This window comes from Perca fluviatilis, chromosome 18, assembly GCF_010015445.1.
Source record: "Perca fluviatilis chromosome 18, GENO_Pfluv_1.0, whole genome shotgun sequence".
Taxonomy (NCBI): Eukaryota; Metazoa; Chordata; class Actinopteri; order Perciformes; family Percidae; genus Perca; species Perca fluviatilis.
The window spans coordinates 12,866,201-12,935,572 of NC_053129.1; the positions used below are offsets into that span (position 1 = coordinate 12,866,201).

General features: G+C 40.1%; 3 protein-coding genes and 1 long non-coding RNA gene across 6 annotated transcripts; 2 read left to right on the forward strand and 2 right to left on the reverse strand.

Moving 5' to 3' along the window:
* Positions 1-18,169: 18,169 nt before the first annotated feature.
* LOC120546274 lies at positions 18,170-19,575 on the reverse strand. Its single transcript, XR_005636849.1, has 4 exons — positions 19,300-19,575; positions 19,003-19,112; positions 18,743-18,849; positions 18,170-18,653 (listed from the first exon to the last, which is right to left on the reverse strand). It is a non-coding gene; the product is annotated as an uncharacterized LOC120546274 (long non-coding RNA).
* Positions 19,576-23,060: 3,485 nt separating this feature from the next.
* Positions 23,061-41,105, forward strand: agbl5 (AGBL carboxypeptidase 5). 3 transcript variants are annotated; one of them, XM_039781115.1, is made up of 17 exons: positions 23,061-23,162; positions 24,402-24,701; positions 25,401-25,572; positions 25,685-25,851; positions 26,005-26,182; positions 26,285-26,463; positions 27,199-27,730; positions 27,975-28,144; positions 29,037-29,172; positions 30,334-30,551; positions 30,684-30,886; positions 33,687-33,863; positions 36,900-37,042; positions 37,148-37,200; positions 38,590-38,783; positions 39,148-39,281; positions 39,418-39,495. In XM_039781115.1, exons 2-17 carry the CDS (start codon positions 24,487-24,489, stop codon positions 39,493-39,495), a joined length of 2,949 nt encoding a protein of 982 aa, XP_039637049.1. In that variant the 5' UTR covers positions 23,061-23,162; positions 24,402-24,486. The 3 variants fall into 3 exon arrangements, with proteins under 3 accessions (XP_039637049.1, XP_039637050.1, XP_039637051.1); XM_039781116.1 differs by lacking the exon at positions 23,061-23,162 and having other exon boundaries at positions 24,487-24,701; positions 39,418-41,105; XM_039781117.1 differs by lacking the exons at positions 23,061-23,162; positions 33,687-33,863 and having other exon boundaries at positions 24,487-24,701; positions 39,418-41,105.
* On the reverse strand, positions 41,102-41,602 carry ost4 (oligosaccharyltransferase complex subunit 4 (non-catalytic)). Its single transcript, XM_039781119.1, has 2 exons — positions 41,464-41,602; positions 41,102-41,229 (listed from the first exon to the last, which is right to left on the reverse strand). Exon 1 carries the CDS (start codon positions 41,600-41,602, stop codon positions 41,489-41,491), a length of 114 nt encoding a protein of 37 aa, XP_039637053.1. The 3' UTR covers positions 41,102-41,229; positions 41,464-41,488.
* A 1,164-nt stretch (positions 41,603-42,766) lies between these two features.
* Positions 42,767-56,356, forward strand: selenoi (selenoprotein I). Its single transcript, XM_039781118.1, has 10 exons — positions 42,767-42,993; positions 46,766-46,834; positions 47,546-47,654; positions 48,345-48,419; positions 52,842-53,104; positions 53,201-53,309; positions 53,638-53,686; positions 53,780-53,960; positions 54,120-54,299; positions 55,393-56,356. The coding sequence occupies exons 1-10, from the start codon at positions 42,937-42,939 to the stop codon at positions 55,498-55,500; spliced, it is 1,200 nt and encodes a 399-aa protein (XP_039637052.1). The 5' UTR covers positions 42,767-42,936; the 3' UTR covers positions 55,501-56,356.
* The last annotated feature ends 13,016 nt before the right edge of the window (positions 56,357-69,372 follow it).

The following is a 69,372-nucleotide window of genomic DNA, read 5'->3' on the forward strand; positions in this document are numbered from 1 at the left end:
TGCTATGTTCACCAGCTAGTCGTTTGGTGCTGGACTCGAGAGGAATAAGTTTTTTTGTTAGTTTTTCATTTTTTATTTTTTTTTTAACCTAAAAAGGTAACTTTGGGTATTGGGCAGGGTGCGATTTTCTGGGAGGGATGTGTGGCATTTCCCCCCTTTCTGGTCAACATATCCCTGTCTCTGCTGAATAATTTTTATCCCCGGTGGGGACAAAACGTACAACTGTAACTGTGTTACAACTGCATGACGTGAGTTGTCTGCCAGGGAAATTACGACGTTATGCACAACCATGCTATAGTTAGCCAAGCAACTATAAAACTTTGAATTTATACAAATAGGCAGAATTACCTGTCGAGAAGAAAGCAGGCAACTTTTAAAATCCTTGCTCCTCTTTCCATCTTGGAAAAGCTACTCCAATATTAACTTTGGTCTTGTTGCTTTGCCTGCCGCGTTGTCGTTTTAATTCTCTTTTTAACTTCCTTGGCGACTCCGTTACATGTCCTCGAGAACAGGTGTGATCCTCCATCTTCAACAGGCTTTCAAATCTGCCGGCAGTCGCGAGTAATCTCCCCCTGGCATTCGTCACGGTGCCATCGAGTGTAAAAGCGCGAAAGGCGGAGGTGTGTCTCTCTTTGGCTAATGTATTTTAAAGATGGAGGCGCAACATGGCTGCCGTCATTCGAGCGAGTCGCTCGTATGTATTCTGAATGATTCTAAATGACAGATTTACGAGAATACTTTGATTAGTTGGTGGAAGTATTTACACATGAATGAGCACATATTTGTGAAAGAACAAAAGTTTTTTTTGCTAAGAATCAACTCCAAAAATTACACAATGTAGGTTTAAAGGAACACGCTGACTTATTGGGACTTTAGCTTATTCACCGTATCCCCCAGAGTTAGATAAGTCCATACATACCCTTCTCATCTCTGTGCGTGTCGTAACAAGGTCACATGAGACACAGCCATCTTCTAACCGTATATAAACTGGGAACTATATTCCCAGAAAGGCGAAGCACTGTTACTTTTGCTACTTGGGTGGAGTGATATGCTTGCAGCACCTGAGAAGCCCCGAGCAGAGAGTAGCAGTGCTTCGCCTTTCTGAGAATATAGTTCCCAGTATGTATATGGTTAGAAGATGCCGTGTCTCATGTGACCTTGTTATCTGTACACGCTGTGACTACACAAATCACAACATGAAAAATAGGAAAATGTTGGTGCTATTTTGTCACTTATTGGGAGCAGTAGGCTAGATGGAGCCGGTTACCTCCAGGATCTGTGATAAGCTAAGCTACCGTTGGGGCCGTCAGACAGACTTACAACACGCACGGAGATGAGAAGGGTATGCATGGACTTATCTAACTCTGGGGGATACGGTGAATAAGCTAAAATCCCAATAAGTCAGCGTGTTCCTTTTAAGATGATATTGTTGTATGGCACAAAACAGATGTTTTCTAGCTCAGCTAGGGTTGGGCATATAGAGCTCCTGTTAATATCAGATGCAGAACCAAATGAAAGATAAAATAAAAAACAAAGCTCAACCTGGTGTTATCGTTGACAGTAATAAATCCAAGGTATTAGACAAGGTATTAGATTGAATTGAGATTTCTATACAGAAATACGTATGTATACAGACATGTATCTGTTCTCACAGATGTTCATTTAACTCAGGGAACATTCATGTGGACCAACATAATTTAACGACACACCATTCAGCTTTGAGGAGCAATTAGCAGACAGGAGAACAATGGCCTTAGGTGGTGAGAGCTCAGTATGCGTGTGTGTGTGTGTGTGCATTACAGTTTTTCATTAGCACGCCTCAAAACGACTGTACAGCAGTTAAACAATAACTTGAAATTCCAGTTTAGCTTCAACAAAGTTTTTTTCAACACAAACGTCCCTTGAAACTTTAACTAATTAAAGTTGGGTTATTGTATCAGGACAGTTGACCTGGTTTATACATCAGTGTTGGTTGTAATACACCTATTCCCCCATTGTGGTTATTGTCTTTTGTTTTCCTCTGTACTTGTATTTTTATCATATGTACTACGGGTTTCGCCATCCATTCCGACATACCCCCACTCCGACATTGACGTCTAATTGTCGGAGTGGCCGCACTTCCATTGTTTTCAAACGTCCCACCATTCCGACAATTTTTGTTTCCAATAGGGTTAGGGTTAGGGGTTAGGGTCAGGAAATAGCAGCATGTCAGAATAGCGGCATGTCGGAGTGGCGGCATGTCGGACTGGCAGCATGTAACCACGTACTACTAGGTGCATACTATTTGCAGTTAGTGAGTAAAAGTCTTTTGCAGTATACAACATTGTCTTTATGCTGAATCAGCAAGCACACTGCGGTTTTTTTCTTGATTGCTTGTTCTAGCAATTAGCTTTTGAACCTTCCTTATGTCCTCGGACAGAACTGTCCTACCTACATGCATCTGCCCCTCTGCTCATCACAGGGACATTTCACAACCAAAACCCTCCCTTTCCTCTGTTTCACTCTCCCTCTCTGTCACATTTAAATAACTCAAAACAAATCCAAGCACATATTATATCTGCTTCAAGCCCAATCTCAAGAAAAGTTTCAGATTTGTATGCATTTTTTTTTTTTTCTTCATCTCTAATGTGATAGACGGGCAAACTTTTTGGAGTGCAGGGGGATTTGGGGGGGGAGGGGAGGGGGGGGGGGCTGGCATGGCGATGATGGTGGTGGTGAAGTAGGCAGCAATTAGCATGGCGCTAATGAACTCCCTCTCATTATCAGTGAATCAACAGGCCTGTGCTAATTACGGTTAGCAGGACAGACTCCTCTCTCCCACTGCGACGGGCTTCAAGGTCCCTCCGGAGCTGCAACATACCGGATGGTCTGCCAGCAGCCACAGGTGCAAAGCACTCACTGCCAATGTTAAAAACAGAACATAACACATGCACACGCACACAAACATGGGGTCTGACAAACACACCAATCCAGAGAGCAATACTCTTATCTGTCATGTTGTGGTCATCTCTTGCAGATGGCCCCATTGCACAGCCCTTTTTGTTTTAAAAACATTTGTTAGAAATTAAAGTGCTGTTAGCCCATATGGTAAGCACATGAGAGAGGTATGATTCAATATTTGAATGGGGCTGTTACAGGATCTCACCTGGGCTTTGTTAACTGCAAGCGTATTTTAGCGTCCATTGCTCTTCTGATCTTGAGGTATAATTTTAGTTTATTTCCACTTGGGTCTTATTTTCATGGTTTTTGCCATTATTCCAATAGCAATATTAACCTTTTTATTAAGTTAATTGCTAAAATCTCAGAACATTAGCCTAGAAATCTAGACGCACCCTAGCGGCAGCGAATGTAATTTGCCAGGGTCAGTCAAGCAACTCCCCGTTGGCTTGCGAGCTGGAAAATCCAAACTCTAGTCAGGCCAATCACATCGTGTATAGAGTCGGTGGGCGGGCTTAACATAATGATGGCAGAGTTGCGACGGTTCCGTGTGAATTCCCTGCTACTTGAAAACAAAGAAGGTGGCTGCTGCTGCTGCTGGCAAACAGCGGCCTTACGAATCGAAGACTCTGAAGACTTGGAGTTAAGCTTTTCTTTGAGAAAAGAACAAAGAACGGCATTGAAATCATTCTTAAAAAAAGGAAGATGCATTCGGAGTTTTGCCGGCCGGATACGGCAAAAGTTAAATTTATCAACTAGCTGTGCTACCTTCTGCCTGGTTGTAGTGCTATCCTATTGCGTGCAGAGGGAATTTGAAAGACAACTGTTTATCCCGCCCCTCGAATTGAGCTCTGCCAATGGTGAGTTCCCAGACCCAACATCTTGATGTGGGTCTGGCTTGTCAGGCTATGAGAACATTGCAAAAAAATTAAAAAGAAGTCCGATGGGGCAAGGAACACAATAATGCACACAAGGTGTTATTCCATACATTTATAATATAAATGGACTAAATGACTGCGCGCTATATTTGTAGTGACAAATATACAATGAATTATCCTGCAACTCTACAGTTCCCCTCACTTTTACAGAGCATTTTAGCATCTTTCAGTTCATTGTTTCGGTTTTATGTCCCGCAGCTTTACTATTCTGCTTCACTCTCACCACTCTCATCATCCAGCAGACAGCTGAAAAAAAACAACTTGACACTCCCTGCCCAGCACCAAACAGCAGACAGACCAAGTTAGTGACTAGCTGGTGAACATAGTGGAGCGTTAGCTGGGTGCTTTCTGTTGCTGAAGATCAAAACAGAGACTGAAAATGTGACTTTATGTTTGTCAGATGGCCAGAAACGGGATTTTAAATGAATGCTAATGCTGCTTCAAGTCTGCTAGATCAGGCAACTGTAACATCTATTGTTAGATCTATAATAATGTCAATAGCTGTGCTTCCATTCAGGTGTCGACCGAATTCTGAGCAAACATTAGAGAGACTTCTAACATGTTAAAAAAAAAAGAAGCGAATTAGGTGTGTTTCTATCAATTGGCTCGGAGCAAATAAACTAGGAGACAGCGTAGTTTTGTCAGAAGTTGGCATGCAACAAGTATGCATGGCTGTAATCCGCTAGTAAAGAGAGTAGAAGAAGTAAAGGTTGTCAAATTTTGCCTTTTCTAATGTGATACTACAAATTGTGCATACAAATACGTGACTGGAAACTCAACTAATGTCAATATCATCAAGCAATCGAAATATCAGTTAATACGGCCTTAAACAAACACCAGGTTAGCCCAAAGGTGAACGGTAAAGTGTTCCTGGAAGTCAGCAATTGCTTAAGCATGTGCAATGTAATCGTAACTGATGCCAAAAAAAAAATGAGCCTCAGGTTGAGTTTGTCATCCTCCTTTAAGCAGGACCTGCTCGGAGGTGTGTACGTTTTAACTGCCATATCACGACAAAATCCGTCAACTATCTTACAACATCCTCCCAACATTCCCCTGCTCTGCAAACAAGTGTTTTACAACAGACACAGCAAGATCCATTAATCAAAAGCCTCTTTTAAGCCAGCAGTGGCTTTCACCTATCAAACACTCTAAATACTTTTTAAAAAGCACAAGTTCTAACTCCATTGATTAAGGGACTAACGGCTTTTCCGTGAGTCACTGAGTTGAGCAAACACCAAAAAGATTCTTGGTGTCAGCCCACAGCATGAGCCATAAGATGGGACCCGGGCGTGTAAAATAGACCCCCTCCCTTTCCATCTATAACTTAAGCATAGATCAGTGGCTAACACTCTTAATCCCAAGGGGGTGCTTTCTGAGCTGTAATTTAAAAATAGCGTTTTAATAACACACCACTGCTACAGTACATTAATCTCAGAATTAATTATCTACCCCACCCCCAGCCTATTTGCTTGAAAGAAGCTCTTTGCTGCATTTCTTGTGTTTTAGTTCTATTTATTCCTAGAGTGAGCGGATAAAGAGATGCATGTGGGGTGTCTTGTGTTGAGCGCAGTAATTATGCAGTTGCTAGTATATTACCAGTATGTATATGAAAACCAGCGAATAAATTAGAGCTGCAGGGTGTCATCGGCATAAATGGTCAGTAAGGTGTGATGTTCGGCGCGCAATCTGCAATGTAAACAAGACACGATTCAATTAAGGAGGGCATTAAATAAAAAATGAGAGCGTAATCCAAAGATATTGTAGCAAACAGCTGTGGCGTGGAGAATAACTTCATGTTCCCTTACATTTTTATGCAAGAAAATGTTTTTAATCAAACGTCACTCCTAGCGATAGAAAATCAATTCCGGTGAGAAATTAAAGAGCATAACGTGACTGCGAGCCAGGCCTAAAGGCACCGCAAATATTCAAAAACAATATTAAACTGCGATAAATAAAATATGAACCTTCTTTGGCAATATAGTATTCAAGCATCAGGGGACGTGGGCACTTAATGCAAGTTAATGAAACACAAGAATCATTGTTTTAAAGGCACGGCAATCACTGAGCTTTTGTCGAAAGGTGATGATCGTGTTGCTGAGCCCTCTGGCAGAAGTTGCAGGGCTGACAAGAGATCAAGTTGAACACTGACGGGGATTAGAAGTATATTAGCTAGGGATGTTCAAAAAAATCTTTCTTGTTCTCCCCCACCCCCCATCCCTCCCTATTTCCCTGATTGACTGACTGACTGACCTCTATTGTCATAGCTCCACAGCTGACAGTGATCTCCACACATACATCACTTTGTATGTTCTCGGCTGAATAGCGGCGACGTGCGTGAACTCTGCATGAGGCAGGTGCCCCCGGGTCTGTGTATCACAGATAACCTTTACAAGGAGGTGCAGTTCACGCCTCCCGGCCCCCGCACCTTCCCGCTATCACATCAAAGGATCTGGATGTGGTTAAATTCAGACACTGGAGAGACAGTCGGGGCTTGGCATGCATGATTGATGTCGAGTTTGTAACATTAGGTATCATAAGGTGTAATATAGGAGATAGCGTGAAGTGTAAGATTGCATTTGAGCGTGTTGGAGGAAATAGGAAACAGTTTGACAGCTCTCTGTGTTTTATGGTTTCCTGCTGGTCTTTTTCTGTTCTGGATATTTGACCATAGCTATAAAAAAAACAAAAAAAAACAAAGAGCTGCAATAATTTGTGTTATGCAATGTGTTAACTCCTCTGTATCTCTGGCTGCCTTACTTTTTGGCTGTGTTTTGTCTTCCCTGCTCTTAAATAAATCCCACACATCACATAGCAGACTTTCATGTTTCAATTAAGGTTTGATTGAGTTATGAAATATACGAGTCGTGCAGCCAAACCGACGTACATTTCTGTTGTTTGTGACATGACTCTCCTCCGATTTCTGTGTCTCCTACATGACATCCTATTAATTGTGTTTATTTCGAGGCAGGTGGTTGTCAGTAAAAGTCATTTCGTCAATCAATTTTTTTTTTTTCTTTCCGGACTGACTATTTTTCAAATGAAAAAATAAGTTGCTAATTTTGTCAGTGCTCTTTCTAGACACTGCAGGTTTAATTGCTAATTGTTAACTGGGAATGAATGCATTTGCATATTAATTAGTTAGCCCATTTGCATTTTTAATTTGCTGCCTTCAAAGGGGGTGAGATAAAAGGTCGCACAATTCTGAATAATTTAAATAATTTATGCTCCATTGGTGAAAAGAAGCTGAACAGAAGTGTTCTGCGGATATTAACCCCTGAGAGCTTTTACCGAATAAAGCACTCCAAAAATTGTTTTAACAAATCTAATTAAACGGAAAAAGGTCTGAACACACAACCACCCAGAGCACTAGGAGCTAGAGTGTGTCCTCGGGAACAAAAAAAAAAAACGCTCAGGAGAGAGTGATGGAGGGTGCATGGATATGGAGGACAAGACTTCCAGCCTTCCATCCGGATATGAAGGCCTCTCGTAGTCTTTTCATCATTCAGATTGATCAAATACCCCTGCAGGAATGCTGATGGAGTCAGTGCTTGGTAATAGTAATTCTCTCTGAAGTTAAGCTGCTCTTTGCAACGTGTCGTACTCCATACGCAATCAAAGAGATGCATGGACTGCGGTGGATCCTTGAAAGTTAGCCGAGACTAATTTCAACTACGCGCGTCCAGGTTGTCGTTTTAATGAACGGACACCACTGGCACAAGTAAATTCATCAGATCATCACAGGGAAGTAACAAGTATTTGTAGCCATGTGTTCCCCATTTTAACTTTCTATGCCTTTTATTGAAACTACTGAAGTGTCCATTTAAAAAAATAAAAAATAAAATAAAAGGCAAACATCTTTCCAATTTTGGGTGGAGGAGCTGATATTTTCTCTCCCTCTTCTTCAACCAGGTCCCAACTGCATTGTGAGACTGTCTCCTCGCCTTTGTCCCAGTGATCTTAATTACAGGCCCTGGGCCCTGAGCAGAGAAGCCCATTTAAATCAGAACACATCCAGCTTCCATTATGGGCTTGGCATTTGGTCTTTGTGCCCATGCTCTTAAATTACATGCTGCCAATCCTAGTGGGCACGGGGAAGATGAGGAGCGGAGGATGGGTGAGAGATGAGGTGAAGGGGGGATGAGAGAAAGGAGAGAGGGGGCTGATAGTTACAGTGGAGGGGGCCACAGGCTACACTTGTCGACAGAACCCCCCCCCCCTCCCCCCCTCCCACTCTCTTCTTCTGCCCTCTTTATCACTAGATAACTTATGTAAAGTAGCAGATGAAACCCATTCCCATTCACGTCGGCCTGATTGTCAGAATAAGCTTGCATTCCTTTGAAAAGTGATTGACCGCCTGAAAGGGTACAAATTAGGGGCCTGTTCGTCTTTTCTTCTCCGGTCGTGGGGTTTATTTGCGGCAGATTCACCCAGGCCCAAAATTAAGTGAACTCAGGCAGGGATGAATGGGAGAGCTCTGATTGAATAATTGATTTCCTTTGTGCGGCCTGTGTTTAAGAGGGATAACTAGACATCCTTTGGCGTGTAATGATTGTAATTACTGCGATGACTGGTCATGTCAAATATGACACAGGAAAGGACTGTTATTAACCTTTATTCCCCACATAGAAAGAAAAAAAAACTAACCCAATATCCTCTTGTCTCTACCGTCTGCATATGGGTTTCACCTCTGGTGGGAGCATGGCTGGCGTAGGTTGAATGCATGGATGAACTCATTCCCTGTCTTCTACTCCTGGCCCATGAAAGGTAGATGGGTAATTGACTGTGCAGTCGAAGACACTGGGTGTGTCAATGACTCAGGCGGCTAGTGAGCCTTGGGGTAACTCTCCAAGTGCAATGCATTATGGCTGCAGAATTTAAGTGTAAAAGATAGGAGTTATAGCCGCGTTCATGATATCTGTCAGATTCCCATATGCCTTGACCTCTCAAGCAGTGCGGCCCGAACAGGGCTTTGATGCACTTGATGCATTTCAGGGCCTCAGTGAAACAGACATTCATCATGTAGTGATCAGACACAGTCTGCTGAAGTTACTGGACATGCTGTCCATATGAATCAGAGATACCACCACCGATCGACTGAGCCATTGTCTTGCCCAAAGAGTGAGGCTTTAAAGCTGCATATTGACTGTTCATTTCTCAACAACAATTCTCAGCTCCAAGCAAGTATTAGCACTGACCCAACTACTACCATCAAAACACAGTGAGCTGTGTTTTGATGGTAAAACGGACCATAGAGCTAAGGAGGGCTGCAGCATAGGTTGATAATTCTCTGTGGGTTCGTCACTACAATCAACCGCTTTCACATTACTCTAGTTATTTGATCTATTGCTGATATGGAAATGTTGATTAGTGCAGCTTTAAATTGAGATACTCCACTGGAAGAGTTCAGGGGAAAACCCATGTGAAAGTATAAATTATGCTAATAAAATGTGCTATTTCAAAAATAATCCAGCTCAGGTGCAAATATAAGCAAGGCTCTCCTTAAGATGAACAGCAAAGAGTCAGGACTATGGTTATAATGTCAAACTGAAACCGATCCTGGAGCCGCTCCATAGGCACTGAATAATTGAACAACGGCCAACTGTGACTGCTCCCGTGGACATTTTACTGGGATATGTAGACATTTTATGATTCACAGCTGTAAGGCCTACAGTCAAATAAAACTCATTTGGATGTAAAATCTCAAACATTCTACGAGCCCACGGAGTCAGTCGCTAATTCAGTGTCGGTGGACCACCTCCTAGAAGTGTTGTGAAATGATCAATTCAAGACTCTATGCTGTGATTTCCATTTCAGAAAGGCAGCTGTCTGCGTTTCTGGGTGTTGACTGTCTGAAATCACTTGGATAGCACAAATCAAAGTCTCATAAAGGATCTCCCTTTAAAAACAAGGACCATGGGAAACGTGACAGTAGCTGTTGTAGGCTGAAAAAATTGTGTTTCCGTAAGTGTACCACATTTTTAACAGCTGTTCCAAAGACTAGAACTGGCAAGGGCTACCTCTTCCCATCTCCAAATCTTATCTAACACCATACCAGTTTCTTTTTGCCACTTTTCTCCATCCATTCCCAGCAAAAATCTACAGCTCTATGTGTCTTTATTTGCTCTATGTGCTACATCCACCACACCGTAGACAGATCTAGCTGCCGGCAAACTTTTACAGACATTAGAGTTACCTACCTCGTCACCGGAAACCCCAGGCCTCGTTGCCCTTTAGTTAAACCTCTAGAGTCAGTGCTGCCTGCCTTGCCAGCTGTGGAGACAACTGAAAAACTTCATTTGCAACTTCATTTGAAGCCTTTAATTAGGTACCACAAACACTTGTACAGGGATAGTGTGACCAGTGAGCCCCAGACAGATGGCACCAGGGAGGCATGTCATATTGATATCTAGCTCAAATTGGTTATAAAATGAAATTAAAGAACTGAATCATAGCATAGCATAATTATTTAGCCATGCTAGCAGCGTGGCTCTAGGGATATGCGTCTATGGAGTGTGTTGCCCTGCAGTTCACCGCTTTGGTCCAGACCCGAGGTTTTCAAACTGTGTGTGCTGGAGGGTTGAAGGTAGGGCACAGAGGGAGAGACATGGGGCAAAGATACTGTGTGAGGTGAAAGGGACAGGTGTATGCTGGTGTTCTGAAAACAATGGGTCAGGTTACTGTAGTTTGACCCACTAATTTGGCTCACTCATTATCCCAACACGGTCAACAGCAGCAGCAGCTGTGGATGCAATTTCACTGCAGACATTTGACTTGTTATAGCAGAAAAAAGCACAGGTGATTTAGTTAACAATGGCTCAGTTCCATCATGTGTCCCATGAGCCATAATATACAGTACACACACAATACACACAATAGCAGGACCCTGGAACTAGCTCACCTAAATGGAATGCAGTTGTTTTTAATCAATTATCCCTATGATAATCCTCCTATTAAATGCTAAAATGTCTACTGTGAAAAAGGTCTATTAAGGTACTTGAGATAGCCAAATGAAGCAGTTTTTGATACCAAGAGCACCGCAGCCTAAAACAACAGGTTAAATTAAAATGTCAGAAATATGAACTGTATCTCGAGCTGGGTTTAGTTGGACTGGCTCAAGTGACTTACTGCCCCACTGTGGCCTCAATGTGTGATTGGTAAAGAAGTGCATCTTAAAGCTGCAGTAGGTAAGATTGTGAAGAGCCAGGACTTTTCCAACAAATTTGAACATCGACAACTTCTCAGTCCCTCCCCCCTTTCTGCTGAAGCCCAAACCGTCTCCTAAGCCCCGCCCACACAACGGAGTTTGACGGAACTGCCGGCCGGCATGTCAGACAACATGTTCAATAACTAAACACCAACACAACGTTAACTTTACTCACCAACAGTAAAACGATGCTTTCTAGCAGGCTAGCGTTAGCCATTTCAGCATCATATCAGACCGACCACTGTGCTAACGTTACTATCATCCTCAACAACGTAGCTTTGTGGACTTTTGACTACTAATAACCAAGTGAAAGATAAATCATTCATGGTAATTATGTTACCTGTTGAGAGGAAATGTGTCTACATCTGCATCGTTCTTCAGATCTTTAAAATCCTGCAGCCACGCCACCTCTGAAAAGCCACTTCACAGAGTTTTGGAAAACTTTCCTGCAGCTCGTGCGCGGGGAGGGGGGAGAACGCTATATATGCGTCTGCCTGAGCAGTGATTGACAGGCAGATAGACCACCCATGTGGCCCTGATTGGAGAAAATCGACCGGGAGTGGTGGAATTTTGCCAATGGCACTACAGGCTGTAGGAGGTGCCAGAGGAGCTGTCTTTTTTTTTTTTTTTTACATAATTCATGTAGTTCTACTGGAACATAGGGTCAGTTTCAGCAAATATGACAGAAAGTTAGTTTTATAAGACTTATCTACTGCATCTTTAAGGATAGCATGTGACTTGTTAGCCAGATGCACCTGGAGGCCCAAGGCCTCATACTGACAAAGGGAGGAAAGGCCATTGTGGGAACTTTCACACATGGTACACACATTCATGTTCACGTTGGTGATCCCCTGACTTTTCATCTATCACCACGGCAGAATTTTAATTTGTCCAATACTTTGGTTTATGACTAAGTACCTGCTAAGTGCTAATTAGCAAAGTTAGCGTGCTAACACGCTAAACTAAAATGGGGACGAGATTATGCCTGCTAAACATCACCATGTTAGCATTGTCACGTACTGCAAGCATGTTGGCATTCTGTCATTAGCATTTAGCTCCTAGCACCACTGTGCCTTAGTACAGCCTCACAGAGCAGCTACTGTTGCATGGCTGTCGAGTCTTTTTCTTATTGACAGCATTGTTGAAATGCACCGTTCACCGATTCCTCCTTCAGTCTGTGACTCAAGGAGTATTTAGGAACCTACGGGGATATGACTGCATCTCTGTAGCTTCCATCTTATCCTCAGGCCCTGGGTGTATTTCATGTGAGATCATGGAGGTACTGGAGTAACCATCACGTTGTGTGCATTAAGGTGAAACTGTTTTCAAGCAGCCATATGTACTGGTTATTTTGCAAACCACCGTGCATTTCTTTTAGTATTGGCATCTTTTGTAACGAACATGAATTCAAGCTGACCTAAATTGAATTTTAATTTTACTTTTCATATCATTATTTACATTGAAGGACATTATCTCAAACGTGAGATATAATGAAAGACATTGTAAATGTAAATATCGTCAATAATGACAAAATGTAAAGTTAGTTTTTTCCCCATGAGTCTATAAATGAAGACATACATTTAGTCTGGAGTTGGCTGCGACTGTGCCATCCTGCTATTTGTGTTCCTTAATGACTTTCTAATTCCTCATCAGTGGGTAGCTAGCCTCCACAGCAGGCAGACAGAGAGCAGTGGCAGGGTGCCATCCAGGAACAGGTGGTCTTCCATGTTGTGCTTATGCTGTCCGTAGACCCCAGTAACATCCTTAAGGTTGCTTTTAAATTGGGAGCAATACAGTGGGTTCAGTGCTGAGCTGAACGTTGCATGCTTACACACTTGCACACTGGACTTCTTTGACTCCAGATGCTGATTAATTTGTGGCTGCTGCTAACTTGGCTAGCTTTGTTTTTAACACGGTGGCAAAGTTAGCTGGTTGCAGCAACAGTGAGCAGGAAAGAGATTGGCTATGTGCTAAAATTATGTAAAAAGCAAGCTTGTGACAAAAGGAAATCAAAGCCACATCACATGGAGGGTGTTTTACTGTGCGTTTACTGTGTATTGTGAAAAAATATAGCACAAGGTCTCCATGTGTATGTTTCTGATTTGTGTCAGGATGTCTCTCCACACTGTTTAATGTGACTGTACTGCATATTTACAGTAGCAGTACACATTAGATGATTTTCTCCAGAAAGAAAACAAGTGACAGTGATTTACACCTGTCAATATAAACTAAGTCACGTGTATGATCATTAACATAACTCCATTTAAAGTCTTGTGAAGTTCTTAGAGAACATTTCAATTCAAACTTCAGGTCAAACTGTTATGTCGGGAGGGGAATATGTAAGATGTTTATGTTTCTTCCATGCCAGTGACAATATTTTATTCTGTCAGAATCACTAAGCAAATATTTTCATTTTTTGCTCATTAACTCTCAAACAGTGTTGTGTGTTCCCATGTGTTCTCCTTCTATCTTCTTCAAGGCTTCACTCTCTCACATTGCTCAATATTGACAGAGTGACATCTAGGACAAACAATTTCTTTACATCTCCCTGGATACTTTGCGGGCTCTGCAAATCACTGTGTATGGACCACTATCTGCCAGGTAGTACAATCCAGTAGGTACTTCTTATTTGCACGATTAAGAGTCACGTATAGTTTCCATACAAGATTAGCACGAGAAAAAAAGAATGTTTATCTTGATCAGCTGTTGTCAGTTTTTTTCTTATTGTCTCTTTATAGTGTTTTTGTTGCTGTCATGAAGTCTCCTTAAGGTTATTAAATGAATATCACATGCAATTGTGTGGTTGCATTGTAATCTTTGCGTGACTCCAAAATATCTGATTTACGCTGATATTACCAAGGTTCCATCAAATCTGCATATGTGTGTACTAAATCAGTCTCTCTCTAAATCTAGCCTAAATCTGGCAACCCGTATTCAAATCATAGGATGAAGTATCATCTTTTTTCAAGCTTGATTTAAAAGGGGGATGAATTTTGTCAAGTTTTCCATCAGAGAGGATGGCATCGCGCTGACATCCTCGCTTCTTATATTAACCCCTGACCAGCTCAAATATTGCAACAAAAATGACAGAACATTCACAATGTTTACAATGTTATTTAGACAATACATACAATACATATTTTAAAGTGCATGGGAGGGTTTTTTCCAAAAGAAATATCTCAGTTTTTATTCTTTAATTATGTTTTTTGTGCAGTCAAGGTAATACAATTAAACTGGTTTTGGTTCATTCCTTTGTTTTTTTTGCAAATGAAACTCTTCCATTTATTTACATACAGTTACAATTAATCCAATGCAGAATAAAGACAATACTGCTGGGGTCGACTATATGATAGGAAATATACAATAAGAATAGGATAAAAGTAAGACTTGCAAGTTCACAGAGTAGCATGTAACACCCCTCTAAAGGTCACCCATGGGTGGCAAAAAAGTTTAAGTAGAAAGTTTAGCTACCACACTGTCTGTTTCAGGCGTATGCATGTAGATGCCAAAAAACAAAACTGTGTGTACCAAATATCAAATCTGCATTGTTGGTATTGACTGTGGTGTAGTATATTTTATAATAACCTTGATAAATGAAGTATTTATTGTTGGAGCCAGCTTACTACTATTTGCAGTAATTTAAAGTCATTTACAGCACCATACACTATCTGATAGTCAGCTAAGCCAAAGAAGAATCCTGACAGTTGGGAGCAAAGCAAAATTCCTTGCTTTAACCTGCCACAGACACACATCCCAGTAAGTCTGTCCGCCATGACACCTCTCTTCCACGATACTGGTCAGATCACTCATAGCAACATAACAGCACACATCTACCGGGCCTCCTCTGATCTCGCCCGGGAAGGAGACAACACTTTCATATCAATACACCTGTCATCTCACAATGTGGCATCTTCCCCTTTGAAGGCACAGTAGCATTGTTGCAGTTTCTCAGATGTGAAACTCTAGCTTTTATCATCCTGTTTTGGGCGAGGAGGAGAGGAGTGGGAGATGAAGGAAGCGATTTCTTTTTAACTTGGACCCACCAAAGTGGAAAGAAACAGCGTGTTGACAGGTGTGTGTGAAAGGAGTGCTGCTGGGTCAACTGGGGAACTTCAGAGACCAGTTTAGAAGCCTTCATAACGTCTCTCCGTAGAGGAGGCATAGTAGCGCTCACTGGCAGCAGAGCAAGTATCAACACTATCAGAAGTCAGCATTGAAGGTTAGTTTCTATGGATGCCTGCACCAGCTTTTACCCATAGATTATCGTTAGCTCAGATCTAGCCACATAATGGAAGGCTTTGCTAACGTACCACCAAAGAGTCTAAAGACAGAAGCCAGAGAGATTTGCTCCTTGTCCTGAATTACCAGCCAGCTGTAAACTACAAGTCCCATTCCACAGCAGGAGGATCACTCCTCCCATTAGCCCTGGCATAGTGCCGACTGCAAATGTGAGATCCGTGTGTCGTCAGGAGGCCCAGTTGGGACAAGGCCCTCTGTCACTCACGACGACACATGTCATAAACTCATTGTCTTGCCATCAATCTGGGGACCTAACCACCTCCGCAGCAGATGGAGGCCCAGCAGGAAGACAGGGGGCCATGCCCTGAGCCTCTGCCCCACACAGAGTGCACGCGGCGGGAGTAAGAGGGGCCACAACTATAGGGGAGCCCCGTACCCTAGACTGGACCTCCTGTGGATACACCTCTGGATGAAGTCCTAATGTTGTCCATGATTAATTAGGGACAAATGTAAGTACACAGTTTCTGTGTAAGAAAATATAGGCTTGCTTTGCTGTCGATAACTATTTAAAAGTGTGTCTCCCTATTCAGCTTCTCCTTTATGTCAGCAGTTACTCTGCATCTATCAGTAAATACATGAAGGTCTAAAACCACAGTGAGCAACATCCCTCCCGAATTTAGGAGTGAAAATAGCGATAAACATGGTCTGCAAGGGATAAAGATGCCTCGCCTCCCCTGAATGGGGATATGTAATGATATTCATAAAGAGCCCACCTACTGCATGGGGACACAGCAAAAACTGTTCCTAAGCAACAACATACACGTTCTTACAAGCTACATCTTGGGAAATTTTGACCGGATTGGGATGCAAACAACAGAAAACCCTTAACCAGGCCATGTTATGAGTCTGCTCCCTATGGCTGGGTATCTGGGTGTCTCGTCTGGCACGGATACCTACCGACTAATGATACTGTATTTCAACAAAAGACAATAGAAGCAAGCTTGTGGTAGGTTCCTTATCCAAATTTCAAAAATGTCACGTGAATGATGACAAGTCATTTAATATTCATTAATCCATCAAAGGTAAAGGTCAAGTCTTATTTTTCTCAGGAAAAAATACCTTTTGAGCTCTTTTTTTATTTTATTGTACAACACTGCTGTACAAGTTCATGTAAAATGAATGCATACTTCAGAGGTCAAGAACTGGTCAACCTAACTATCTAATTCCTGTTCACCCTCCAGCACTCAGAAACCACTTCACATTATCAGTTGATGAGAAAACTCTGATGGCCCAGGTGCATTAAATACGTCTTATGCCCATTTAATGTAATTAATTGGTTAGTGCTGTTCACAAATTTGCATTGTGGGATTACTGAATGTCAGAAATGTTACATTTGGTGAAGAAAAAAAAATCAAAAGCCAAAGAAGAAGGTGGAAATCTAGTCAAAATATGAAACGACCTTATAAGGCAATGTAGCATTCTGTCATATTTTCTACGGTGAATGCTATTTACATATGTTAAAGAGGACTCTATGATGTAAAACTAGGCTTTAGACACTTTAATGCACCAGTTCCATCTTGCTGTCTGCGATGCAGCGTGTGTATTTAATGGTGTTGGATTGAGTGTGATTTTTGTGGTACTCAAATCTTAAGTATACTTGTTATTATGCTCTTCATTCAAAAAGGCCTATAAACAATTACCATTCAATAATGAGTGATGTTTGTTTCTCCCTGTCATTAATTACAGTTAATCAAAGCCAGCAGATGACTTAAAAGCGCCACTCTGCAAAGAGCTCCCACGGGTCAACTGACAAAACATTATCCTCTGGGTACAGCACTTCCAGGAAAACGATCAAACAACAGCACGGAAAGGAAGTAAATACGTTTTTTAAAGGACAGCGTGATAGATCATCCTCACAAATGCATCACAAAATTATTAATCAGCACCTCAATACTAATATCTGCTCTGCAAATCAACACATTAAGGTGAAAAATGCAAGCGCTCAAAATCCTCATTTTCTTTCCGTGAGGACTCGGCCATTTATAAAAAGATTACAGAAGGTAAAGATGCTCCCTTAACTCTAATATGCATCAGCTTTTGCTGTCACCAAGTGACGAGTCTTTGAACGATGTGTCTGTGTGTGCCCAATCCTTTGCTACGGTTGAGGAAGAGGCCAGCAGAAAGGCTTCATTGCCCTCTTGTGGTGAAAACATATGACATTTGCCCAGCCCTATCAGTCCACCTTACAAGAGGCCTTCTACGAATCTCAGCATGAATACTGCATGTGAGGATGTCTGTCATATGAGGCACGCAACAACGTAGGAAAGAGTAGAAGTGTGTGCAACTAGAAGGAACTAAAGAGAAGTTTCCATTCTGGTTCTCTATTCTGAATTTTGATGGCAAGTTTCACAAATGTAGCAGGCTTGGTGGCTCAACAGTGGGCAGACTCTGAGAGGGAACAGACAGTGAGGTAAGTTACAAAATATGAATGTCTTTTAGACCAGCATTTTATAAACAGTGTGACAGAGCAGCAAATAGGTCTCTTAAGACTCAGTACAAGCTGAGAAGTTGTATTTAATAGTGTATGTCAACTTAACAGAACACCTCTGAAGATAGTTTTGCACACCAGGTCAATTCTGACTTTCTTGGTCGGCTTCTGAAGCTCAGGAGTTCAGGCTCTCTTGGGGCTTGGTGAGGTCACACACATTTATAGTGTCAAATCATAAGAGATGTTATCTCAGGACACTTTCCAGATAAAGTAGTTCTAGACCACACTATAATTTACAGAGACTGTTCCCCCAAGAGCAAGCATGTTTGGCTCCTCATCAGGTTTGAACTTGTTATAAGAACTTTCAGATTGGGGAGAACCAGGTCTCTTTGTGGCCCCGTGGACTCATGGAGGGGGAAGCAGCTTTGCTGGGTGTGGACGCTTGGACAGATGAGCCGTTAGTCACAGACACTGATTCCTGTACAGAAGAAGGAATATTTTTTGTTTTTTTGTGTGACAACTGTAGCATGGGCTTGGTTGGTTGATTCATTTTTATTCACATCTTACCACAAGTACTTGGCATGGTTAAAGCAATAGTTAAGACATTTTCACATCCAAAAACTGGTTTAGCTTATCTTGTCAGCTTTGGCCTTGGCTGGTATAGCGTGTGACTATCTGGTAGTGTGGCAGAGATTTGACGGCTCACTGTGGGCTTCGGTTTCGGACTGAAGACCCTTTTCGCATTCTGCATTAGGCATCTCCCAGCTGACATTGTCCCCGGTCACGTAGGTGGCTGATATGGTCATCCCCTCTGCATATATCTTAAAGCTGTCTGCCAGACTGTAGACTGCAACAGCACAAAATATGATTTGTAATTTCACACAAAATTGCTCAATTTCTACTGAATTTAGAAAAGTACAAAAATATAAAACATACTAGCATCACTGAAGGACAGGAGTTCCAAGGTCAAGTCTATTTTTAGGTTTTTAGAGCCCTCCGTATTAAAGACAAGTCCAGTCCGCCACCTTGTGCTCATTCGCTCTCTGAAACAGAAATACGGGCCAATGAGTACCAAATACTTTGTTGCCGCAAACTGAGATTAAATATATAGCACCACTAACATTATGTTAAAGGCTAATGCTCAAGGCAACTTACCGCCATAATTAAAATATAACCATAAAATCATGTGTCCTTACTTGGATCTGGATCCAGGGAAGGACTGAAGTGAATGTGACCCAGGGAATCGTGCACATTTCTCTCCATGTTTCCCACCAGGAGTCTGATTTTAGACTCCACCAGGCCAACCCTGACAGAGTGAACAAAACATCATTTTCAGAAAGCACTACAGTAGGTGGAAATAAAATATTAAAATTGTTTTCTCCTCCAGCGAGAAACATGGGGTTCATGAATAAGAAGCATTCTCACCCAAAGATATGAGATTGTCTACATTCGTTCCAGTTTTACTTAAACTTGGCTTTGCTCTGTGTACTTACCATTCAAAATGCTGTTTCTCTGTAGCTGAAGTAGTGTGCAACTGAATGTAATGCCTTGAAACATAAGAGACACAACGATGGTAACAGATTTCACAGGCTGGAACCGTACTACATCAATCATATTTCCTGTTTTACCAATAGTCATACTGTAGTTGAAGGGATTACTGATTGATATTTCAAGCAGGTCACACACTACAGCGTGTAACATCACTAAACGAAGATGGATACTAGTCCAAATCAATTCATTATAAACTTTAAAGTGATGGTTCGGAGTAATTTCACCCTAGGGTCCTTTGCACCATGACCTCTAGCCAAACACCCCCCCAGAAGCTTTTTTCACCTGGGTCAAACATTGGGAGAGTTAGCTAGAGTAGCGTTATCAGCTGAATAGCTTAGTGCAGGGGCTAATGGACCCACGTTTGTATCTCGTAAGTTACCCCACTAATAATGCCCGAAATGATACCAAACTTCTACACTAGTACAAATAGGTTATGCACTCATAAAACGATGGATTGGAAAGTTTGTAAGTACACCAGAAGTTTATGAACACTTGCCTGCTCTCTTCTGCTAGCTGCTGCTGCTGCTACCTGCAGTTAGACGAATGCTTAATTTAAGTACTTAATTTAACTTTTTTTTAAGTAAGTGCTGTAGTATAACTAGCAGGAGACGAGTAATAATTGAGGTAAGTTTGGAGACATTACCTTATTTAATCATTAAATTAATAAATATTTTTGTTGTATCTCTTTTCTGTGTTTTAATTTGTCGACGGCCCTAAGCACTCGTCTAACTGCAGGTAGCAGCAGAAGAGAGCAGGCAAGTGTTCATAAACTTCTGGTGAACTTACAAACTTTCCAATCCATCGTTTTATGAGTGCATAACCTATTTGTACTAGTGTAGAAGTTTGGTATCATTTCGGGCATTATTAGTGGGGTAACTTACGAGATACAAACGTGGGTCCGTTAGCCCCTGCGCTAAGCTATTCAGCTGATAACGCTACTCTACGCTAACTCTCCCAATGTTCGACCCATGTGAAAAAAGCTTCTGGGGGGGTGTTTGGCTCGAGGTCGTGGTGCAAAGGACCCTAGGGTGAAATTACTCCGAACCATCACTTTAAACATCTAACTATTTTAAAAGACACAAACCTATGTTCACCGTTTTAAAACGTGAGCAGTGTAAGGAATCTGCGTTCATGTATTTCATGTTAAATCTCAACAACTCAACTGCTTACTTCTTACTCAAGCTGGTAACTACCTCATTAGCCATATCAAGGATAATGCCTGTTCTGATCTTCCGATTGCTAAGTAATTGTGTCATAGAAGAAAAGGAGATTTTCTATTATTATTATTATTAATTGTTCATTGTTCATCACACCCCCAACCGGCACCGTCAGACACCGCCCACCAAGAGCCTGCGTCTGTCCGAGGTTTCTCCCTAAAAGGAAGTTTTTCCTCGCCACTGTCGCACTAAATGCTTGCTCCTGGGGGAATTACTGGAATTGTTGGGTCTTTGTACATTTTAGAGTGTGGTCTAGACCTACTCTATCTGTAAAGTGTCTTGAGATAACTCTATGATTTGATACTATAAATAAAATTGAATTGAAAGTTCAATTTTTCCTTGATGTTGTATGAGATGACTCAACATAGACACCTTTGTGAGAAAGGTGCTAGCTATACAGTTAAAGGGACAGTTCACTCCAAAATCAAAAATACAAATAGCACTAGAGAAAATATGTATTTTTGATTTTGGGGTGAACTGTCTCCTTTAAGTAAACCTGTGTTTATTTCTGCAAAATAGTGATTGGGCTGGTGGTTGCCTGGTACCAAATGTAGACAAGACAAACAAAATACCCATGGCAACATTAGACACTAAAACACATGAGCCATGGTAACGAAAAGCGAACAATGGCTCTGTCTGAAAGCCCACTCTTGAGCTCCTTCACTATTCCCCACATCATAAACACTCAATACTTCAAATTGTGAGTGAATAGTGAATACTAAATTGAGATTGAAGTAAAGTAATCATTTTTGCACCACTGCATGGTTTGTGCAGATGTAATTATCATGTAAGGGGACCAGTCCCCGAAATAATCGTCTGCAAAGCGAGTCTGAAATCATAAACGTTTGGCATGAGCCTGAGGATCTCCTCTGTAACTCTGTAGCCTACAAAAAAAATAGAATAAGAAAAAGATTAAGAAATAGAAACAGTCACATTAATAAAAAGGGGAAACCACAGTAGAGTAATAAAGAAAACTGATCATTTTCCCTATGAGTGAACTCCCAGATGATAGGAGCTAAATGGGAAGATCTTTCCTGCAACGCTTTCAGTTACAGATTCAGGTAAGTTCGAAAATATTTCAATATTTTTATATCAACATTTGGTCAAATTACTACGTGTAATGTGAAAGGTTTCAGTAGAGACGACAATACAGAAAACGATCACCTGACTCTGCAGTTCCCCTCAGCTATACAGTGATTTGAGTGTTTTAGCACACTTTCAGCTCATTGTTTTGGTGCAATCTCACTGCTCTCAGTGGTGATGCTTTTGACTGCAGCATGCAGCTGTTTTCAGTAAAAACCCACTGCATGCTACGGGCCCAGCATCACACTACAGACAAAGTTAGTAAAGAAAACACGGAAACATAATGGAGCATTCAGCTAAAGGGACAGATATTTTTCACAGGAGATGGTAGAGAACATGACAGAACTAAGAGGGTGAATATTAAACTAACGTGCCAGGTGACCAGACTCCGTAGAAATTACTTCAAATGAATGCTCTGTGTCTATCGCATGTGTAAACAGGCAACAGTTTGCTAAAAAGTTCACCATATCAACTTATATGTCAGTGTTGTGTTTACAGCTTGTTTCTAAGTTAACATCTCCCACCATGGATGATTGTATAAGCAAGCAAAAGTGTGTAATTGAATGCACTGTAGGTGTCACATCTGCATTGTAAGTGCCAGAGATAGGGTTATATAGATTATCTGACAAACTGAGGAGGTCATTTCATACCAAGTCTGTAACTAATTTACCACCAAGTCCAAAGAAAAAACATGGTTTTATCAGGCTGTCAGGGAAGCCAATTGTTCAAACAATTGGTGATGATGAATAAATCACAGAAACAAGATATAGCAAAAACAAAAAAACATAGATGCAAGACCTATATCTAACTATTTGACTTACCTATTCAAGCAACTGCTTCATAATCGGACAAAGTCCAAACCTTTTGTTTACTTGAGCTAATTAGCCTAAGCCACACTGACATAATTAAGCCCTCTTAAGTCCCAAGAGTGGCTTCCATACTACAGTATTTTACCATTTTCTGTATTTAAACACAGCAGTTCAGTTAAACATCAACACAAATACATCACAAAGGTAGGCCTTATTCTGCAAAATGTGCATAGTTGCTGAGATTTGTTTTGTTTCATTGCTATATATTTATTATTATTTTTATACTTAATATTATAAGTATTATAATATATAATATAATTATAAGCTACTATTTATTTTTTGCTTTCTGTAAGTATTTTGCACTGCAGGTCCACCACGAGTCTGAATAGCATCATAACCATAATGTTGGTCACTTGATAAGAGTAAAATTGTGCGTGTATAAATGTAAATATGGTTCTTATTGTCTCTGACTGCTAATATCAGTTACTTTTACAAACTTGTTTTACTACAACTCTTGTCATTTGGAGCCCGTAAATAACAAAAAACATCGCACTACTTGTTACTGTAACAAAAAGCGAAACGTTTCCAGGCAGCGTTCATTTCTACAGAGAAACCTGAACGCAGCATCCAGAGCAATGAATTGAGGCTTAAGAAGGACGATGACAACAAAAATGGACATCGAACGACAATAGCCTCGTAAGACTGCAAATTCATTTTGTCACCTGAAAGCATTGCTGCAGCTACAATGTATTAACAGTGTAACGGTGGAAAACCGTCTATTTTCTAAAAATACTGTCGTTTCGAGCAACGACTGCTAACGTCAGTTCGGTAACGTTAGCTTAGTTAGCCTCAGTGCCTAGAAACGTATGCTAGCGTTATTAGCAGTGTGTAACATTAACGGTAACGTTATGACAGTGGCCACTAAGACTAGCATAGTAGTAAATATAAGCTAGCATTTGCTGATGATTTAAATAGTGTTTAACGAAAGCATCTTGTGAACCGACTGTAAAGCTTCTAGCTGATAACGTTACTTCACACCCCCTTACTGCGTGCTAGATCTCGGTCAGCTGTTGTTGTTATTGCTCTGGTACTGAAATCAAACAGCAGCCATTGTTTTATCCCGCAGGACAGAGGTGCAGACCTTCTTATTTACTGTCTATGGTGCAGACATGTTGTCATAAATGATAGGCATGCAACAATGAATCTGCGCCAGTGGTACACTGCGTTGTAACTGTAGAAAATGTTGTATACACTCTGGCTATGGTTGTATTTTCCTTAGGGACCTCAGGTTGTCGCTGTTATGCATTTAAGCAAGTTTTCATTTTCATCTAAATGATATCTCTAATTAGCCTACATATTAACCAGAAAAAAACGATAACCTGTTTTGCCCTTAGTTTAATTTAAATATCTTTAATTCCGTTTTGATCTGAAATATGAATTCCATGTAACGTTACCTTCGTCGTTATTTTCAGTCAAATATATATTTCCTAATTAGTGTTTAGAGTTATCTTTTTTTTTTCTAAAACAAAGATATTACTCCCAAATGTATGATAGGCTACTACTACAACATGCAATTTCAAATATCTAGAACTGGCAGTATGGCTACTCAATACTAGAGACATTTGACTTTTTACTAGTCACAGTCCCTTTCACGATATTTCCAATATGATCAGTCATGTAGTGGCCTGCTCATGTCATCCAGCAAGATGCATGCTGTTTGGGTGTGACAAAGCTATGGACAAAACAGTGACTAAATGAATAATGACACCAAAAACCGAAATCATTGCAATACAAGGCACATACACATACAAGACTGAGGGGCTGTTTGTATTTTTGTTATTTTACTGGATGTTCCACCCAGAAGCACATCTTTTTCTTTCCTTATATATTTTTTCTTATAGTAAATTTAATTGTGTTTGTCTGATTTCATTCCAGGCTGTCTATGTCAGACCTCTGACTGGCACCTCACGAAGAACTAGAGGGGAGAAAAGTCCGAGGCCAGAGGCCAGAGTCCAGAACCATGGAGGCTCGCTTTGGTAATATTGTCTTCAGCTCCAAGTTTGACTCAGGGAACCTGGCACGTGTGGAGAAGGTGGAGAAGGGCAGCTCCAGCCCTCCTACCGATGTAGCTCCCGGTGGGAGTGCCCTCTCAGGGCCAAACATTACCCCTGATTATGAGTTCAATGTGTGGACGCAGCCAGACTGCGGTGGCACAGAACATGAGAACGGAAACAGGTAAAAAAAAAAAAAAAAAACCTTCTGCTTATGTAGCAAGTATTTGACGTTATTCACACGAGAGGACAGCAAAAGTCATTAGCAATACCTCTTTGTAGATAAATGTGTTTACTTTCTGCACACAACCCTTACACTAGAGATACACAGAGATTCCAAAAAGCGCCGCAATGAAGGTCTGGCCGTTATGTCGGCTTTGTTTATTCACACAGAACCAAGCAAAGGCAGCATAATGCTGCCCCAGTGTATAATTTCACGTAGCATGCCGTAACACAACAGTGTCTGTGTCTAGTTTGTGTGAGTTGATCCGCACCGTTCATCAACCACGTGAACCTGGCACACGAATAGCAAACTTTATGCATTATTGCAGCATAATTGTCGGTAGAGAGAAGGACAGAGACGGCCGCAGTCCGTGCGTGTGTCTATGTCTTTGAGACGCACGCAATGTTTCTTTAAGTTATTAATAACTTTGGCTACTCGGAACGCTGCTTTGTCACTTTTTGACCTGCCTGTGGGTAGACTTGGCCATATTACTGCATGTAGTCCCGCCATGCCGGCTGTCCCTTTCACAAAGACCTTGGTTTGGCTCTGTTGCGCCTCTGTGACTACCTCTGCTGCTGGCTTAAAGGTGCAACAACTCTGTCTTGAACAGGCTGTGTGAAAGGGACTTAGGTAGTCCAAAATCATGCTTTTGTGTTTCAGATCATGGTTTTACTTCAGCGTGAGGGGAGCCGCACCTGGGAAGATACTGAAAATCAATGTGATGAACATGAACAACCAGAGGAAGCTCTACAGCCAGGGCATGGCTCCTCTCGTACGCACCTTACCTGGCAAGAACCGATGGGAAAGGATCCGAGACAGACCAACATGTGAGGTATTTAGACATCCTGAGGCGGTCAGGGAGAGGATGTGGGCATCAGGAGCTGGCTTCTGACAGCTATTATTATCTTACTCATAATATGTCTCTGTCTTCTCTTGTGTTGCAGAATGTAGATAACCAGTTCATCCTCTCATTCACTCACCGGCTGTTGGAGGCGAGAGGAGCGACCACCTACTTCTCCTTCTGCTTCCCGTTCTCTTATAGTGAGTGCCAGGAGATGCTGCAGCAGTTTGACAAGAGCTACCCCAATGCTGCTCAACTCAGTCCGAGCAGGTAAAGCGCAACACACACAGAGACGCCTCTAAAACAACTCAATACATGTAGTTTGAAACGTTTGGCTTTTTTTAATTTATTGTTTATACTGCCCTTCTAATTTTTACAACTTCTTACTTTCTCTCCCACCAATTTCCATCCTCTCACCGTCAGTGAACCAGACAGTGTGTATTATCATAGGGAGTTGCTGTGCCACTCACTAGATGGCAATAGGGTGGACCTGATCACTGTGACCAACTGCAACGGGATGCAACATGAGAGAGAACCCCGTCTGCCTAAGCTGTTTCCCGACGCCAACACTCCAAGACCACACCGCTTCTCCAGCAAAAGGGTATCGCTCAGTCATACATAAACACATAATCAGTATTCTCTTTGGTAATGTCAAAACAGTGAAGCCGACCGTGGGCCCTTGTGTGGCTGCGTGTGTTTGCAGGTGTTTTTTCTCAGCAGCCGAGTGCACCCCGGGGAGACTCCCTCATCCTTTGTGTTCAACGGTTTCCTCAACTTTATCCTAAGAAGAGATGACCCTCGTGCTCATGTGCTTCGAAAAATATTTGTGTTCAAGCTCATTCCCATGCTAAACCCCGACGGGGTCGTTCGTGGGCACTACAGGTACGAATTGCAATTGAATTGTTTGTTATATTTTGTCTTGGTTACATGGTTTTGCATTGATATATGCACGCGTTGTCGCTTGTAAATGTTGGATTTGACATGATATGTAAGAATGTTCTATTTCTGTTTCTCCAGTAATGTGTTTTTGAAAGGTTCTGTCAATAGGGCTTGGGAATGTGGCGTCATGTATTGTCATGCTGCACGGAGCCACCATTGTTGTCACAAAGCTAGTTTGCTTTCTCTCATCATATGGCTCAGCCTGTAGCAGGGCTGCAGTTAAGTTACAGTGCAGTTACAGTTTCAGCAGTTAGGTGTTTGTATGAGTTGGTTGGCAGTGTTTTTTTTTCTTGTGCCAGTAACACAATCAGGTTACAAAGGAAATGATTGACTGCATTTACATGCACTGTAGTTACCTAGTTGCTGTAATAATCAGATTTTCCACCTACACCTGACTTTACAGTATTTTGAAAGCATTACGTACTAATAATTTAACCACAGTGATAATATGTGTGTGTGTGTGTGTGTGTGTGTGTGTGTGTGTGTGTGTGTTAGAGGACAGGATGTCTTGCATGTAAACAGACTTCTGGCCAGGCAAAGGTTAGAAGAGCCAGGTCGGATGTCACGTGTTGACCCTTTCAGCAGATGCGATTCAATCCTGGAGCACTGTGTCTCAGACAGTGATGTATTAAGGGTATCAGCAAACAGTGTTTTCAGTAACCTGTCTCTTGTTTGCAGGACTGATTCCAGGGGTGTGAACTTGAACAGACAATACCTGAACCCCAGCCCTGAGCTGCACCCTTCCATCTATGCAGCCAAAACACTTTTGCTCTACCACCACACACACAACCGCCTGCACAATCCACAGTCCAGCAATCGCTCTAACAGCCCCCCACACCCGCAGACCCCACCGCTTAGCATCAGACCCGCCAATCAGCATCAGTCCCCTCCCTTCACTGCCCTTGAAGTCAACTTGAACCAACGAAATGCAGAGAAGGATGCAAATCCCGCGCTGCCAGAAGTTCCCATGGTGATGGAGGAAAACGGCTGGGTCACCACAGAGATGGGGAGGGGGGACCAGAACAGCTCATCAAGCTCCCCGGAGACTGTAGCTCCTGTTGCTGTAGAGGTAACAGTACCACAGGTGGAGGAACAGGAAGCAATTCCACCCCAGGATGGGGGCGTGGCATATTATGTGGACTTACATGGCCATGCCTCTAAACGGGGATGCTTCATGTACGGAAATAACCTTTCTGACGAGAGCCAGCAGGTAAAAATTATAAAATATACTCGCCCTCCTTTTGCAGTGTTTATGGAAAATTGTCAAAAAAGATTCAGTTATTTTTTATTTATTTTTTTAGCAATTAGTTTCTTTTATTTTTTTGAGTTGTTTGGAATCTTGTTCTTGACATATTTGTTTATCTCCATACGGCAGCCACAGCACAAGCGGTACTATGCTTTGTGTATACATCTAAGTTCCTGTGCACTCTCTCTCTCTCTCTCTCTCTCTGCAGGTAGAGAACATGCTGTATCCGAGGCTGATCGCGGTGAACTCTGCCCACTTTGATTTCCTGGGCTGTAACTTCTCTGAGAAAAACATGTATGCACGAGACAAGAGAGATGGTCAGTCTAAAGAAGGCAGCGGGCGGGTGGCCATTCACAAGGCCATAGGGCTGCTTCACAGGTCAGATTTCAATGAATTCACCGAAAGCCAACAGTTGATGTGTATGGCTGTCCGCTCAAAAAGCACATATGCAGCTTTTAAAGGTCCCATGGCATGAACATTTTTTTTAACATTAATATGAGTTCCCCCAGCCTGCCCATGGTCCCCCAGTGGCTAGAAATGGCAATAGGTGTAAACCGAGCCCTGGGTATCCTGCTCTGCCTTTGAGAAAATGAAAGCTCAGATGGGCCGTTCTGGAATCTTCTCCTTATGAGGTCATAAGGAGCAAGGTTACCTCCCCTTTCTCTGCTTTGCCCGCCCAGAGAATTTAGCCCACCCATGAGAGAGAGACATCATGGCTTTTAAACGAGCAAAGTGGCAGTTGGTCAAGGCCACACCCCCACCCTCCACCTTGCCCCCCCTCCTCCTCCTCAGTAGCTACAGACACAGAAATGGCACATACTAAGGAAAGCTCATTGTGGGACTGGCTCTAGTGGCTGAATTATGGGAAATTGACTTCAGATACAGTCTTAGGGGACCACTAAGGTATATATAAAAGCATCCAAAGAGCACCATGTTATGGGACCTTTTAAAAAAAGAAAATAATCTATTTTATAACTTTTTAACTTTTTTTATCTCTGAGAGTCAGAGTAAGCCTTTCTGGAATGTAGAGAACAGTGATAATCCCACTGTTGAACAGAAATATTTCATGTTGCTTTTAATCATGCTTAACTCTGTCAAAATGCAGTTTACAAGGGTCAGGTAAAATCAAACTTGCAGAAAACAACTGCTGTAACAGTTCTTTCTCAGTCATTAACTTGAATGTAAATGACCTGATGTCAACTCATAACATCTAATTTGTGTTCAAGCTTTAAATGTATATTTTTGGTGTCTGTTATTGGGTCCCCATCAGCTACACTTTGGAGTGCAACTACAACACAGGAAAAACCATGAACACCATTCCACCTGCTTGTCATGACAACGGACGGGCAACCCCCCCTCCACCTCCATCATTCCCTCCAAAATACACTCCAGAAATATTTGAACAGGTAGGAAAACAAGAGTGGTTTCTGTACAAGTATTCCTTCTCATTCAGAGGGGAATGTGATTCTTTGATTAAAGCGCAACTCTCGCCAAAATGCAACCTTTTTTTTGTGAATGTACCTGAGTCAAACCTTCGTTTAAAAGCATAATTAGGACGGATGCGCCACTTTTAAGATTCACCGTATTGTCGTTTTCGGTCAAATGGCCTTTTGAATGGGAGTGCTAGGGCCACTACTATGATAGCATCAAAATCACTATTTTTAAAACACTAAGAAGGCTTGACGCAACATGAAACTTTGCTGGAAGTATCACCAGGGGCTCTACACGTGAACTCCAGCATTAAGAACATTGTTTATGTACACAGAGTTTACTAAAAAGAAAGGTTTTGAACAACTCACTTTAGCAGTCGTTTACGCTATCCGCCATCTTGCCAGTCAAAAAGAGTCGATCTTTGAGTGCGAATGAATGGACTCCATAGGAGGTAATGTCATTCTTTTATGAGGCTCCTTTTTCAACTACAATGTCAATGTTGTTTTTCACTGATGACAAAACAACAAATTATCCGTGCATTTATATGGAACTAAGCTTTGGGAACTTTCCGTCTTTACTCTCCTGTTACGTTGCATTCGGAGATCGACACTTTTTATAACAAGATGGCGGATAGCGTAAACAACGACTGCTAAAGTGAGTTGTTCAAAACCTTTCTTTTTAGTAAACTCTGTGTACACAAACAATGTTCTCAATGCTGGAGTTCACGTGTAGAGCCCCTGGTGATACTTCCAGCAAAGTTTCATGTTGTGTCGAGCCTTCTTAGTGCTTTAAAAATAGCTATTTTGATGCTATCATAGTAGTGGCCCTAGCTCTCCCATTCTAAAGGCCATTTGACCGAAAACGAGAATACGGTGAATCTTAAGTGACTTAAAAAAGACTTGGGTGCATTCACAAAAAGACCCTAGGTTGCGTTTGGGGCGAAAGTTACGCTTTAAGGATCGCAGGTTTCTGGAGTACATGAATGAATAACTTTTCAACACATTGCATCTCAAGCTGTTGATTTCCTCGTCATCAACCGATAATTCCACAATAGCTGCACATTTGTGTTTTTGATATGCGATAGCTGCATGCAAACCCATACCTTGTGAAGTAAACCAGTGGATGTTGTGCATCAGGTGGGGCGTGCCGTGGCTATCTCAGCCCTGGATATGGCAGAGTGTAACCCCTGGCCACGGCTGGTGCTGTCGGAGCACAGCTGCCTGATGAACCTTCGAGCTTGGATCCTCAAGCACGTCCGCAACACCAAAGGCCTGAACACACATATCCACGCTCAGCCTCCACCAAGAATACACCACAATGGCAGCAAGGCGTCACCGCCAAAGAGCTTCAACAAGTGAGTTTACATCTCTTTTATTAAACCACAAAAAAAAAAAAAAAAGACTACACGCTTCAGTTCCCTTAGTTCCTTTGTCACATGTTACATTTGGGTCACGGGTTTCTGTGCTTGTCTTGATTTTCCGAGCAGCTGTCTGTCTGGCTCGGCGTCGGAGAACACCCTCAGTCGTATTCGCTGCAACAGCCACAGTAGCAGCAGCCAGACTCCCTCCCCAAAGATGCACAGCTCCCCGAGCTTTACTTTTGGCTGCCCCCCACCCCGAACTCACACACAGCACAACAGCACGCACGGCAGCGGACGCGGAGGCAACAAGACCCTGGGGCCAGTCAGGGGTGAGTTGATCTCTCTGCCGTCTGCTTCTGTGTTGCTGGCTGGCATTTTCTATCACCTCACATCATTTGTCATCTTGTTTCTCTCTTTCTTGCTACAGTCCTCTCTTTCTGCTGTTGAAGTTGTTAAGAAAGGCTACTGTGTCCGTGCCTGTGTGACTGTTGGCTTCAGGTTTATTGTAGTCTCGCATTGCCAGACCTATCTCCACAGCGCTGCCGAGGAAGGTCTGGCAACAGGAGCATACACTGCTGGATAGGAGAAAAAAAGGGTCAGGGGTTGTTTGCATTTCTTTAAACCAATCCCAATCGTCCTGGGCGGCTGCAAAATGGTCTCGGGAAGGAACTTGTTTGGTGGAACATTTGCAGCTCACAAAGGAAAACGCCACATACAATAATACATTTTTTTCTTATAATATATTCTGTTAATACACTGCATATGTCCATATTATTCTTACTACTATAATGTTACTGCTACTACATTGCACATATCTGTACATGTTGTTCATACATTGCTCATATTACATAGCATATTTATTCTGCTCTTAATAAGGTAACTGCTAATACACTGCACATATTTATATTTAATTTATATTATCTAAACCACCTTCTGTAAAGCAACTGTGTACTACTGTCTACACTGCACTATATTTCTTGTCCTGCCTATGCACCACCTGTCTATACCTGTCTATACTTTGTATAACGCATTGCACTTTTCTGCTCTTTTTGCACTTCTGGTTGGACGCAAACTGCATTTCGTTGTCTTTGTACTTGTACTCTGCACAATGACAATAAAGTTGAATCTAATCTAATCTAAATGAAGTCAACTGTTCACACAATACAGTAACGTGAGCTATATAAATTAGCTGGATACATGATTAAACTTAATTTGCTCTTACCAGTGGATCGCCGTGTGTACTTCGTCTATAGCAAATCCCCGCCAATCGGTCCCAAAACGTCCCAGTTAGAGAGGAAATGCCGTAAAACATATTCTTTTTAAATCTTTGCAGTCATTCACAGAATGAACCAAGCAGGCCTGCCTGCCTTGTTGCATGATCCAAATTTTCTTTAAAACTTGCCATTTTCAGCACGTAACTTTGCTCAGAGGTTCCGGTTAAAGCTGCTGTAGGTTGGATTGTGAAGATCCAAGACTTTGCCAACAAATTTGAACATTGACAACTTCTCAGTCCCTCCCCCCTTTCTGCTGAAGCCCAAACCGTCACCTAAGCCCCTCCCACACAAGGGAGTTTGACACAACTGCCAGGCATGTCAGACAACATTTTCAATAACTAAACACTAACACAAAGTTAACTTTACTCACCAACAGTAAAACGATGCAGGCTACTGTTAGCCATTTCAGCATCATATCAGACCGACCACTGTGCAAACGTTACTATTATCCTCACCAACGTAGCTTTGTGGACTTTTGACTACTAATAACCAAGTGAAAGATAACGTGACGTCACATCCGTGTCGAAAAACGAATAACCGCGGGTAGGCTACTGCTCTGCTTTCTGCTCAAGACTCGGCTATTGTTGTCATATAGCAACCGAGCGTCTCTAGCCAATTTCAGCTGCACAAGCTACAAAATAACTAATCAGGCGGTATTTAACTCATAATAAGACTGTAGCGACATGCCTATAGGTAGCAGTATACAGTGCTATGTGTACGACTTCTTCATTTGGTTACAACAAAGACAAAAGTGCTTAAAATTGTAGAAAACCACAATGTTTACTACGTGTGATGCACAACGTAGCCATCTTTAAAGGGTGAACTCGGGGTCCTCTAAGTTCAGACGACTTGACGAGTCGTATATACGACCTCGGGGGCGTTCTTTTTGCAACTTCCGGTTCATAACTCCGGAAAACGACTCGTAGATCGACTTCGGTGGACAAAAAGAACGCACCACAACATTCACCCATGTTTTGGGAAACATTTCTGCAGCTCGTGCGCAGGGAAGGGGGAGGGGAGAATGCTATTATATGCGTGTGCGTGCCTGAGCAGTGATTGACAGGCAGATAGACACCCCCGTGGCCCTGATTGGAGAAAATCAACCGGGAGCGGTGGAATTTTGCCAATCGCACTACAGGCTGTAGGTGGTGCCAGAGGAGCTGGATTTATTAATTACATAATTCATGTAGTTCTACTGGAACATAGGGTCAGTTTCAGCAAAAATGACAGAAAGTTAGTTTTATAAGACTTACCTACGGCATCTTTAATGTTGCGCAATCCGACCAGAGTTTAAAGTTAACACAAAGAAAGCAGAAAGTGAGGGACATCCGGCGGCACCGGAACTATCCCGTAAATGAACCGTCGTTGATATTAACTAGGTTTATTGTGATGGTGATGTAAAATTGGTCCCAGGTTTGGGGTTAGCTGGATTTCAGAGACATGAACAAATAAGTGAATGCCCTGGATGTCTGTGGCCTGGAACATCAGTATGACCCCTGCATGACTCTTGCTACCGCTGTCTGTGCATGCATGTTTTCACCTTTACAGATTAGTGTTACTCAGATGAGCCCTGTTTGATTTCTTGGGTAGAAAAATTCGGAAAACATACTAAAATCATTTTCCCACACTTGCATATTTTTCCATCATGCAGATTCTGACGTACGACTCGTTAATGGGCGTACCAAGAGTATCTAAACAACATGTGTGTCTCAGTACATGGCTCATGTGAAGGGCACTTTGTGTTAGTCTGATCCCCGATCCCTGCATGTCTCTGAGCTGGGGCGTGTGTGTGTGTGTGTTTGTGTGTGTGTGTGTGTGTGTGTGTGTGTGTGTGTGTGTGTCTCCCTCTCTGTAGACCCTAAACCTCAGGAGAAGAGACGCCCCCCCCACCACCACTCCATCCTACGGTCTCCCAGCAACAGCCACGCACCCTCCCGCCCCCCACTCTCACCCACTTCCTCCTCGTCCTCCTCGTCTTCCTCCGTGTGTGCAGCGGGCTCCTGTCCCCTCCCGGCCTCCGTCACTATGACAGGTCTGTACTCCCTCCAGTCCCCCAGCCTCTCCACCTTGCTCCCCTCCCTGCAGGCTCTGCCCCGTACCGGGCTGCTCTCCAAACTCAGCCCTCTGCTCCTTCAGGGCCTGCAGCCACCCACCAATACTCCAGATGGGCCCACCCAGGACTCAATGTAACCTAACCTGTGAGAGCTTGGGCATAGGTGTGTGTGTGTGTGTGGGTGGGTGGATTGAGTGTGTGTGGGTGGATTGAGTGTGTTAGCTCTTGAAAATTGCACCAGTACCAGACAAGTCAAGACACTGTCTTTACTGTGTGTATGTGTGTGTGTGTCTGTGTGTGTGCCTAACAAATATCACTGGTGCTAGCACTAAAATATGATTGTTTTTCCATCTGCACATATCTGTGTAATGGCATGTTTCTGGCACAAGCGTTCCTCAAATCTCAATTGTGAGTGAAATGTGTTGAAAATTTTTGTTTTTTCGTTTAATTACCAGCCATGAGTCAAGCATTGCTTATTATTACACTGTCCTCTTTTCTGGCATAGTTTTTTTTTACAGTCCCCTAGGACTTACATAATATACAGGATATATCTACAGTATACATTAATATTGGAAATATTATACTAATGGATTACATTACACTGATGAAGTCTCCTTTTTAGTCTGTATACAAGTAATAAGCTACGAAGAATACCATGTTACTGTGCTGATATTTGGGAAATAGCATAATAACATATTTTTTTCTTTTTGCACATATACTGTGGAAATGGGAGCTGTTCAGGATCAGCTACAGTATGAATGATATAGTTTTACTTTAGCCCTGCTGCGCTTGAATTTTTAATTATTTATTGGTTTGGTTTTATTTTTGAGAATTTGGTTTGCCGAATTAGACTGAGCATAGTGTGGCTTTCTGATTCTGTAAAATCTGTCAAAGCACCTTTTATTACATTTTTGGTTTCTTTTTTCAATGTATTTGTATTTCGCTCTGTATTAGTATGTTTAGACAGAGGCTAATCCCACCATCCACTTATAGTCATATTTGCAGTCAGTTCAAAGTAGAATTGAGCATTCTGTAGATTATATTTAATTTCTAGTGACTGAAAATCACATTTAAAAGAACTGTGGGTTAGTTTTGTATGCAAGTCTGTGATTCATTTCTTTAATAGTTATGAAACCTGTATCATTCCAGTGTCGGCCCAATGTTGGTCTTAGCGTTATGATCTTCACAGCGTAGCCTACTGCCAGAAACCTCATGTTAACCATAACTGAGTTTCTTTGAGATAAAAAAAAAAAAAAGAAGGTTGCTTTATGGAGCTGTTTGCCAATAAGCAATACGATATAAAAGCGCTTTGTTTGGTCCACTGTTCGAGCAGTTTGGCTTGACGTCAAAGTTCTGTTTAGAATTTTTCTAATACAATTCCCATATTGATTTTGGTGTGAATAAAGTGAAGTTTAAAAAAAACAAAAAAAAAAACAAATGTTGTTACATGTTTCACCAAACTAGTGAAAATAAAACATTGATCATTATTTATTCAAGCACATTTGTGTGTTTCCTAGTTTGAATTGAACCTGGCAGGTATTTAGTAGGCTGTCCATTGTCAAAGTTAATATATTTTGTGATTAGCAGAGATGAGAAAATATCTTGTTGTCTTGGTCTATATGTAAGTCTCATAGATCAATTGTGGAATTATTGTGTTTCGTCTGTAATTCAGTTTTGTGTGCCGTCATCCAAGTACTTGATGATGGTCTGTGTTTTTAAGGACCAGCCATTTCAGATGCACTGAAGATGCAGAGGTAGCGCGTGCGAGACCTGGAGAGGTTTTCACGAGCAGCAGATGAACCAGATCATGAATCAGTTGGATCCAAATAGCTTTCAGAATATCTGGCCTTGACTCGCTGTAGCCATTCTGTTCCAGTGCTGTATGACATTGTAGTTATGATGTGCCTTGCCCTGGTGTCTGTTGTAAGCAGTAGGTTTTGGAGGCTCTGCTCATTTAAAAAAAAAAAAAAAAAAAAACTCCTCTGCTTTGTCGTAGATTTCCATTCATATTAAGGTCTTTTGTTGACCTTTTCACAAAAGAAAAAGCTAGCTAATTAGAGCAGATATCAAACTAAAACTGATGCCAGTGATTATCTTGCAGCATCGCCCTCTCTTACATAGATGGAAATGTTTCCAAAAAGAGAATATATGCCTGAAGGAGAAATCTCCTCTCTTAGAGAACCAATTATTAGGTTACCAGGAGTGAAACTCAAACTTCTACAAATTTGATCATTGTTTTGTGCTCTGGGGATATAAAAGTCTTACTTAATGCTCCTGTAATATCACTAAGGCGATGATTTTCATGTAGCCTCTGCCCACTGCATTCCACACAGTGGGAGGGCTGTCACTTTACATCAGTGCCCTGAAAAATGTAGAGGGTACTGTAATTGTATTCTGCTTTCTCACTGTGAACTTTGATTTCCTGTTTTTTATATATATATATATATATATATATAATCTCTTCATCCAGTATGACAAATAAAGCTTCAGGTGGAAACACTTTATGCATAGTCACATTCTCACCAGGCCTTTCTGCTTTTTACTGCTTATGAGAATTGTGCCGTTTCCTTCAATGTGGTGCTAACCTTCTATACCAGACTATGGTTGGTAGTGTTTGTCTGTGTAGCAGAATATCACCTTCTTGAATGTCTGCTGTCTTTACCGCCTTTCTGTTTAACCTCTGGAATAAAAACTATCCCTTTGTGAAGCAACTTCTGTGTGTGGGTCCTCTACTCTGTGTATGTATGTATGTGTGGGTGTGGATGTGGTGGGGGGTCAATAGTGCTTGGAAGTCAAAGCTCTCTCCTATTAGATTGGATGGGACTCTTTGACAAAACACAGATTTACTGTACGTGAGATAAAGAGAAGGATCCGTGGTAGATCGAGTTCCAAATAGTTTTTTTTGTTATTTACCATGAACATGGTGTCCATCTTTGAACATTGTGTTACTGCCACACACTGTTTCTCCTTTTTGTTCCTGTTCCTTGTATTTATGTCCCTTCGTCTGGTTAACAGGCCTCAGCTGCCCAGACTTTCAGGCTGGTGTACCCAGTTCGGTGGGTTGGTCCAGAATTCCTTTCCCCATGCATACTGGGCGTATGAGGAGAGGATGCCGGACTCTTACAATCACTCATCACCCCGCAGAGGCCCGCACAGAGGTTAGCTGACCTTGCAGGCTCACTCCCAGAGAGTTTTTTTTCTGCAATATATCCTACATACACTTGTTTTATGAAGTCTCACTGTAATGTCTCCATCTGTCACAGACTGCTAAAGCCTTGGGGTCTGAACACATCCTTTCCTCCATCAAATGTAGCAAGTGAGTCCAATCTTGTCTGTGTATCTTGGAGTTTTAAAATCTCACAGGGAACAATTTCAAGTCAAGGGTTGGAATTCACAAATGGAATAAAATCTATATGAAAAACAGTGCACAATGATGACAAAAATGGTAATTAACAAGGTTACACATAACGAAACTTTATTCTTACTCGTCACATACAATTGACACTACAATGTAGTGAAATATGATTACTGCATTTGAACCCATCCTACGTATTGGGAGCAGTGGCAACTATACATACAGCTCGGGGAGCAACTTGGGGTTCAGTGTATTGCTCATGGACACTTTGACATGTGGCCGGAGGAGCCTGGGATCTAGCCGAGCACTCTACCTTCGAGCCACTGTCACCCAACGTCTGCATTGTCACCCTGAAACATTGTATATCATTCCTGCCATGATATATCGACGAGTGGTGAAACCATAGAAATGGAATGAGAGTAGAACGGACATTCCCATACAAATAAACATAGCAGGGTGGTCAGAGCGGCGGCCATATTTATGTCTGCCATTTGCAAAGAACTGTTACCGTCATAGTGGACTAACTTATGTATAAACTTATGTATAAACCGATTTGCTGCGAGTCGGGGACTCACTGAGGTGAGGTTTTGCAGTAACGACCAACCTAGCAGTGGAGTAGAACAAAGCGTAGAGAGCCAATGAATAAAATTGAACAACTCAATGCTTCGTCCACACACTTTTGTCACAGCGTAGGAAAGCACATTGCTATCGGCAGATAAGGGACAACTTTGTTCGGCTGATTTTCTGTACTTAGTATAGCGTGAAAGCATGGCGGAATTAGCAAGCTAGCTAACTAGCCAGCCGTCTGCTAGTTAGCTACCTAGCTTGCTGATTCCACCATGCTTTAATGCTACACTGGTCACAGAATATGAGCCAATCAGCGGGCTCGCGGCCGGCGACGGCGCTAGTTCTAACGGTCCCTCTGCCTCGGTTACATGCTGCCAGTCCGACATGCCGCTATTCCCTAAACCTAACCCCTAACCCTAACTCTAATGGAAACAAAAATTGTCGTAGTGGTGGGACGTTTGAGAACAATGGAAGTGCCGCCACTCCGACAATTAGAAGTCAATGTCGGAGTGGGAGTATGTCGGAATGGATGGCGGAACCCCTCTGCCTCACAGACAAGCTAGCTAACTACGCAGCCATCCGTCTCCGGAGCCGCCGTCAGCTTTCCTCCCGGTGAAGCAGTCTGTGATACGCTTTACCGCCCCACTGATATTTTCTCCCCATTACAATTCAAATCAATCACCATTGTCTAGTCAAATGACCACGGAAAACAATTCACTATCCGTTCTACTCTTGTTCTATCTCCATGGGTAAAACATGCTAACCTCTCTGTTGCCGGCCCAGATGTGAGCTGCAACCTCACGTGAGCCGCATCCCCATCAGGAGGGTGGGGTCGACTGAAAGCCCTCCTGCACATGACAGTGCAACATCCCCTAGCGGCGTTAACCCAGTTCCATCAGGAGATAAGGAGGTGTCAGCCACCATGAAGGTCTGGAAGCTGCTTAGACCTGGCCTCCATCGACACCTGTCACTGCCAGGCATGTATACATACACTTACACATGTTGCTGTGCTATTGACTCTGTTTGGTCTAGAGACAGTTACCTGACTAATGCTTGCACCAGTCAAAATAGGATATGTGACATTCGGGGTTTAGCAAATTTGTCGGTCGGTATAACACTTTGGACCAGGTTTTAGTGAGAAGGTGTAACATGCTGCTTCCCATTTCCATACTTGTAGCTCTCAATATGGCTTTAGTATATATTCCCATACCAAGCGTCACAGCTATTTTCCTTTGTTCCATAAGTGTAAAGTGCTGCATGACATTGCTTTTAGAGTTAACTCTTTCCAGTTTGTAAACTGCTCAAATCCACAGTTAACATCACATGTATTTCCATCTACAGGTGTATCGGGGAAAAAAGAGGGTGCCGTGCAGTTGGCCTCTAAAGCACTAATGAAGAAAAGCCCAGACAGAAGTCTCCACTACACAGGACCTATTATAGAAACTGCACAAGAGAAGGCCGAGACAGTGCAAGAGGTGAAAACAGATACACACCTACACCCACACACTGTGTGTCAAATAGAATAATGTACATTCAGAGAGAAACAAATGCTGAACATGAATGGATCAAGTTGCTAAAACTTAACCAGGCTGTATGATGTTGTCCTCGAAGGTTGAGGAAACTCCAGTGATGCCCCTGCCTGAGACTGTGACCATGTGCGAGACAGTGACCCTGTGTGGAGAAGCCTAGGAACTGCACAGAAGAGGCTCGCGTATATGTCTATATTTGCTTCATGTGAGCCTAAATTCCTATATTGTGACCAAAACCATTTAAAACTAGGAAACAGGAAGGGGCACTGTCATCAAGGGAGGATTATTTTAATGTGCAATACAACAATTTTAGCATTATTTATTCAGATTTCCCAGAGCATGCATGGTGTTTTCAACCATGCTGTTCAACATAGTCAGACCGTGGAGCTGTCCATTCCAACCATTAAGCAGCTTTACTGGAGTAGCTGGAGGTTTAGTGCCTTGCTCAATGAAACCACAACTGTGGCTATAAGGTACGGGAGAGGTACAAACCTTCCCCATCCAAGTTTTCCAACTGAACAAGAATCCGTAGGCTTGAAATATCCTTTAACATTTCAGCTATTACCATTGTACTTCACATATCTGTTTTTTGTGATTTTAGTCCTTGCCTTCTGATGTCCCTCTTCCAAAAAAAAAAAGATGTTATATGCACTCTGACCAACACTGTAATGCACTGGTATTTTTACAGTCAGCCACTTTTACTATTACAGTAACGGGTTGATTTTTATTCAGACTGACGAGCACAACAGCACCTTTATAACCTCAGTATTTCCATTGTGATTTTAGAAACTAATTTGTGAGTGAAGTGTGTATTTAATGTAATTATTCCAGAAGTTCTTAGTGTTTTACATATAGTGCCTATAAAAGGTGTTCACCCCCAATGGACATTTTCATGGTTTTACAACACTGATCTTAATAGAAGTTGATCTACGCTGATCCACAGCAAAGAAAGTCCAAATATGAAACGATAACTAACTGCACATATTATCATATGGGATGGAAATGGCCGGTGTGTAACAAGTGATTTTTAGGATAAATACACTAACAACCTTGTTGTTATTGTCCTTTCTAACTAGTAGCTGGACCTTTCAAGGCTCTGATTATCTCTTGGAGTAAAGTAATGGGTTACTAAAAAAATTGAGGGAAAAACATGGCACAGCTGTATCTGCCTAGAGCAGGCCACCCTCAAGCGTGAATGTGAAAGAGGCCCCAGTGAGAGAGGACACCAAATCCCATAAAGCCTGGCAGGGATTGCATCTGCTGCAGTCTACCAGAGAACTGTGATTTGGAAATTTTATTTCCCCACATATAAAGCAATTTACACAAGTGGCTTAAAAGTAAAAACATTTAAAAATAGTAAAACATGGTAAGGTCCAAAGGGTGGGTTAATACCTTTATACACACATCTGTTTAAAATATACTTTGTCACATTCCTTTAGAGCTTTTTGCTCCACAGCACACCAATATAGGAACCTGTACTTTATTATCTCATATATATTCATATGATATAAATATTTTGTGTAAGGCAAACGGTTACAGGAGTTGTCTTTTTAAATGTAACGAGCATATCTTAAACCCAGTGACATATGGACTGATTTTTACCAAATTACTTTTACTGTGACTGATCTAATACTGTGTTGGAACTTGAATCAAACTTGAAGTATACATAAATTAACTTGAAAGGTATCGCAATATAATACCTCAATAAGACTGTATCTAGTGTGCATGCAGAATAACTAAGGAATAAATGATGCATTAATGCAAAAGGCATACACATTTTTTTTTTTATTATTAGAAAAAAACACTACTGTGCAATCTTACAAAGAAATTCATCTCTTGGGACTGGAAGTGGGGAATGTTGTTTCCATGGTGATGGCATTGAGTCCCATCTCACCTGTGGGGATGGGAAAGATTTTCAGCAGGTTCACATATGTTAAACCCTGGAAGGAATAGTCCTCTGTAGCTGAATGTGCTTTGATTTTCAAACAAGACGGTGAGAAGTCACTCACGAGTCTTTAAGTGACTTGACTCGATCAAGGTCACAGTGGAACATGATTGGCAGTGGCAAACAAAAATATATAAATATATCAAAGTGCTGAACCATCTCAGACATAAAAATTGCACTCACCTCTCCGACCATATTGGGTGGGACTCTACTCCAGCTTCTTGGGGTTATTGACAGCAACATAGTGATACAACACAACCAGCAGGAACAATGACACGCCAAGCATGTTGGCGAATATGGCCAGCTGCACGTCCGTCACCATTCTGCAGAGGATAAAGAGATAGTATTGCAAGTGTAAGTCAAAAGCAGCTAGGATCACTCCATTCACTCAGTTTACTATAAAGTTGTTTACTTTGCATCATCTCTGTCCATTTCCCGAAGTAAAAACACACCTTTCGCACATCTATCTGAATGTATTTTTATGACCTTCCAGTCACTTGTTTACATCCATTTAAGTGAATGCACGTTATAAGCATTACTTTTTAATATTCACAATAATAGTATGGGCGATTTTCACGTTCTCTGCGAGTAATTTATCAATTATTATTGTATTGGAAAAATGCAACAAATAGCTGCTTTGAAAGATGGATGGAAAATGCATTTAAAATCTAAAAACAAGGGGGGGGGGAAATCTTTATAAAATGCCTAGCAATGGGATTATATACAATATGATGTACAGTTACGATCAAGTATCTAAAACCACCAGCATAAACATATCTATGGGCTTTATGACATGTCATTTTAATGTGTAATAAGTGACTGACCACAAAACGCCGACACTTGCTATTCGCTGTATTCTGCTTATAAATATTATGTAGATGGAGTTACTGCAACAACCATCGCTTTATTACTGATTACATGGTTGTTAATCAATCTGCCAAATCATGCTACATTTGGACCACCAATCTGTGCAACGTTAACGTTGCTAGCTAACGTTAGCTAGCTAACTAACGTTAACACCAACACTGGCTGAACTAACGTTAAACCAAAAAGGGGGACGCTACATATAAAGCTTCCAGAAATGCACGACATTAAATGTATTGCAAAGTAGTTAAACTAATAATATTACTTACATTATCCCTTAAATTGGGTTCTTACACTGGGTTCGAGCGACACTTCAGCTGTTCAACATCAGACAAGTAAACCTGTCGTTCTCTTCCGGCTGCAAAGGAAAGCCACGTCACGTTTAAGAGCAGAGAAATTAAAAGCGGACGTCAGTGAACATTTAACAAAACAAACCTAGCTAGATACGACCGACACCTCAACAACCATTATCCGTATTCGATTTCTCAAGTGATACCATAATTAATTAAAATCGTGTAATTTTGGACCATTTTACAGAATTCCATGCTGTTTTTTTTTTTTAATAAAATCGCAATTCGCAAACATCCAGGCCAGAGGTGGCGGCAGTGAGCTCCAGTCAGTTGGACGTTTGCGCTCCGTAGGAGTGGCCCAAATGTTTCGACATCACCTCACCCGGCGTGAACGACATCGGCCAAGCTAGATGGTACTTCGACTCGGCAGCTAACGTTGGGGTTCGCATTTCCAAAAGAAGACCTATCCATTTATCTCATTGTGGGTCCAGACTGTACCACCATGGCTCTTTACGAATATGTCACTCAGGAGCAGCTCGCAGGCTTCGACAAATACAAGGTAACGTTACGATTAATATGTTGTAATAGCCTGCTAGCAGCTGACGTTGGCTATTGAGCCGACCCTGTGCATAGCTATGCACCCTGTGTGTGTAGATGTGTTTAACAGTTAGCTAGCTGTCACGATCTGCAGGGTTTTCCCTGTCAAAAAAAAAAGTGTGTGTGAAGGTAACCAGAGTTAGCCAAAACCATACCAGATCCTGGTCAATTATCCCCTAGAAAATAAAAGCGTGATTAATGTTGGATAACGTAGCTAGCTAGTTATGAAGTTAACTAGCTAGCTAGCTAGCTACAGTATGATCTCGTATGCTGATATGACCATAATGTTTTTATAGCGTTGTGCCCTCTACGTTTACTGTTAATTGGATAGCGTTCAAGTTTGGGGTCAGAAAGTAAAAGGCACCCTTTGAGGTGGGAAGTGGTGGTTGGAGACTCATCTCTGACTAAAGGATTGACTTTGTTCCTCCCGAAATATAAGCATTTTACACGCTATTTTAAGTCCGCTAAATACAAAAAAAAAACTATTATTTGTCAAAGACATTTCTTAAGAGTCTGGATTTTGGGGCCTAACGTTATGTTAACGAATAGTAGGCTACTTTTGTTATTTTGAAAGTGGCGGCCGGAAGTGTAATAGTTTGCCATGTCTTGCTTGACATTGGCGCAAGTGTGCTAGCTAATAGTTAGCTAGCTAGCAACTCTTGCTGTTCCACAGTGCTTGGTTATGAATTAAGGCTTTACGTTGTGTTTTCACACATTTCAGATGTCCCCTGTATGTCTCCTCTTTGTGTAGAAAGCCAATATTGCAACCACAGAGAGAAAGTAAACCAAGTAGCTGCTGTAATGGCAAACTTAAGGGGAAACCACTCAACTTGAACCAGACTGAGTCAGGTTACAGTGATGTGAAACGCCGACAATAAACAAGGACTGACAAGCGAAATCACTTTTCTAAGAATTCCAGTGACCATAGAACTGTGTTGTCAACAAGTTTAAAACAGCAGAATCCTTTCTGCATGGCACAAACATGTCAGTGTTCAGTTAATTCCCGATAAAGATGAGCATCAATGTGGTAGTACAGATACAAAGAGCTTGTTGTCCTGTCTCTGGCTATGGAGGACAGTAGAAAACAGGAGTGGCAGTTATTTAAAGGATCTAACGACACAAGGCAATTGGGTTGTTATAAGGGGGATATATTTTGACCTGGGCATTGTTCACACATTAGTTTATGATCAGTACCATTGTACATAACAGCTACAATAACAATGTGTATTCACTCAGAATCCTCATTCATTTATATCTGTATGTTTTCCAATAATTCTTAAGGCAGTAAGGCCCTGTTCACACCTGGCATTGGCATCTGTCCTGAGTGATCCGATCACAAGTGGACAGCTCTGACTACATGTGTGAACACAACCAGGACACATTGAGGACGCATTGAGATCTGGTAGCTCAGACCACATTTCGCCGGTGGTCCAGGCTGCATATGGACACATTCTTTTAGCAGTGTGTGCGCATATCTGTCCTGGGCCATATTGAAGGACCGCCTACTCAACTGATGTCCTCTGCGCAAGCAGAAATACATACTCATTCACTGGCTTTGTCCCCAATGTCTAAGCTATTGGTAGCTCTGTGTATTTTGGACGTTTTTGTATTTTTGGAATATATGTGTAGTATTCATCATGTCACAGAAACCACGGAGAGTGAATCTTGTATTTTAGATGTTATACCGTCTGTGATGTGTGTTTTCTTCTTTTTGGTGCTTTGCACAGATCTGACACCTGCCTGCCTGCTCTTATCCCGGGCTCTCTGGAGCTCAGATCGCCACAGTTGCCTAGCAAAAGCTGGGTTGTCGGTGGACCGGCAACTGCCAGTAGCCAATAACCTCATTTTAAAGGACAATTCCGGTTGATTTCAACACGTAGCTCTGTTGTTTGTAAATTTGGAGTGTTGTCAGTAGCAAGAAAAACAAAAACAATCAGTGCTGCCTACTACACCGTTTTATCCTCCTGCTAGCGTTAGCACCCAGGAGGCTGAAACAGGGCAAGTTTTAAATGTGCTTTTAAGCCTCTTAACATGTTCGAAATGTCATTACAAGTGCCTACCCATGTGAAGTGATTCCTTCGGAGTGAACACAGTGAATCTGACTGCAGTAGATGTGAAAGAAATGCATGAAAGTTGTGGTAATTCAGCTCTGTTTAGTTCTAGTGTTGAGAAGAGAGTGCTTAGGGACCGTCTACAAACTACAACACCGAAAAGAGATGCAACAAAAATATTTATTAATTCAGTGATTAAATAAGGTAGTGTCTCCAAACTTACCTCAATTATAACTTGTCTCCTGCTCGTTGTACTACAGCACTTACTTTAAAAAAATAAGCATATGCCTATTTTTGAAAATCTTTTTGTATCTCTTTTCGGTGTTGTAGTTTGTAGACGGTCCTGAAGCACTGTCTTGCAGTATCAACACTGGAACTAAACAGAGCTGAATTAGCACAACTTTCATGCATTTTTTTCACATGTACTGCAGTCAGATTCACTGTGTTCACTCGGAAGGAATCCCTTCACATGTGCAGGCACTTTTAATGACATTTCCATGACATGCCATGTTAAGAGGCAAACGCACGTTTAAAACTTGCCCTGTTTCAGCCTCCTGGGTGCTAGCAGGAGAATAACACGGTGTAGGCAGCACCGATTGTTTGCATTTTTTCTCGTTACTGACAGCACTCCAAATTTACAAACAACAGAGCTACGTGTTGAAATCGACCGGAATTCTCCTTTAAGGTTTATAAAATGTAAATTTAAAAAATGAGATGAAAATCCAAACATATCATGCACATATACCACCGTCGGGCGGAGAAATGTACACCCATTAGCACACCGACTGAAAACAGTGGTCACCTCTGGCTCCAAAATACAAGATTGCGATGGCCAAGGGTGTCCTGGTTATGTTCTTTGTCCTTGAATGACACAAGCACAGGTCATTCAGGCTCTTTTTAATACTGCCTCCCTTGATTACTGTGGGAAACCGCTTCCTTTAACTGTTCATCATGCGAGACCTTTTTTTCCAATAATCACTTTTTAAGTGGTTCCCGCTATGTGTTTGCCACAGTGCCTTGAGCAACTGTGGCCGGAGGAGAGTGGAAGATGACAAATGTCAGTGAATGAAAGGACTCGATGTTTACTCAGTTGCAAATGGAAAGCACATGAGAGCGAAGGGTTGTTCCACAGATCGTCCCACTCGCTTTCATGCTGTCATCCATCTTTCTGCCTCTCGCATCCTTTGTCACACCTAACAGAAACTGCCGTGTGATCCCAGTCCTGTTTCAAGTGAACTAGGGGTGAGAGTGAGATCTAAATCTAAAAATGGAAACAAATCACAGAAAACAGTGCTCCAAGAACACTGGCATAAGAGAGGCAGCATTTATTCTTAATTGGAAACCCTAGCATAAAGGCACAAAAAGCAGCCTCACACACATCCTGATCTGTATGAACACCATAGAGGGTACATTACGCTGTAGCCTACACACTGATTTTGGTCATGCCTGGATAAAGTAACTGAGACTGGGATCGGGTTTATTTTAATTCTGAATGATGGCAGGCCACCAAAATGATCCAGTAAACAAATTACACGGGAGGCCATGTGACCTTGTATTTCAAACTGTAAAACACTTGCAATGAGATGATCAAATGTGTAAAAAAAAAAAATAAAATATGCAACCAAAGAACGGTTTGTGTTTGATAATCACATCCTGACTGATTTGATTTGTGTCTCTTTACAGTACAGCGCAGTGGACTCGAATCCCTTGTCTGTCTACGTCATGCATCCTTTCTGGAACTTTGTGGTGAAGGTGAGAAAAAAACCAAAAAAACCTGTTCAGCTGTGTGTGTGTGAGGAAAACAAACTGTGTGTGAATACATCATTAATGAGGTTTCCAACAGTCTGCTGTGATACAGTAACAAGACGGCCTCATCCTCCTTTGTCTGCCTCCGAACGCATCAGTCTCTGATTGTAATATTGTGTTCTGGTCTTTGGACATACTGTGTTGATTTTGAATGCAGTCATGTATCTGATCAAAAGTCTGGGTAGGTTAAGACACTAACACATTTATCTACTTATCTATATCAAGCCTTTATTTTTACGTTAATCTCCACTTGACTGCGATCTGAGAAGTTTTACAAAATTCCCTCTTTGTCATAAAGAGCATCTCTGCCTAACAGTGATGCCACTGTCCATGAAGCGTGGCAACAATAATTAATGTCTAGTTATTTAATCAGTATCAGTATTCGGCTGAGAAGACTAGGGCTGCACGATATGAGGAAACTATCTCTTTGTGATTCTTTTGACTGCTATTGCAATTGCAATATGTTTCACGATATCGGCGCAAATGATCATTTCATTTTCATATCGTTCTCATTGAAAAATTAAAATGATTATAGTGTGATCTATGCGACAAAATTGAGATTAATTGTGCAGCCCTAGAGAAGACTATTTATCAGCCAAATGACATGTTAATTCACTGTTACTATCTTATTGTCTCTGTCCATCTCTTTCTCAACAGTTTCTACCAACATGGTTGGCTCCAAACCTCATTACATTCACAGGCTTTATGTTCCTTGTGTTGAATTTCCTTATGTTGGCCTTTTACGACTTTGACTTCACTGCCTCTGGTAGGTCCTATGTACTACTCCTTTTCCCCCTAGTTGTTTGACTAGTGAGGTGAGGGAGTGTTCCATTTATAAAACACACTATGCTAGATGAATCCACCACAACTGTTTAGAAGCTGGCAACAAAAAAACTAGAAGGGTGCACGTTGGCAAGTTTGTTTACTGTCTAGGCAAAGTCCATCTCTTACTGACGCACCAGTGGCTATGGTGGCTCAGGCTAATCACTCACCCATTGCATTCCTACAAAGACACACACACACAAACACTGAGCTACTACTGTTAACATATGCAACAAGAGCTCTAGAACATATGCAAAGACTGACCCACAACTCTGCAAATAGATCCTGTGCTCTATCAGTCTGTTGTCTCATATGACGAGGTACACCGATAAGTTGACAGACGTGACTCATACGCCAACCTCTACAGTCACTACACAGACTGGTCAAACTGTCCTCACAAGAATATTTGTTGTCAGGTCTCCTTCCTTACAAGAATAGCTTAACCAAATTATGCACGTGTTAATGTTTCACCTAAGAATATGCTGCTCAGAAGTTGCAGAGTTGTTGTGCGTTGTCTTCAATTTTAGCGGAGATAAGTTTAAACAGGAAATTGAAGTAAAGTCAGAAAAGTGAAAATTATTTTTGCTAATCCATGGCTCTCAGTTTCTGCATATTTACATTCTTTGTGTGTCAGCTGCAGGACACGAACACGTGCCTAGCTGGGTCTGGGTTGCCGCAGGGATCTTCAACTTCTTGGCCTATACACTCGGTGAGTCCTAACCCCCCCGCAACCCCTGTGTGTTGTTCTTCTCCGACTTTTCGAAGGGGCGCCAGGGGAATATTCTTCCCAACGGAATGTATTCTATCAGACCCTATTCATAACCAGTATCGTATGTCTTCTGCTAGAATGTACTGCGCCCGATATCCTGGAGGTTTGGACACATTTAATTTTGTTTCATCACATTTCCTTAGATAAACAAAGTACTGTGTGTGATGTGTCGAAATGGGATTGTTTATGAGAGATATACAATCCTGTAATTCTTGCATCAGGCACAAACTGATAGCAAATCAACAGGATGCCACATCATCAGTCAGCAGGGTTATCAGTTGAATGTACTGGTTTGCGAGAAGATATGGGGAAAAACATGATTAAAATTGCGTACATACAGTATGTGTTCCAGTTGTAAGAAGTTCAAAGACATCCCGTCTGTATCTTATACTAAAATAAAGTGTTACAATAGTAGGTTTTGCTATAGTAAACATAATACTTCTCAACTCAAAATAAAAAGTTTAGATGTTTTTTTTTTTTAAATGAAATGTGTGTGTCTCTTAGGAAACATGGTGGGAGAAGCAGGCCATAAAACATGGGTGGGGAAATGAATTAGATACACTCTGCCTTCTCTTAACAACTTGCCCTTGAGCAAGACATTTCAAGCTGGAATATGATCACAGCATTCATAGCATCGTGGAACAACTGTAGCTGACTGTCAACGTGGACAACTTGTGCCAGAGTGTCTGCTGAGTGGTTTACAGTTTTATTTAAAGGTCCCATGACATGGTGCTCTTTGGATGCTTTTATATAGACCTTAGTGGTCCCCTAATACTGTATCTGAAGTCTCTTTTATATAGACCTTAGTGGTCCCCTAATACTGTATCTGAAGTCTCTTTTATATAGGCCTTAATGGTCCCCTAATACTGTATGTATTACAGTATTGTATGTGAATTACAGCCACTAGAGCCAGTCCCACAATGAGCTTTCCTTAGTATGTGCCATTTCTGTCTGTAGCTATTGAGGAGGGAGGGGCAAGGTGCTCCTTATGACCTCATAAGGAGCAAGATTCCAGATCGGCCCATCTGGGCTTTCATTTTCTCAAAGGCAGAGCAGGATACCCAGGGCTCAGTTTACACCTATCACCATTTCTAGCCACTGGGGGACCATAGGCAGGCTGGGGGAACTCATATTAATGTTAAAAAACCTCAAAGTGACATTTTCATGCCATAGGACCTTTTAAAGCAACACTAGAGAACTTTTCCCACTTCGGTCCCCCTACAGGTTGTCTCATTGGAACTACAGCTCGCCCTACTCGATCTGGCAAAGTTGCATAATGTAATGTAATGGACCGTTCCACCCCCAACCTGTAGGGGGACCGAAGCGGGAACAGTTCTCTAGTGTTGCTTTAAAGGTTCCCTAATGTGGATGTGATGAATGTGTGTCATGTGAAAAGGGTTGCTTGCAGCAGATATTTTGGATGGAGGACCCAAAAATTTAATTAATACAGTTTTAATTGTATATAAAGTGGAGATTGTTTGTGGATCGTTGTCAGGAATCAAAAGGACGATTTGACTTAATGGTTGAATGTGTACAATTTGGTGCGACCGTCCGAGACATTTAAAGGAGATTGTAATTTGCGATGTGACTGTGGAGGAAAATATGCGATAAGTGGCGATAAATAAACAGATATTGAAATGTACTCAGTTCTGCATTCCTGTTGCTTTCAGTATTCTGCTAAAATACAACAATTGCTTGTTGAATTTAAAACGAATGAAAGGAAATCATTTTCAACATTCTTTTGTTGAACAAATTGGACATTGAATTGAATAGAAAAGGCACCGCTAAAAAAAGAACCACCGTTACAATTAAAAATGCAGTTTTCTACTGATAAAAAAAATCTGAGTGCCTTTCGCGATATGTGTATTGCGCTAGTTAATATTGCGATGACGATTTAAAAAAAAACAAAAAACGATGCATTGTGCAGCTCTATGCCACGCCCTCCGTACTCTCCACCCAAATCCTTCAAGCAAGATAAGTCCCATTAGCAGAGCAATATTTACACAGCAAGGTGTAACATTAAGCATGATAATTGGACAAGTTTTGTATTGACAGATTTCCAGACTAAGATAAGACCAAATATCAGTAAGCGTGACACGTGACATTGCAGTTTGTAACATTGCTTCACAAATTATTAACTGAACATTCTAAGCTCTTAGGAATTATATTAGAAGTGCAAAGGGGATGAACTGAGTTTGATCTTTCATATTTAATAGCTGGCTCACTGACAGCGCCGAAGTCACATAGATGACATTTTCCCCGGGCTGTTATGCAGCCAAATAAATACGGATTTATTTTTACAGTCAAATTCCTTCCCTGTCTGTCTGTGTGTAGACTGTGGACGTGTACTCAGTGAACCACACTAAAGTCAGTTTTAAAAGTCATGCTGACCACTTTGTGAACCGTTCAAACAAAACCAACCATCTTATGAGGATGTGTTTGCAGATTACTTCCATGTGCTCGCTGGCAGCTTTTATCCAACAAACCCTGAGTTTCTATGTGGCCGGTTAGCTCGGTTGGTAGAGCGGGCGCACATAGACGCAGAAGGTCCAGGGTTTGAATCCGACCTGTGACTGATTTCCTGCATGTCTTCCCCCTCTCTCTCCCCTTTCATATCTCAGCTTTCCCCTGCAGAAATACCCCCCCCCCAAAAAAGAAATAAACCTCTGAGTTTCTCTCTGTGTCCTCCCTCTTACAGAGCCAATCACGCGGTTTCATTTCCTCATTGCTCCGTGCATATTGAAGTGCGTTAATTGATAGAGTTTCACTGTATTTCAGAATCAAAAAGTCCTGGTTGGACATTAGTTTGTGACTCAGGACTATCTAAAGTTGCCGTTTTTATGCGCTGTCAGTCATTTCTTGGAGCAGTGTTTTTTTGCCCTCACGTACTGTACAAGCATCAATCAGTTCAGAGTACACACATAAGACAGCTTGTCAGTTTGTACGAGTAGTTCCACTAAAGTGTTTAAATTGTACAAATAATGTATGATCACTGAATAATTATCACTAATGATGTGATTGTTCACACTGATGGTACATCATTCCTATAATATTGGAGTCTTATTGACACTTCCCCGCTCTGACTCAGGATCTTTTTTTTCTTTTTCTTTTTTTTTAAAGATAAATGTATACATTCTGCATAAACATGCATTTATATCACTTTGTCCACAGGATTAAAATGCAGCCTCTGCCACCTTCTATGTACCTGTTGCCACGGTTAATTGTGGTATTAGAGCTTCATCAAGCTTAATTCAGAATAAACCTACTCAGAGTTGATTGGACCAACCTCAACTCAGTTTCTCATCTCAGGGTTAGTCGACTCAGGGCCAGATGTACGTACATTTGCGAACGTAGTGCTATCAGCGCCATAGCCAACCCGCAGAAAGCGCACGCTGTGATACGTCGTATTTACCAAACCTGCAGTTCATCGGGCAGTCGGCGCCTTTCTCCGCCCACTATACCGTAAATTGTGCTGTAGCAAAGTGTTAAGTACTGGGATATTCCCACTGCTGATGCTATGACTGTTTGAAATGATCCTGATGCCGATATTTGTAACGTAGCGAGGAGTTTAACAACTGCTGGAATGGAATGTGAAAGCTGAGTCGGTGATTCGATATCCTCTTTGATTTCTTCCAGTGACTGTAATATTGCACGGCTGCTTAATCTGTAACGCTTAATGATTTTGTGTTCACTCAACTAAAAAGTGTGATCCTTGTGGCAAAAATCTTTCCAGCTTGTCTCCTTGGCTCTTCGTCTTGCTCGGATTGCTGCTGCCATTTCACCAGGAGACAAATGCGAGGAAACCGACTTCCTGATTTACACCTGCTTTTAAGAGGCGGAGAATTTTCACCGCAAAATAGAGGCTCGCTTTCACGGGCGGTTTTTGTACATACCGCGGAATACATAATTAGGCGCACTTTACGCTTCCCCTCCCATCTCTTTATGGGAAACTCCCACTTTCCCCTTGACCCTCCCATGAATGCATATGCATGACACGGAAAAGCGACAGGCAGTCTGCGCTTTTACCTCAGTGCAGCCTGTTTGTACATTACTCGCCATGCTTTTACGCGCACGTTTCGAAACAAATACGCCTGAAGTGGGCGCAAAAACGTTAGTACAGCTGGCCCTTTGGTAAACCTGCTTTCTGAAACATGGCCGATCACTTGCTGTGACCGTGAATTCCAACTTTGCAGAAGTCGGTTTTACAGTTATGCAGGCCAGACGCTTTGGTCGAGGGGAAATGTGAGCGATGGAAAAAAAATAAAAAAAAAGAAGAAATGTCCATTTATGTGTTCCTATATAAATGTTGACTTAAACATGTACCGTACCAATGCTCCGCGTCTTCTCTGTTGTTGTGTGTAGATGGTGTTGATGGTAAGCAGGCTCGTCGCACCAACTCCTCCACGCCACTAGGGGAGCTGTTTGACCATGGCCTGGACAGTTGGGCCTGCATCTTCTTTGTGGCCACCGTCTACTCCATATTTGGACGTTTGGAAAGTGGCGTGGCCGTGCTCACACTGTATTACATCCTGTGGGTGGTGCTGTTCTCATTCATCCTGTCTCACTGGGAGAAATATAACACTGGCATCTTGTTTCTGCCATGGGGATACGACATCAGCCAAGTGGTAAGAGCGCGCACACACACACACAAGCACACAAGCGACCGGTAACCACCTTCACTTACCGGCCATGTAATGACTTGATGTCTCATCTCCTTTCAGACAATCTCCCTGGTTTACTTGGTGACTGCTGTGGTCGGCGTGGAGAAGTGGTACCAGCCCTGCTTGTGGCACTACCTCTATAGAGACCTTTTCAGCTTCATGATCATCGGTGAGCTGTGATTGGTCACTCTGAATACATTCATTCACTAGCTGAGACCCAGGTCAGGAATTAAAAGGACTATTTCACCTAATGGTAGCAATCATAATGGTTTGGTGCAATCATTAGAGGTGTTTAAAGGAGATTATATAAATGTGACTTTGCCACACCTAAGCTAGACAGCCTTGCTGTGCCTAGTTACTATAACAAAGGTTTAAAGGTTAAAAAAATAAATAAAAAATCACTATGAACACAGAGCTAGTGTGGGTCCCACTCATTAAAAAAAAAAAAAAAAAACCCGCCACCTACAATAATGAATATCTTTGTTTTTAATTTTCAGTCTGTTCCTTCACTGTGACCTTACCCATGAGCCTCTACAATGTCCTGAAGTAAGTACACTCCTTCCTTAGCATTTTATGATATTGGAGTATTATTGCTACACACAGCGCTCTGAACTCTTCACCCTCTGCGTTGATTTGCAGAGGTTACCGCAGTAACACCCTGAAGCACAGCAGCATGTACGAAGCCTTCCTGCCCTTCCTTTCTCCCGTCCTGCTCTTCGTCCTGTCCACCACCTGGGTGGTCTTGTCTCCATCCAACATCCTCGAGCTGCAGCCCAGGATCTTCTACCTCATGGTGGGCACAGCCTTCGCTAATGTCACGGTGAGTGTCTGCTGATTTTTCCACACACATCACTATTATTATTATTATTATTATTATTATTATTATTATTATTATTATGCTTCTTTTTTTGTGACAACCATGTCTGTATTCAGGTGTTAATGCGTGTTTATTCCTGTTGTGAATGCATTTATCTCGCAGTGTAAGCTGATCGTGTGTCAGATGAGTAACACACGTTGCCAGGCGCTGAGCTGGCTGTTGCTGCCCATGACGCCGGTGGTGTTGTTAGCGGTGACCGGGGTGGTCGCCAACGAGACCCTCCTGCTGTATCTGTGGACGGCTGTCGTCGTACTAGCACACATACACTATGGAGTTTCAGTGGTAAGAGAAGACACGTAAAGGACCTCCTTTTGAAATAAAAAATGTCATGTACAGTAAATATGTAGCAGCCACTCGGCATAGCATAAAGACTAGAAACGGGGAAATGACTAGCCTGTCCGAAGTTACCAACATCCACCTACCAGCTCCTCTACAGCTCAGTAATTATCACGTTATGTCTTGTTTCTTTAATTCAGTTCAAAAACTGAAGTGTAACAATGTCAATTTGCAGGGGGTTATGTGTCGCACTATTTCTTTGCTCTGAGTAGTAACTTACTGGATTTTCCGCTGGTTGCCTGGCGGCTGGTCCTGGCCCGAAAATAGTCTGGCACGTACACCTCCCGTGTAACAGCAAATTTGTGCGGATTAAACAAAACAAGATTTAGCGTATTAATTAGAGAACTTTTGTAACCTTTGGACAGAGCCAGGCTAGCTGTTTCCCCATTTCCAGTCTAGCTAAGCTAACCTAACCGGTGGCTGGCCGTGGCTTCATAATTAAAGGTGCTCTAAGCGATGTCACGCGTTTTTTTAGGCTACAACATTTTTTGTCACATACAGCAAACCTCTCCTCACTATCCGCGAGCTGCCTGTCCCCTGAACACACTGTAAAATAACGGGTTCTCTGTAGACAGCCCAGGCTCCACAAACGACAACAAAAAAACAAACTGGCCAACCTGGACCACCAAACATAACAGAGTTCCAGCGTTCCAGCCAATAACCGACAAGAAGGATTTGGGGGTGAGGGGTTAGTGGGCAGAACGACGGAAGGGAGGCAGAGGGGACAGGATGAGGAAGGAGGAGCGAGCTTGCCTCGTTTTGTTTGAAAATACTTTGAATGTCAACGAGAAGTGCCGTCACCCAACATCACTTAGAGCACCTTTTTAAATAACAGATATGACCGTGGTATCAAGCTAAACTGCAGTTATAGTTTTTTTTTTTTCTTTCTCGGGTAACCATTTGAACGCCCCGGGGTTCAAGATAAAAGACAGAATTGCATGTCTGGTTCCTGTACTTCTAAATGTTAAAAGATTATGCAATTTTCTTTATCAAATCCACACATGAATGAGGTACAAAATAATGCTTTTCCATTGCATAGGTAAAACAGCTCAGCAACCACTTCAGCATCTTGGCCTTCTCCCTGAAGAAGCCCAACAGTGACTGACAGGAGCAAGAACGAATCGGCTTGAAGGCAGCGGAGGTTTAGGCTTCTCGGCTTATCGACACTTCACTCTCATCACCACGGAAACCGCATCCCCTCCCCTCCATCCATGAGGACTCTACGAGTGGAATGGACTGTTTCCACTGTCCGCAGACACAACACACACACACACACACGCACGCACACATTCACGCACACATTCCCAACCAATCAAACTCTGGTCTCTGCGATGGGGTGGGCCCAGGGGCTCTGGCTTCCGTCATTGGTGATTTGGCTAACTTTGCTGAGCCAATGAGGTGCAATTGTTTCCTACGGAAATGTGCTTCAGTCATGAGGACAGGCCATGCAAACACACACACACACACACACACACACACACACACACACACACACACACACACACACACACACACATATATATATATATACTTGTACATACTGCTTTCATGCAGATAATTTATAACTTGTGGCAGGTTATTTCAAGTACAAACACAGCCACACACAAACGCACACAAACAGTTGCACTCACATAGTATTATGAATGTATAATATGCCTTGGGGAAACGCCATTTAAGTCTTATTATCTAATTATTATATTAACAGGAATGCTTCAAGTAGTGTTGTTTCAAACCTGACCAAACCTCTAAATTGTGGCTGCGCGTGGCTCCTACACATCCACAGCGGTGTCCAGAGTTTAACGGTTCAGTCACCCATTTCTTTTTTTCCATGGGATGATTTTCTGTTGGAAATCCCAGTGATATATGTCAATAGCTATATATATATATATATATATATATATATAATATACTGTATGTGTTAAGGGGTTTGGGGCATTTTATTTTCGACTGAAAAGAAACTTAAAAAAAGAAGAAGATAACTCCTGTAAAACATTGTATAAATTTTCCTCTAATTAATTCCACATTCTGCTCTGTGATGACTGTTGTCATGAGTAAACCGTGTTGGATTTTGTCTAACTAGGGCAAGAAATGACCAGGGTGACCTCTGACCTCTGACCTTTTGAACTCTACTAAGCTTCCACTTGGGCCTCCGACAGAGCACCCGGGTCTCCCTACCTTCTGAGGTGTCGTGTCTTCATGCCGATTCGTTCTGTTTTAACTATATATATATATATATATATATATATATATATATATATATATATATATATATATATATATATATATATATATATATATATTATTTATATATATATATATATATATATATATACTTGGTAATATTTTTGTTAATCTGTTGCCATGGCAATGGTTTGTGGTTTAGTTGCGCAGCGCTTGAATGAAGAGTGCGTTTTAAAAACCGTTAACGGAGCGGACTCACTCTGAGGGAACAAGTTGTCGCACAGGATACCGCAAACGCCGCAACACCGCCTGGCGTCGCTCTGCTCACACGGATATTCTCACATCTTTTTATACTGTCTGTCAGATAACTTGTGGATTGTTGCGTTTTTTTGTTTGTTTTTTTCTTCAATCCGTTGAACACCGTTTCTCTGTGTGATTTTCAAATATGTGTTTCCATGGTGAAGATGGAAATGTAGTTTTTACTGCAGACTGGACTTGGTTTCTCATCAAACTGGCTTCCACTGCCGGGCCAAATCCAATTTAAAAGGCTTACCGATCATCTGTGTCACCTCTCATTGCAAAAATCTGTCATTTTGTTCATGTGAACATGTTCATGTTAACATGTCTGTTTGGCTGTATTGGAGGAAAGAAGTTATTTTGTGTGTAACCTGACCCTGATTCCTTTGGTTGAAAAGTAGACTAGTCTTGTTTATATGCAAGACTTTCCTCCGGAGCTCCCGTATCTCTTGACATAAGACTGAAAAGAGTTTCAAATTGCAAGCTTTGCCTGATTGGAACTGAAATAATCAATGAGGAGCCAAGACTTAGGGATGAAGTCTTCCACGAGTCTGTCTTCTCCATCAATATTTTTAAAACTGTGGTTCTCAACAAAACTAGACAATTTTAGCCCACAAAGTTTGTTGGGTTATTGGTTTACATGCCTCAAAAGAAAGTGTGCAACAGGTGGATCCAGTCAGCTAAACCATCGGTCCAATGTCTGGGACCGATGGAGAAGGAAAATGGCAGAAGGAAAATGTTAAAATGAACCACAATAACAACTGCTGAGAAAGACTTGCACTTGCCTTGTGAACATTCAATTGGGAGATCTGTCTGTCCCTTATGCGAGTCTGAATGTGATGTCATAATAATTATCATCTCGTATACAGTAAAAGTGTGTCTAATACTAAAAAGGTACAAGAAAACATAACATACACTGGGGATGAAAAATATGAAAATTTACTTGGCGCTTCATTTTACTTATACATTTTTACCACGTGTCCAGAAATTTTGTACATAAACTGTTAGTGAGCAACACTGATCATTTAGACGGCAGCCACGGCCCTGTAGTGTCCCTGTAGTGCTATTATGACTGGGAGAGACAATGTAAGATCCAACTCTACTGCCATAATACCCAGTAAAGTAGCCCATGTTGGTTTGCAGCACCTCTGCACTGTAGCTGGGAAAGCTTGCTTGCAGTCATACGCACATAAATAATAGTTGAAAGTTGATTTGCCCCACATCTGTGACTTGTAGTGACATGAGAACATCTGTGACTGAGATTTCGCCACCAAAATGGTGGAATGTTTTTTTCTGGTGGGTACATGCACTGTCTGGGTATGTACATATCCATGTGTACAAGCCTGTTAAATTTTGGATGTATACTCTGTATGTGTGGATATCTGTAAATACATATATTATGTCTTCATTTGTTATTTTTTTTGTTATCTGGTAGGCTGCTTTCTCCAAAAATGGGGTAGGTGCATCAGCTCCAAACCCTGCAGCAGTTCCTAGATCTGACAACACAAGGTTTTTATTTTTTATTTTATTTTTTAACAATTCTCATTGCTGCTGCTCTACTGGCCGATTTGGATCTTTTCTCTGGGATAGTTTGGAGAGGGGGCGGGCTCTGGGTGTGAATACCTCCATCCCAGGCTGGAAACACTACAAACAATGCTGAATGCAACAATGGAGTTCATATCATATTACTAAGGAAAATGTTAACTGGGTGAGAAAATGTGTGCCTACTAACAAAAACCAGGCAGAAATAGCAGAACAACCAATTAAACAAGTGCAATTCTCATCCAGCTGGCAGGTGAATTCATCAATTAAAAAAGAAAAAAATTGTTAGCTAATTTCCTGGGCATTTTTTTGTAGTGTGCTCCTCAGCTTCACTCACAACTTTCTAGAAAAAGTCTTAATTCCCCCTCCCCACCCCTCCACCTGGATCAATGAACCAAACTGTTCAAATTGTGACTAAAGTTGTTGTATAATGCTCCGGAGCTTCGGTGTGGTTACTTGTGATGTTGTATTTAACTAGTAAAAGAAAGACGGCCCAGAAACAAATAAAAGTAAATTTTCTTTAACCACTTTGCTGTGAGAAACTTGAATGATACGTTTTTATAAGATTGAGTAAATCTAAAGTTCCTTTCATATCCACTAGGGACCATCAGGGAGCAGCTTTGGGCCTTATGGGAATTTCCCTATTCTCCACACACATTTCTTACAAAAAGTTTGCAACTGCAGCTTCCCCAAACGTCGCACCTATTTCACTAAAACTCACACTAACCTACTCAAATGAACCACAGGTATCAATACACACACCTTACACCTCGACTTTGAAGCACGTGGCAATAAATGCTCTAAACACAGCATTCAATAATAATAAAAAAATATTGTCAAGCTGTGTGTGAGAACTTTTTGATGAATACACATTCAAAGTCAGAATATTAGTTTTAAAGGAAGTTCCCGGAGATTCTCCCAAGTCATCGCCTTCAAGTTGAAGTTTTATGGGTAAACTTATTCTTTGCAGTAAGAGTGCAATGGATAAAATGTGTTAAGTGTTGTGCAGAAACCGTTAAACGATAAGCCACAATTAAGAAGTGTGTATTTCCAGAATGGTACACGAGTGTAAGCAACAGAGAAAACTTTAACAGCAACCTGCACTACACAGAGCCTTCAGCAGATGGAGCTGCAAAACAACACATGCTGTCAATGACATGATTTTCTGCTGATGGTTGCAGCAGCTGAGGACAAAAAGCGGGGAATGATGACACTATTGTCTCTGCACACATTTGCCTCTAAAATGAGTTTCACAAGTGAAACAACAGTTGGCATTTTTATGGACTCCATCACAGTGTGAACAACGTGTGTGCTGAACCTAACACCTCTGACTCATGTGGCTGTGCTTTCTGTTGCAGACTTCATAAGTAATTGATTGTCTCCTTGTCCGTAAGTTTGCGTGGCACCGAAAGCTTGTGCATGTGTTTGTTTTTTATCATCTTTGCTCACAAGCTCAAGTAATCTTTAAGAGAAACTGCCAGAGAACATAAAAAGAAAAGACTACATGGCTTGTACATCATTGGGTCACTTATGTTTGAATGTGGAGAACCAGCATGTCTGTCTTATTGTGAATGTATGTGAAGGTGCCGAGTTCTGCCTGTAAAAACAACTGTCAGCCGATCAACGGTCACTTATCTTGAAGGGATCTTTTTCATCCAGAAATAAAACTCTCATCCAGCAATGACTCATCCAGTGTGCTGTGAGCAAGCAAGAGGTTTGCTCACGCATTAAATATGTGATCCAACTCATTGTCTGGGAACGGGCTACAGTAATAACATGTTGAAAAAAGTCATGAATAAGTTATACTACAGTATATTGAAAAAAGTCATAGTATAGTATGTCTAAAAGGGTCATAGTATAGTATGTCTAAAAAGTCATAAAAAAGTCATCAAAGTCATAGTATAGTATGTCGAAAAAAGTCATAAAAAAGACATACTATAGTAAGGTCGAAAAAAGGCATAGCATAGTATGTTGAAACAAGTCATGAAAAATCATAGTATAGTATGCCTAAAAAGTAATTAAAAAGTCATAGTATAGTATATTGAATGAAGTCATAAAAAAGGTATAGTATAGTACGTCGAAAAAAGTCAAAAAAGGCATAGTATAGTATGTCGAAAAAAGTCTTAGTATAGTATGTCAGAAAAGTCATAAAAAAGGCAAAGTATAGTATGCTGAAAAAAGTCATAGTATAATATGTCGAAAAATGGCATGACACGTCATAGTATAGTATGTTATAAAAGGTCATAGTATAGTATGTCGAAAAAAGTCATAAACAAGTCATAGTATAGTATGTTGAGAAAGGTCATAGTAAAGCAAAAATATAGCAGGTTGAGACCGACACAAATACCATGCCCTGACCAGGAAGTGAACCAGAACCTTTGAAATATCAAATCTCACCGGGGTAACTGTGCTTAGCACTGAGCCAAAGCAACTTAGTTTATCTTGTGGTAAAAGTGACAAAAGTGTCATAGTATAGTATGTTGAAAAAAGTTATAAAAAAGTCATAGAATAATATGTTGATTAAAGTCACTAAAAAGGCATAGTATAGGATGTCGAAAAAAGTCATTATAGTAGGTCAAAAAAAGTCATAGTATAGTATGTTCAAAAAAGTCATAAAAAAGTCATAGTATAGTACGTTCAAAAAAGTCATAGTATAGTGTGTTGAAAAAGTCATAGAAAGGCATAGTATAGTATGTCTAAAAAAGTCATAAAAATAGTCATGGTATAGTATGTTGAAAAAAGTCATTAAAAAGTCATAGTATAGTATGTTCAAAAAAGTCATAAAAAAGTCATAGTATAGTACGTTCAAAAAAGTCATAGTATAGTGTGTTGAAAAAGTCATAGAAAGGCATAGTATAGTATGTCTAAAAAAGTCATAAAAATAGTCATGGTATAGTATGTTGAAAAAAGTCATAGTATAGTTTGTCATAAAAAAGTCATAGTATAGTTTTTCGGAAAAAGTCATAAACAAGTCATAGTATAGTATTTCGAAAAACGTCATAGCACTGTATAGTATGTAAAAAAAAGTCATAAAAAAGTCATAGTATAGTATGTAAAAAAAAGTCATAGTATGTCGAAAAAATGCATGAAAAAGGCATAGTATAATATGTCGATAAAAGTCATAGTATAGTATGTCGAAAAAAGTCATGAACAAGTCATAGTATACCATGTTGAAAAAAGTTATAAAAAAGTCATAGTATAGTATGTTGATTAAAGTCACTAAAAAGGCTGAGTATAGCATGTCGAAAAAAGTCATAAAAAGTCATTATAGTAGGTCAAAAAAGTCATAGTATAGTATGTCGAAAAAACTCATAGCACTGTATGTCAAAAAAAGTCATAAAAAGTCATAGTATAGTATTTCCAAAAAAGTCATAGTATAGTATTTCCAAAAAAGTCATAGTATAGTATGTTGAAAAAAGGCATACAAAAGTTATAGTATAATATATTGATAAAAGTCATAGTATAGTATGTCGAAAAAAACTCATAAACAAGTCATAGTATAGTATGTGCTTACCACTTAGCCACTGCACCATAGTTTTACATTGTGGGAAAAGTGATAAAAGAGTAGCAGTATAGTATGTCGAAAAAAGTCATACTATGCCTTTTTCAAGACTTTTTTCGACATACCATGCCTTTTTTATGACTTTTTTCATCATACTATACTAAGACTCTTTTCGACATACTATACTATGCCTTTTTTATGACTTTTTTCACCATACTATAGTATGACTCTTTTCGACATACTATACTTTAACTCTTTTGACATACCTATATAAGCCTTTATGACTTTTTGAAGATAGCACATACTATGCCTTCTTATGACTTTTTCCCTTTATCTATGCTTTATGACTTTTACTTATTCGTCACTATTACTATATTTATCGACATATTATACTATGACTTTTTTATAACATTTTTCAACATACTATACTATGACTTTTTTATGACTTTTTTCGACATACTATACTATGACTTTTTTATGACTTTTTTGACATACTATACAGTGCTATGACTTTTTTATAACTTTTTTCAACATGCTATACTATGACTTTTATCGATATATTACACTATGCCTTTTTTATGCCTTTTTTCAACATACTATACTATGACTTTATTGACATACTATTCTATGACTTTTTATGACTTTTTTCGACATACTATACTATGACTTTTTTTGATATACTATACAATGCCTTTTTCATGACTTTTGCAACATACTATACTATGATTTCTTTCGACATACTATTCTATGAGCTTTTTTGACATACGATACTATGACTTCTTCAACATACTATACTATGAATCTTTTGGCATTTTTCCCAAGATGTAGACTATGGTGTTGTGGCTCAGTGGTAAGCACAGTTTCCTCAGTGAGAATTGACGTTTCAATGTTTCTGGTTCGATTCCTGGTCAGGGAATGCTATGTGTGTTGGTCCAATCCCACCACAAGACATGCATTTTGTATGGTATGTTTGCTATACTATGCCCTTTTTCGACATGCTATAATATAACTTTTTAGTGAGTTTTTTTCGACATACTATGCTATGACTTGTTTATGACTTTTTTCGACATACTATATGTACTTTTGTTGTACTATGTAGTATAGTATGTTGAAAAAAGTCATAAAAAGGCATAGTATAGAATGTCGAAAAGAGTCATAAAAAAGCATAGTATAGTATGTAGAAAAAAGTCATAAAGAAGGCATAGTATAATATGTCAAAAAGAGTCATAGTATAGTATGTTGAAAAAAGTCTTAAAAAGGCATAGTATAGTATGTTGAAAAAAGTCATAAAGGCATAGTATAGTATGTCGAAAAGAGTCATAGTATAGTATGTTGAAAAAAGTCATAAAAAGGCATAGTATAGTATGTCAAAAAAGTCATAGTATAGTATGTCGAAAAAAGTCAAAAAGGCATAGTATAATGTGTCGAAAAGAGTCATAGTATAGTATGTTGAAAAAAAGTCATAAAAAGGCAAAGTAGAGTATGTCGAAAAGAGTCTTAGTATAGTATGTCGAAAAAAGTCATAAAAAGGCATAGTACAGTATGTTGAAAAGAGTCATATAAAAGGCATAGTATGTGTCGAAAAGAGTCAGAGTATAGTATGTCGAAAAAAGTCATAGTATAGTATGTTGAAAAAAGTCATAAAAAGGCATAGTATATTATGTCGAAAAGAGTCACAAAAAAGTAATAGTATAGTATGTTGAAAAAAGTCATAGTATAGTATGTCGAAAAGAGTCATAGTATAGTTTGTCGAAAAAGGTCATAAAAAAGGCATAGAATAGTATGTAGAAAAAAGTCATAAAAAGGCATAGTATAGTATGTCGAAAAAATTCATAAAAAAGGCATAGTATAATATGTCGAAAAAAGTCATAGTATAGTATGTTGAAAAAAGTCTTAAAAAAGCATAGTATAGTATGTTGAAAAAAGTCATAAAGGCATAGTATAGTATGTCGAAAATAGTCATAGTATAGTATGTTGAAAAGAGTCATAGTATAGTATGTCAAAAAAAGTCATAAAAAAGTAATAATATAGTATGTCGAAAAGAGTCATAGTATAGTATGTCGAAAATAGTCATAGTATAGTATGTCGAAAAAAGACATAGTATAGTATGTCGAAAAAGTCATAAAAAAGGCATAGTATAGTATGTCGAAAAGACTCATAGTATAGTATGTCGAAAATAGTCATAGTATAGTATGTCGAAAATAGTCACAGTATAGTATGTCGAAAAGAGTCATAGTATAGTATGTCGAAAAAGTCATAAAAAAGGCATAGTATCGTATGTCGAAAAGAGTCATAGTATACTATGTCAAAAAAGCCATAAAAAAGTAATAATATAGTATGTCGAAAAGAATCATAGTATAGTATGTCGAAAATTTGTCATAGTATAGTATGTCAAAAATAGTCATAGTATAGTATGTCGAAAAGAGTCATAGTATAGTATGTCGAAAAAAATATGAAAAAGGCATAGTATAGTATGTCGAAAAGAGTCATAGTATAGTATGTCGAAAAAGCCATAAAAAAGCCATAGCATAGTATGTCGAAAAGAGTCATAGTATAGTATGGTGAAAATAGTCATAGTATAGTATGTTGAAAAAGTCATAAAATAGTCATAGTATAGTATGTTGAAAAAGTCATAAAATAGTCATAGTATAGTATGTCGAAAATAGTCATAGTATAGTATGTCGAAAAGAGTCATAGTATAGTATGTCAAAAAAGCCATAAAAAAGGCATAGTATAGTATGTTGAAAAGAGTCATAGTATAGTATGTCGAAAAGAGTCATAGTATAGTATGTCGAAAAGAGTCATAGTATAGTATGTCGAAAAAAGCCATAAAAAGTCATAGTATAGTATGTCGAAAAGAGTCATAGTATAGTATGTCGAAAAGAGTCATAGTATAGTATGTTGAAAAAAGTCATAAAAAGGCATATTAGAGTATGTCAAAAAGAGTCATAGTATGTAGAAAAGAGTCATAGTATAGTATGTCAAAAAAGCCATAAAAAGGGATAGTATAGTATGTCGAAAAGAGTCATAGTATAGTATGCCGAAAAGAGTCATAGTATAGTATGTCGAAAATGTCATAAAAAAGTCATAGTATGGTATGTTGAAAAAAGTCATAAAAAGGCATATTAGAGTATGTCAAGAAGAGTCATAGTATAGTATGTCGAAAAAGTCATAAAATAGTCAAAGTATAGTATGTCGAAAATAGTCATAGTATAGTATGTCGAAAAGAGCCATAGTATAGTATGTCGAAAAGAGTCATAGTATAGTATGTCGAAAAAGCCATAAAAAAGGCATAGTATAGTATGTCGAAAAGAGTCATAGTATAGTATGTCGAAAAGAGTCATAGTATAGTATGTCGAAAAGAGTCATAGTATAGTATGTCGAAAAAATCATGAAAAAGTCATAGTATAGTATGTTGAAAAAAGTCATAAAAAGGCATATTAGAGTATGTCAAGAAGAGTCATAGTATAGTAAGTGGAAAATAGTCATAAAATAGTCAAAGTATAGTATGTCGAAAATAGTCATAGTATAGTATGTCGAAAAGAGTCATAGTATAGTATGTCAAAAAAGCCATAAAAAAGACATAGTATAGTATGTCGAAAAGAGTCATAGTATAGTATGTAGGAAAAAAGTCATAAAAAAGGCATAGTATAATATGTCGAAAAAAGTCATAGCAAAGTATGTTGAAAAAAGTCATAAAAAAGGCATAATATAGTATATCAAACAAGTCATAGTATAGTATGTCGAAAAAAGTCATAAAAAGGCATAGTATATTATGTCGAAAAGGTCATAGTATAGTATGTTGAAAAAAGGCATAAAAGGGCATATTAGAGTATGTCGAAAACAGTGATATATTATAAAAAAGGTGTAAAAGGCAGGTATAGTATGGAAAGAGTCATAATAGTATAGTATGTGAAAAAAGTCATAAAAGGTATAGGTATGTCGAAAAAAAAGTCATAAAAAGGCATAGTATAATATGTGAAAAGAGTCATAGTATAGTATGTCGAAAAAGTCATAAAAGGCATAGTATAATTTGTCGAAGAGGGCTAAAAGCATAGTATAGTATGTAGAAAAAGTAATGAAACATGGTATAATGTGAAAAGGAGTCATAAGTATGGTATGTTGAGAAAAGTCTTAAAAGGCGATTATGTAGTATTTTAAAAAGATAAAATAAAGGCATAGTGTAGTGTGCGAAAAGAGTCATAGTATGAGTATGTCAAAAAGTCATAAAAAGTAATAATATAATTATGTGAAAAGGTCATAGGTATGGTATGTCGAAAATATCATAAGTATAGTTGTTCGAAAAAGACATAGGTATAGTGTGAAGTGAGTCTGTATAGGTATGTCGAAAAGGTCATGGTATAGGTATGTGAAAAAGATCATAAAAGGCATAGTATCATTATGTCGAAAAAGAGTCATAAGTATACTTTAATCAAAAGCCATAAAAAGTAGTAATATAATATGTCGAAAGAGATCATAGTTATGGTGTCGAAGATTGTCATAGTATGGTATGTCGAAAGGATCATAGTATAAGTATGTCGAAAGGGTCATGGTATGGTATTCGAAAAAATCATGAAAAAGGCGTATCGTATGTGAAAAGAGTCATATGGTATGTGAAAGAGTCATGGTATGGTATGTCAAAAACAAAAGGCATGGTATGTGAAAGAGTCATAGTATGGTATCCGAAAAAGTCATAAAAGTCATGGTATGTATGTTGAAAAAAGTCATAAAGGCAAGGTTGTTATGTCAAAAGGTCATGGTATAGTATGTTGAAATAGTCATGGTATGGTATGTTGAAAGTCATAAAATTGTCATGGTATGGTATGTTGAAAAAAGTCATAAAATAGTCATGAGTATAGTATGTTGAAATAGTCATGAGTATGATATCGAAAAGTCACGGTATGGTATCGTAAAAAACCATAAAGGCATGGTATGGTATGTTGAAAAGGTCATGGTATGTCGAAAGGAGTCATAGTATAGTTATGTCCGAAAAAGGAGTCATAGTATAATATGTCGAAAAGTCATAAAAAAGTCATAGTATGGTATGTTGAAAAAAGTCATAAAAGGCATATTAGAGTATGTCAAAAAGAGTCATAGTATGTAAAAAGATCATAAAGGGCATGGTATGGTATGTCGAAAGAGTCGTGAAGTATAGTGAAATGGAGTCATGGTATGGTATGTTAAAAAGTCCGTAAAAGGCATAAGGAAGTATAAAGGTATCATGGAAATAAGGTCATAAAGTATAAATTATCGAAAAGTCATGGGTATGGTATGTCAAAAGTTCGTAATATGTTATGTCATGGCGAAAGCGTCATAGTATAGGTATCGAAAAGATAAATTAGGTGTGTGGTGGTTGGTTTTTTGTGGTGGGTGTTTGGTTGGGGTGGTGGGTTTGGGTTGGTGCGTAGTATGGTATGTGAAAAGGTATAGTATGGTATGTTAAAGAGATCCTGTGTATAAAGTGAATATGTGAAAAGGTGTTCAATGAGATAGTTATGTTGTAAAAAAATAAAAGTTGAATTATGGTATGTTGAAGGTATAGTATGGGTATGTTGAAAAGATATAAAGGATAGTGATAAGGTTTATGTAAGGTGTGTTTATGTATGGTGAAAGTGTGGTATGTTTATAAGGAGTCACTAAGTATAAATACAGAGATAGAATATGTATGATAAGTCTGTCTGGTAGAAAAGAGAGAATCATAGTATAGTTGTTAAAAGTAAAATAAAGTTATGTTGAGTATAAATTGTTATGTTGGAGTTGAAAAAATTATAAAAGATGTTGTTGTAAACTCATATATTTAGTATGTTAAAAGTTTGTATATAAAGTCTCATAAGACATAGTTAGTATATAATTAGATAGTGTTATGAATATAGTTAAAAAGTTGGTTAATATGCTCTTATATATCCAATAAATATTGAAAGAGTGATAAGTGTGAGATTTGGTGAAAGCATAATATGGGTATGTTAGGTCATAAAGTATGATAGTAAATCAATAAGTGCTAAGTATAGGATGTGAGGTTGAAGAGATGGTTAATTGTGTGAAGGGGGTATAGTATGGTATGTCAAAAATAAATATAGGTCCAAGGAGTATGGGGTGGGAAGATATGTATGGTATGTGAAAAGGTTATAAAGTCTAGTATGGTGTGTTAAAAGATTACTATGGTATGAAGGAAATATAGTATAGTAGTTCTATAAAGTTAATATGTCCAAAATAGTCATTAAGTATAGTATGTTGAAAGTATAGTTGGGTTTGTCAAAAATAAAACATAATATAGGAAGTGATAATTATGAGTATGGTCAGAGTATAGGTGTATAATTATGTGAAAGAGTCATAAGTTGTATGTAAAGTCCTAAAAGTCATAGGTTGGTATGTTGAGAAAAGTCATAAAAGGCAAATTAAGATTATGTCAAAAGGGTCATGAGTATAATTTATGTTGTAGTCATGGTATAATTATGTTGAAAAAGGAGTCCTCCAGAATTATCATAGTATAAAATATGTTAAAGAATCCTCCATCATAAAAGGTATGGTATGAAAGATATAATTATCCACAGTGTAGGTATGTCAGCTCCTCATATGGTGGAGTATGTTAAAGAGTCATAGTATAAGGTATCCGAAAAAGAGGATCATAAGTATAATTGTGAAAAAGAGTGCAGAAAAAAGTCCTCCAAAGAGATCATGCATTGAAGTCCATGGTGGGAGTCATAATTAAGAAGTCATAAAGGTATAATTATGAGGAATCCATAAGGTAATTATGTCATAGTATAAAGGTATCAAAGCCAGCATAGTATGAATTGTCCAGAAGTCATGAATATAGTGCTCCAGGTTCTCAAAGATGCCAAGTATAATTATGTTGAAGTCATAAAAGGCATAGAGGAGTCATAAGGTATGAGATAGGAGTCAGATCCTCCAGGATAAGGTCAAAGTATAGGTATCTCGAAGAATGAATTAAGGTATAATTATGTGAAAAAAGAGTCATAGGTATAGTATGTCTCAGAAGAGTCCTCATTATAGTATGCAGACCAGGTCATAGTATAATTATCCAGCAAAGTCCTTAAAGTGTGTTGAAGTCCTTAAGGCATAATAAAACAAGAGTCATAGGTATGAGTGTGTTGAAGTCCTCACATGAGTATATTATGTGAAGGTCATAGTATAGTGTGAGGCATAAAAGGCATAATGCCAAAGCAGTGATGAAGGCATGGTATAGGTATGTCAAAAGATCATAAGTATAGTTTGTCCAGAAAAAAAAGTCCTCAAATTATAGTATAAAATTATCAGAAGTCATAAAATTATAGTTTAAGTAGAAAAAAAGAGTCCTCAAAAGAACATAGTGCATAAGTCATAGTATAGTATGAAAGATCATAAAGGCATGAGTATAGTATGTCCAGAAGAGTCCTAAAATTATAATTAACAAAGTATGAGAGTCATGAATGCAGAGTATGTTAGAAGTCTTAAAAGGCATAGTATAGTATGTTAAAAAGTCCTTAAATTATAGGTGTG

What these genes read in the sequence shown, in the direction of transcription:
- ost4 (XM_039781119.1), bottom strand. Translation starts at nt 41,602, where the DNA reads ATGGTGACGGACGTGCAGCTGGCCATATTCGCCAACATGCTTGGCGTG.
- agbl5 (XM_039781115.1), top strand. Translation starts at nt 24,487, where the DNA reads ATGGAGGCTCGCTTTGGTAATATTGTCTTCAGCTCCAAGTTTGACTCA. An exon ending in GCTCAACTCAGTCCGAGCAG is followed by an intron (nt 25,852 to 26,004) that starts GTAAAGCGCAAC and finishes TCTCACCGTCAG; the next exon opens with TGAACCAGACAGTGTGTATT. An exon ending in TCCTCCATCAAATGTAGCAA is followed by an intron (nt 37,201 to 38,589) that starts GTGAGTCCAATC and finishes TTGCCGGCCCAG; the next exon opens with ATGTGAGCTGCAACCTCACG.